The 72089-nt window shown below is 36.5% G+C and overlaps 2 protein-coding genes across 10 annotated transcripts; both read right to left on the bottom strand.

Annotated features, from left to right (window-relative positions):
• Positions 1–10970: 10970 nt before the first annotated feature.
• LOC112748719 (uncharacterized) lies at positions 10971–15254 on the bottom strand. Its single transcript, XM_025796962.1, has 3 exons — positions 14344–15254; positions 13936–14175; positions 10971–11631 (listed from the first exon to the last, which is right to left on the bottom strand). Exons 1-3 carry the CDS (start codon positions 15252–15254, stop codon positions 10971–10973), a joined length of 1812 nt encoding a protein of 603 aa, XP_025652747.1.
• On the bottom strand, positions 13127–25205 carry LOC112750479 (uncharacterized). 9 transcript variants are annotated; one of them, XR_011872153.1, is made up of 14 exons: positions 24809–25202; positions 24562–24635; positions 24445–24478; positions 23940–23998; positions 23666–23779; positions 22788–22821; positions 22578–22709; positions 22451–22502; positions 21995–22367; positions 21630–21731; positions 21390–21517; positions 20042–20162; positions 19121–19228; positions 13127–13791 (listed from the first exon to the last, which is right to left on the bottom strand). XR_011872153.1 is itself a non-coding variant. In XM_072216568.1 (9 exons), the coding sequence occupies exons 1-8, from the start codon at positions 24824–24826 to the stop codon at positions 22452–22454; spliced, it is 492 nt and encodes a 163-aa protein (XP_072072669.1). In that variant the 5' UTR covers positions 24827–25202; the 3' UTR covers positions 22234–22367; position 22451. The 9 variants fall into 9 exon arrangements, 1 of the variants encoding a protein (XP_072072669.1); XR_011872155.1 differs by lacking the exons at positions 13127–13791; positions 19121–19228; positions 20042–20162 and having other exon boundaries at positions 21146–21517; positions 21995–22105; positions 22290–22367; positions 24809–25205; XR_011872157.1 differs by lacking the exons at positions 13127–13791; positions 19121–19228; positions 20042–20162 and having other exon boundaries at positions 21146–21517; positions 21995–22117; positions 22290–22367; positions 22602–22709.
• Positions 25206–72089: the final 46884 nt, after the last annotated feature.

The following is a 72089-nucleotide window of genomic DNA, read 5'->3' on the forward strand; positions in this document are numbered from 1 at the left end:
CCTGGGTTTTGAATCCTGCTTTGAGAGTAGATATTTAAAAGCAGCATGGTCAGTATACACAATCACCTTTGATCCTACCAAGTATGATCTAAACTTGTCAATGGCATAAACCACTGCAAGCAATTCTTTTTCTGTGGTTGTGTAATTTTTCTGGGCATCATTTAAAACGCGGCTAGCATAATAAATGACATGCAGAAGCTTGTCATGCCTCTGCCCCAGTACTGCACCAATGGCGTGATCACTGGCATCACACATTAGCTCAAATGGTAATGTCCAGTCTGGTGCAGAAATAACTGGTGCTGTGACTAGCTTGGCTTTCAGCATTTCAAACGCCTGCAGACACTCTGTGTCAAACACAAATGGCGTGTCAGCAGCTAGCAGATTGCTCAGAGGTTTTGCGATTTTTGAAAAATCCTTTATAAACCTCTTATAGAATTCTGCATGCCCCAGAAAGCTTCTGATTGCCTTAACATTGGCAGGTGGTGGTAATTTTTCAATTACCTCTATTTTTGCTTGATCCACCTCTATTCCCTTGTTTGAAATTTTATGCCCAAGGACAATCCCTTCAGTCACCATAAAGTGACATTTTTCCCAGTTTAAAACCAGGTTGGTCTCTTGGCATCTTTTCAGAACTAGTTTCAGGTAATCAAGACAGGAGCTGAATGAGTCTCCATATACTAAAAAGTCATCCATGAAGACTTCCAGAAATTTTTCCACCATATCAGAGAAAATAGAAAGCATGCATCTCTGGAAGGTTGCAGGCGCATTACACAGCCCAAATGGCATCCTTCTATAAGCAAACACTCCAGATGGACATGTGAATGCTGTTTTCTCTTGATCCTGGGAATCTACTGCAATCTGGTTATAGTCTGAGTAGCCATCCAAAAAGCAGTAATAATCATGACCTGCCAATCTTTCTAGCATCTGGTCTATGAATGGTAAAGGAAAATGATCCTTTCTGGTGGCTGTATTGAGCCTTCTGTAGTCAATACACATGCGCCACCCTGTAACTATTCTTGTAGGAACCAGTTCATTCTTTTCATTATGAACCACTGTCATGCCTCCCTTTTTGGGGACAACTTGGACAGGGCTCACCCAGGGGCTATCAGAAATAGGATAAATAATCCCAGCCTCCAGTAATTTGGTGACCTCTTTCTGCACCACTTCCTTCATGGCTGAATTTAGCCGCCTCTGTGGTTGAACCACTGGTTTAGCATTATCCTCCAATAAGATTTTGTGCATGCATCTAGCTGGGCTTATGCCCTTAAGGTCACCTATGGACCACCAAGAGCTGTCTTGTGTGTCCTTAGCACTTGAATAAGTGCTTCCTCTTCCTGTGGATTTAAAGCAGAGCTTATGATCACTGGAAAAGTGTCACCTTCTCCCAGAAATGCATATTTCAGGGATGGTGGTAATGGTTTGAGCTCGGGTTTAGGAGGTTTTTCCTCTTCCAGAGGAAATTTCAGAGGCTCTTTCATTTCCTCTGAATCCTCCAAATCAGGCTGAACATCTTTAAAGATGTCTTCCAACTCTGATTTGAGACTCACAACCATGTTGATCTCTTCTACCAAAGAGTCAATAAGATCAACTTTCATGCAGTCTTTTGATGTGTCTGGATGCTGCATGGCTTTGACAGCATTCAACTTAAACTCATCATCATTGACTCTCAGGGTTATTTCCCCCTGTTGGACATCAATGAGAGTTCGTCCAGTTGCTAGGAAGGGTCTTCCTAGAATGAGAGTGGCACTCTTGTGCTCCTCCATTTCCAGCACTACAAAGTCAGTGGGAAAGACGAATGGCCCAACTCTGACAATCATGTCTTCAATCACGCCTGATGGGTATTTAATGGAGCCATCAGCAAGTTGGAGACATATCCGGGTTGGTTTAACTTCTTCAGTTAAACCAAGCTTTCTGATAGTGGATGCAGGTATTAGGTTGATGCATGCCCCAAGATCACATAAAGCTGTCTTGGTGCAATTACCTTCTAATGTGCATGGTATCAGAAAACTCCCAGGGTCTTTAAGCTTTTCAGGAAAGCTTTTCAGAATGACTGCACTGCATTCTTCAGTGAGGAAAACTCTTTCAGTTTCTCTCCAATCCTTCTTATGACTCAAGATCTCTTTCATGAACTTGGCATAAGAAGGTATTTGCTCAAGTGCCTCTGCAAATGGAATCTTTATTTCAAGAGTCCTGAGATAATTTGCAAAGTTAGCAAATTGCTTATCCTGCTCCTCTTGGCAGAGTTTTTGAGGATAAGGTATCTTGGCTTTATATTCCTCAACCTTAGTTGCTGTAAGTTTATTTCCTACAGAAGTGGTTGAAGAAGCCTTTTTAGATGGGTTGTCATCAGCACTTGTGTGTGTCTGATCCCTCACTGGCAATTGAGTGCCAGAGTTAAAAGCTGGAGTGACGTTAGACGCCAGCTCCTCATCTGTTCCTGGCGTCTGAACGCCAGAACTGTGCTTCTTTTGGGCGTTCAACGCCAGATCCTTGCTTGTTTCTGGCGTTGAACGCCAGTCCTGAGCATGGTCTGGGCGTTCAGCGCCAGCCTTCCACCCAATTTCTGGCGTTTTAGCGCCAGAATGATTTTTCCCTGGGCTCTTACTGTCCTCAGGTGGATTTTGGGTGGTTTGCTCATTTCTTGGCTTCTTGCTGTCTTGAGGTGAGGTATTTAACGTCTTCCCACTTCTTAATTGAACTGCTTGGCATTCTTCTGTTATTTGTTTTGACAGCTGCTGCTTTATTTGCTTCAATTGTTCTTCCATATTTATATTAGCCATCCTTGTCTCTTGTAGTCTATCCTTGAATTCGGCTAACTGCTTTGTTAGAAAGTCCAATTGCTGATTGAATTCAGCAGCTTGTTTTACAGGACTGAGTTCAGCAGTTACTGTTTTAACCTCTTCTTTCATGGAAGGGTCACTGCTTAGGTACAGATGCTGATTTCTGCCAACTGTATCAATGAGCTCTTGAGCTTCTTCAATTGTCTTTCTCATGTGGATAGATCCACCAGCTGAGTAATCTAGAGACATCTGAGATCTTTCTGCAAGCCCATAATAGAAGATGTCTAACTGAACCCACTCTGAAAACATTTCAGAGGGGCATTTTCGTAGCATCTCTCTGTATCTCTCCCAGGCATCATAGAGAGATTCATTATCTCCTTATTTAAAGCCTTGGATGTCCAGCCTTAGCTGTGTCATCCGTTTTGGAGGAAAGTATTGATTCAGGAATTTTTCTGTCAGCTGTTTCCATGTCCTTATGCTGGCCTTAGGTTGGTTATTTAACCACCTCTTAGCTTGGTCTTTTACAGCAAATGGAAACAGTAATAATCTGTAGACATCCTGATCTACTTCCTTATCATGTACTGTGTCAGCAATCTATAAAAACTGTGCCAGAAACTCTGTAGGTTCTTCCTGTGGAAGACCGGAATACTGGCAACTTTGCTGCACCATGATAATGAGCTGAGGATTCAACTCAAAGCTACTGACTCCAATGGAGGGTATGCAGATACTGCTCCCATATGAAGCAGTAGAGGGGTTAGCATATGACCCCAGAGTCCTCCTGGACTGTTCATTTCCGCTTAGGTCCATGATGGAGAAAGGGAGATGATGTAAAATAGAAGAAAAATATTTTTATTTATTTAATTATTTATTTATTTTGAAAACAAAATAAATTAAAATAATTAAAAATGGGTGAAGATTTTCGAAAAAATGAGGAGAGGGAAAGTGGTTAGGAAGTTTTGAAAAAGATATGATTTGAAAAGGGTTTTAAATTTCAAAAAAAAAATCTGAATTTTAAAATTGATTTTCGAAAAATTGCTTTAAAAATAGAGGGAAAAGATATTTTTGAATTTAATGAGGAAAGAGAAAAACAATAAAATAACACAAGATCTAAAATTTTTAGATCTAATGCTCCTTGTTTTCGAAAATTTTGGAGGGAAAACACCAAGGAACACCAAACTTAAAAATTTTAAGATCAAGAAACAAGGAAAACTCAAGAACACTTTGAAGACTCACAAGAAAACAAGAACATGAAGAAAGAACACCAAACTTAAAATTTTTAGAAAACCAAAACAAATTTTCGAAAATAAAAAAAAAATCAACAAGAAAACACCAAACTTAAAGTTTGGCACAAGATTTATTCAAAGAAAAATTATTTTTGAAAAAAATTTTAAAAATAGGATAGCCAATTACCAAGAACATAAGCATCACGCTCTAGCTAATTGAGCTATAAATTTAAAGTGTTTTAACAAGGTATAAATAATAAAAGACTCTAAACCAAAAAGAAAAATTTTTCCTAATCTAAGCAACAAAATAAACCGTCAGTTGTCCAAACTCGAACAATCCCCGGCAACGGCGCCAAAAACTTGGTGCACGAAATTGGAAATCACAATTCTTCACAAATTCGCACAACTAACCAGCAAGTGCACTGAGTCGTCCAAGTAATACCTTACGTGACTAAGGGTCGATCCCACAGAGATTGTTGGCTTGAAGCAATCTATGGTTATCTTGTAACTCTTAGTCAGGAAAATAATAAAATAATTCACTTATCAAATTTGATTGCAAGGAATAAAAGGGCAGAACACAAATTATACTTGTATGCAATGATGGAGAATATGTTGGAGTTTTGGAGATGCTTTGTCTTCTGAAATTCTGCTTTCCTCTGTTTCTGATTCACGCACGCATGTCCTCCTATGGCAAGCTGTGTGTTGGTGGATCACCGTTGTCAATGGCTACCATCCATCCTTCCAGTGAAAAGGGTCCAGGTGTACTGTCACCGCACGGCTAATCATCTGCAAGTTCTCGATCGTACAAGAATAGGATTTCCTATCCTTTTGCGTCTGTCACTACGCCCAGCACTCGCGAGTTTGAAGCTTGTCACAGTCATTCAATCCCTGAATCCTACTTGGAATACCACAGACAAGGTTTAAACTTTCCGGATTCTCTTGAATGCTGACATCAATCTAGATTATACCACGAAGATTCTGATTAAGAGATCCAAGAGATATTCATTCATTCTACGGTGAACAGAAGTGGTTATCAGGCACGCGTTCGTGGGGGAATGATGATGATTGTCACGTTCATCACATTCATGTTGAAGTGCGAATGGATATCTTAGAGAGGAACACACATACTTGAATAGAAAACAGAAATACTTGCATTAATTCATCAGGACACAACAGAGCTCCTCACCCCCAACAATGGAGTTTAGAGACTCATGCCATCAGAGATTACAAAGTTCAGATCTAAAAAATGTCATGAGATGCAAAATAAATCTCTAAAAGTTATTTAAATACTAAACTAGTAACCTAGGTTTACAGAAAATGAGTAAACTATGATAGATAGTGCAGAAATCCACTTCTGGGCCCACTTGGTGTGTGCTGGGGCTGAGACTAAAGCTTTTTATGTGCCTGGGCTGTTTTGGGCGTTCAACGCCAGGTTGTAACGTAATTCTGGCGTTGAACTCCAACTTATAACGTGTTTCTGGCGCTGGATGCCAGACAGCAACATGGAACTGGCGTTGAACGCCAGTTTACATCATCTATCCTTGAGAAAGTATGGACTATTATATATTGCTGGAAAGCCCTAGATGTCTACTTTCCAACGCAATTGGAATCGCGTCAATTGGACTTCTGTAGCTCCAGAAATTCCATTCCGAGTGCAGAGAGGTCAGGATCCAACAACATCAGCAGTCCTTTTTCAGCCTGAATAAGATTTTTGCTCAGCTCCCTCAATTTCAGCCAGAAAATACCTGAAATTACAGAAAAACACACAAACTCATAGTAAAGTCCAGAAATATGAATTTTTCCTAGAAACTAATAAAAATAAACTAAAAACTAACTAAAACATACTAAAAACTATATGAAATTAACCCCAAAAAGCGTATAAAATATCCGCTCATCAACAACCTATGGAGAAAAGCATTAGTGTAGCAACCCATCTACTTGCACATCTTAGCATGCACCAAGGACGGTGCAATCTTTAAGTGTGGGAAGGTCGATACCGACTTCCGTGGGTTAGTTATTTCCTATTTCAACACCAATATTTAATTTTTCTTGTTAAATTAGTTGTTGCATTTGCATGTTTGATTGTATGTTTGTTTGATTTTGTGCATATTTTACCACTACTTGATTAAAGTAATAAATTTCTTTTCAAGACTCTATTTTATAATATTTCACTAATTTAAATTGAAAATTTTGTGTTAAACTTGTTTGAAGACTATAAATTGGAACATGGTTTTTGAGTTAAGAACACACAACCTGTGAGATTTGAGCTTAATTACATGGTTACACTATTTAACCATAACATTTTATTCTTGTGTGTTTCCTTCTCTATAATTGTAATCTATATTTTGTTCCATTCTATATGTCCAATGTTTAGTATACTTACATGTTTGCATATGATTGAGACCATCATTTGATTTTAGCTCACTTACCCCAAATAGCCTACCCTTTCAATTACCTTTCTTTGCCACTTTGAGCCTTTTAATCCCCATTTGTTCTATATTTTACCACATCACTAGCCTTAAGTGGAAAAACAATTAATTACCCCAATTGAATCTTTGGTTAGCTTAAGATAGAGATTGTGTATCAATTAAGTGTGGAAAAACTGTGGGAACATGGGTTAATAGAAAATGTGTTATGTTTCTACTTTATTTAAAAATTGGGAATTTGGATACCTACTCATGGGAAACCAGAAAAACCATATGCATTGAAATGTTATGTTTACTTTCATGATATATAATAAAAAAAATTCAAATAAATAAGTAATTAAATAAGGGGACAAAATTACCCCAATGCTAAGTTGAATAAAAGATCAATGCATATGTGATAAAATTAAAGCAATATTTGGTACATGAGTATGTGATACAAAAGTGGAAATTTTGGGTAGCTAGGCATAATTTTAGAGTTATATAGAGTGTGTGTATGTTTAGGTGAGAATTTAGGTTAGTCAAGGATTCAATTTATAGCTCACTTAGCCATACATATATCCTCCCCCTTACCTTAGCCCCATTACAACCTTGAAAAGACCTCATGATGTTTGCATTGGTACAGTAAATATTCGTTGATTGGTTAGATGAAGAACAAAGTTTTAGAAAGCATGACTAGAGAAGAGTAGAGTGAATTAACCCTAGACACTTGAGCGATTAGAGTGCATATACACTACCAGTGAGGGTTCAATGCTCGACTCTATGTTCCCTGCTTTCATGAGCTATCTTCTTACAAGTTTACTTGTCTTTTACTGTTTGATTTGAATTAGTGGAATCTGGTTTATTTTTGTCTTGAAGAGCTTATTTACTTTTGACCAAGTAGATAGAAATATCTTAGCATTTAGTTGCATTCATATAGATAGGTTGCATTTCATAATTTATACCATTCCTCTTTACTGCTTTGTAGCTTCTCCTGAGCTTAGCATGACGACATGCTAATGTTTAAGTGTGGGAAGATTGATAAACCACTATTTTATGGTTTATCTTGTGCTAATTTGAGTGGTTTTTATCAATTCTTTGGTCACTTATTCATATAAATTGCATGGTTTTACAATTCCTTCCTTATTCTATGATATAGTTGAAAACATGTTTCCTAGGCCTTTAAACTGTCAATTTTAATTATCCTTTATTACCATTCGATGTCGTGATCTGTGTGTTGAGTGTTTTCAGGCTTTATAGGGTAGGAATGGCTTAGAGAATGGAAAGAAAACATGCAAAAGTGGAAGGAACGTGAAAAGTGAAGTTTTGAAAAGCTGGCAGTGACGCGCACGCATGGGTGACGCGTACGCGTTCCTAGCGCAGAATACAAGTGACACGTACGCGTGACAAGGAATTTCGCTAAATGACGCGTACGCGTGACTGACGCGTACGCGTGACATGTGCTACCTGAAGAAATCGCAGAAAATGCTGGGGGCGATTCTGGGCGAGTTTGGACCCAGTTTTCGGCCCAGAAACGCAGAATAAAGCCAGAGGACGAGAAGAGACTCAGGGGGTCATTCATTCATTCATCAATTCACAACAATTTAGGTTTTAGATCTAGTTCTAGAGAGAGAGGCTCTCTCCTCTCTCTGGGTTTTAGGATTTCTCTTAGTTTTAGGTTTATTTCTTCTCAATTCCAGGTTCAATGTTCCTTTAATTTAATTTCTCTTCTACTTTTATTTGTTCTAGCTTTCTAGTTTATATATTCCCTTTGTTGATTACTTTATGTTGCTATTTGGTTCATGAACTCCATGTTAGATTTGATTTCTTTATTTAATGAAATTTGAGGTATTTCATATTTATAATTTTAACTTAGCTTTTTTACATTCTTAGCTTGAAATTGATTAATTGGAGACACTTGAGTTATCAAACTCCCTTGTTGATTGATAATTGGAATTTGCTGGTTGGTTTGGATCCCTCTAAAGCTAGTCTTTCCTTAGGAGTTGACTAGGACTTGAGGAATTAAAATGATTAGTCCACCTGACTTTTCTTTATTTAGTAAGGGTTAACTAAGTGGGAGCAATGAACAACTCTCATCACAATTGATAAGGATAACTAGGATAGGACGTCCAGTTCCCATACCTTGCTAAGAGCTTTATTAGTTATTAATTTAATTCTTACAATTTACTTTTCCTTGTTCCTTATTCAAAAACCCCAAAAAGCTAATCTTCCATAACCAATAATAAATACACCTCCCTGCAATTCCTTGAGAGACGACCCGAGGTTTAAATACTTTGGTTTATTTTTTTTGGGTTTGCTTAAGTGACAAACAAGTTTTTGTACGAAAGGATTCTTTGTTGGTTTAGAAACTATACTAGCAACGGAAATTTATTGTGAATTCTTTACTAGTAGGAATCCGTTCATCAAGGACCAAGAATAAATATGAGAAAGAGAGCAATGAAAGGTTAGAGATCACACTTTACACTCTCAATTTTTTTTAACAATTGAGAGGATCCATTCCCAGAGAAATATAGCAAAGAGGTGTGAAAAATAGCATGTAAATCAAGACAACTCCCTCTAAACCCTAACATAACAGTGTTAGATATATACCTCAGAGAGATGTTGCAAAAATTGCGCATGTGATAGCAAGGAAAGAAGATGAAGAAAGATAAGAGAAAATTGCAATTCCCACGACAGTTGAGAAAGAGCAAACCAAAAAAGAGAAGAAGAATAGAAAAGGAAAAAAGAGAAATGAAAGACCAAAAGAAAGGAAGAAGAGCATATAATGAACACATCTAGTATTATTTTAAATATTATAATTTTAATAGGCATGTACATCATATTTTTAATATTTAATACAGGATAGAACATATTTCCAATAAAAAATATGTCAAAGTAATCTCTTCTAAAAAAGTAGATATAAACAATTTATTTTGAATATTATTACCCTAGTACAGACTGATTTATCAACTATTCTCTTCTATCTTTATAGCAAATTATTTTCATTAGCATATTATAAACAATTATTTACTTAAGATTAGTAAAAAAATAAATAAAGAAATAAAAAAAAACAAAATAAAACAAAATTAAAAAGAATAAAAAAACACTTGGATATACATTGTTACTTAGTTTCTTTTAAAGGAATTGAAGCAACAATAACAAAATCATGGAAGGCCAAAAAATTATTTGTTTTCAATTATCTTTAAAATAGTATATAAGTTAGAGAATTATTTAATGTTATTTATCTTTTAAAAATCTACTTAATATTCAAAAATCAATTACTTGAACATATAATTTATTTTTTCACGTGTTAAACCTCATTCAAATAATTAGCATATTAATATTAGTATCAACCATCCATATAAAATAATTATTCGGTTTTCTAATCAAATTTGAAGTGTATCTTTAATCTAACAATATATTTTTAAAATACAAAAATACGTAATTATTTTTTTTTTGAAAGTAAAGAGCTCAACACAATAAAGTGGAGCAATAAATAAAAACATTAGAACACTATAATCCAAAATAAAGTACGAATAACCCTATCACGAAGAATAATCCCTATGTCAACTTCGGCATAGCCATCAACAACTAAAGGGATCCCCCCCTTTCCACTCGTTGGAGCTCAACATGGTCATATTGATAATCTCTTCAACCCTTTTGCTTTTATTCTGAAAAATTCTTCTATTTCTTTCCATCCAGATATTCCATACAGTGGCACAGAAGCACCTCTGTCGCTGCTATCTATCCTCCTTCCTCCTTGGTTCCTCTGACCAACATAGAAAATGTTCTTTCATGGAACCTGGAAAGGACCATTGGCGGCCAAAAACCGACAACCACGCACTCCACACCTGCCAAGAAAATTCACAGCCAAGAAACAAGTGATGTACATGTTCCACATCATTATTACATAAAACACATAAATTATCTTCCAGATTGATAATCCCAAGCCGGCTTAGCCTTTCTTTTGTCTTCACCCTGCCTATTAAGACAAACCAAGAGAATAGCTCCACCCTTGGTGGGACTAAACCTTTCCAAATAGTCTTTGTGAAACTGTAACTGGTAACCTCCTCTGAGAGTATCTCCTCCTGCAAGACCTGCACAAATGAGTTAGTTGAAAAAATACCTTGTTTATCATATTTCCACACCACTCGATCCTCTCGGTTATTTACTAACTTCACAGGTCTCAACGCCTCATGTAATTGACTCAGAAGTTCCAACTCCCATTGAAAGAGCTCTCGCCTCCATTGGAAGTTCCAAATCCACTCTAACCCATCCCAAAACCCACAATCCCCTATGACAGATCCACATTGGTTTGAAACAGAGAAGAGCCTGGGGAACCGATCCTTCAAAGATCCACAAAGTAACCATACATCCTCCCAAAACTGAGTACGTCGCCCATCACCAATCTCCATGGACAAGCCTGTAACCATCTTATCCCTTATATGTTGATTCGTTATTTGTATCTGGCATATATCTTTCCATGGGCCTCCTCTAGTAGGTAGCACTTGAGTTGACAGTAACTCATTAGGATTCAAATTATGACAGAAACATACCACCTTCTTTCACAACAGGCATTCTTCCTTTGCAAACCGCCACCACCACTTAAACAATAGAGCTGTGTTCCGAATCATAGCATCTCCAATCCCCAACCCACCTAGTTTCTTAGGGGCCTGTACTACTTCCCATCTTACCAAAGCCATTCCATTACTGTCATCCTCCTTACTCCACAAGAACCTTCTCTGTAGTGAAATTAATTTCTCAGCAACAGCTTTCGGCATCTTAAACAGGCTCAAATAATATACTGACAAACTATTTAACGCTGACTTGATTAGCACCAACTTTCCTGCTTTGTTTAGTACTTTAGCTTTCCACAGACTGAGCTTCTCCTCCACCTTGTCTATTATAGGCTTCCATGTCTTCACCAACCTCGGATTTGCGCCTAAGGATATTCCAAGGTATTTAACTGGAAGTGTATCTCCCTTACAACCCAACAAGCTACACATACGCTGGACCCACTGCTCATCACAATTTACTGGTATTAAGCTCGACTTGTCAAAATTAATACTGAGCCCTGACATCAGCTCAAAACATCTCAGAAGCCGCTTGTAATTCTTAATAGTCTCTTCTTCCGGTGGGCAGAACAGTATTATATCATCAGCAAATTGAAGATGTGACAGCTCTATCCTATCTCCCCCAACCGTCAAAGGGGATATACGGCCATTCCTGATTGCTTCTCCAATCATTCAATGTAGCACGTCCACCACCAGAACAAACAAGAAAGGAGAAAGCGGGTCACCTTGTCTCAACCCTCGTTCCATGTTGAACGGCTTCATTGGCGAACCATTTATCAAAACTGACATAGATCCTGTGGCCACACACTCCCTAACCCACGATCTCACCTATGCCCAAACCCCATCTTTTCCAGCACTAAGTCCACAAAACTTCGCTTGACTCTATCATATGCTTTCTGAAAATCTAGCTTGATTATTACTGCCTCCTTTTTCCTCAGTTTAAGCCAGTTTACTGTTTCACACGTGATAAGTGCCCCATCATGTATTTTCTGTCCCTTTACAAATGCACTCCGAGTCTCCCCTACTAAAGTTGGCATCACTGCTCGCATCCTTCGAACTAGCACCTCGAGATAAGCTTGTAGACGCACCCAACCATACTAATAGGTCGTAGATCTTTAATCTCCTTTGCACCAATGAATTTAGGTGTCAGTGCCACCCAAGTGATATTGGCATCCTTCGGTAACCTAGCTGTCTAAAAGAATTCCATTACTGCTGCCGTGAAATCAGATCCAATGTCACCCCAACACTTTGGTATGCGAAATTGTTACTCTGAGGTTGTAAAATTTGTTGTTCGTTCTCTCCCTGGCAATGGCGCCAATAACTGGCGCACAACACCATGGTCCAAACATAACTTCACAACTTCGCACAACTAACCAACAAGTGCACTGGGTCGTCCAAGTAATAAAACCTTACGTGAGTAAGGGTCGATCCCACAGAGATTGTTGGTATGAAGCAAGCTATGGTCATCTTGCAAATCTCAGTCAGGCAGATAATAATTGATTATGGAGTTTTCGAAAATAATAAATAAATAAACAGAAAATAAAGATAGAAATACTTATGTAAATCATTGATGAGAATTTCAGATAAGCGTATAGAGATGCTTTCGTTCCTCTGAACCTCTGCTTTCCTGCTGTCTTCATCCAATCAGTCTTACCCCTTTCCATGGCAAGCTTTATGTAAGGGCATCACCGTTGTCAATGGCTACATCCCATCCTCTCTTGTGAAAAAGGTCCAAATGCTTTGTCATGGCATGGCTAATCATCTGGAGGTTCTCGATCATACTGGAATAGGATTCACCCTCCTTTTGCGTCTGTCACTACGCCCAGTACTCGCGAGTTTGAAGATCGTCACAGCCATCCCTTCCCAGATCCTACTCGGAATACCACAGACAAGGTTTAGACTTTCCAGATCTCAGGAATGGCCATCCATGGGTTCTAACTTATACCACGAGGATTCTAATATCTCGGACTCGGTCCCCTGTATTAGATATCCAAGAGATATTCATTCTAGCTTGTTTGCATGTAGAACGGAAGTGTTTGTCAGGCACGCGTTCATAAGTGAGAATGATGATGAGTGTCACATAATCATCATATTCATCATGTTCTTGGGTGCGAATGGATATCTTAGAAGCGGAATAAGTTGAATTGAATAGAAAAACTGTAGTACTTTGCATTAAATCATGAGGAATAGCAGAGCTCCACACCTTAATCTATGGAGTGCAGAAACTCTACCGTTGAAAATACATAAGTGATGAAGGTCCAGGCATGGCCGAATGGCCAGCCCCCAAACGTGATCAATATGATCCAAAAATGGTTCAAAAGATCATAAGATCTCTAAATACAATAGTAAAAAGTCCTATTTATACTAAACTAGCTACTAGGGTTTACAGAAGTAAGTAATTGATGCATAAATCCACTTTCGGGGCCCACTTGGTGTGTGCTTGGGCTGAGCTTGAAGTTTACACTTGCAGAGGCTTCTTCTGGAGTTGAACGCCAAGTTGTAACATGTTTTTGGCGTTCAACTTTGGTTCGTGACGTGTTTCTGGCGTTTAACTCCAGACTACAGCATAGAACTGGCGTTCAACGCCCTTTTGAATCGTCTAAACTCAGCCAAAGTATGGACTATTATATATTGCTAGAAAGCCCTGGATGTCTACTTTCCAACGCAATTGGAAGCGCGCCATTTTGAGTTCAGTAGCTCCAGAAAATCCACTTTGAGTGCAGGGAGGTCAGAATCCAACAGCATCAGCAGTCCTTCTTCAACCTCTGAATCTGATTTTTGCTCAAGTCCTTCAATTTCAGCCAGAAAATACCTGAAATCACAGAAAAAAACACAAACTTATAGTAAAGTCTATAAATGTGAATTTAACATAAAAACTAATAAAAACATCCCTAAAAGTAACTAGATCCTACTAAAAATAATGCCAAAAAGCGTATAAATTATCCGCTCATCATACTTCTTGATGAAATTCATGTTGTACCCGTCACAACCTAGTGCCTTAGATGACTCGCAATCCCACACAGCCTCTTTGATCTCCTCAGCCGATGGAAGCACCTCCAGCTTTTCAGAATCCTCCTGATCTATTCTGCTCACCAAACCATCCCTGAATCCCACCATCGGATAATGCTCCTGGTGATATAAATCCTTGTAGAACTCTCTGATAGCAATATTTATTCTAGCTTGATTCCTTACAAGTCTGCCGTTAATTACCAGTGTATTAATCCTATTATTTCACCTTCTAGCTGAAGCTATATTGTGGAAGTATCTTGTATTTTTGTCCATATCCTTTGCTTGCCTAGATCGAGACATTTGTTTTCAGTGTACTTCTTTTCTCACGTACCACCTCTCACAACAAGTAACTAACGCCTTTCTTCTAGCCTCCATTGTTCCATCATACACTCCATTGCTAACCATATCATCGATCTTCTTAATCTCTTCCTCAAACACCTTAAGCTTCTTGTCTATGTCACCAAAATTGGCCTTATGCCATCTCCCCAATGGAATCGTCAGAGCCTTCAATTTTTCTGTAAACTGTATATCCCCCAGTCCTCGCCACTCCTCCTTAACCATTCTGAGAAAGCCTTCATGTGTAAACCAGGAGTCTAGGCTTCGGAACGGCCTTGGACCTCCCTTGATCTTTTTGTCTTCCACTATTATAGGACAATGATCTGGCAAACCCCTTTGTCCACCTCGTAACTGAGACTCGGGAAACTCCTCTATCCACTCCAGGATGACTAGAGCTCTATCTATACGACTACACGAACGTCCCCGAAACCAAGTGAACTTGTGATCAGTCAACGGCAAATCTACTAAGTGCATATCTTGTATCCAATCCTTGAATTCTTCCGCAGACCGAGGTAGGACAGTCGTACATTGTCTTTCCTCCACATGTACTATTTCATTAAAGTCTCCCATGTAACAACAAGGAACCTGACATAATCCAGCCATGTACCTCAGCTCCTCCCACACATGAATCTTTTCATCCCTATTGTGTGCACCATAAACCAAGAAAAAGGCACAATTGAAGCTACTTTTTATTAGAACTCCTTCAACACACAACCACCTCTCCCCCTTATAGCAGTTATTCATTTTAAACACTAAATCATCCCATATTATTAGAAGACCACCTGCTGCACCATTAGAACCTATATATTCCCAACCCGCACCATGTTGCCCCCATATGCTTGCCACGTCAATTCTCGTCACTACCTGTCTTTTCATCTCAATCAAACCCAACATATCTAATCTATATTTATTCTTTAGGTCCTTTACCATTCTAATCTTTCCATCACCCCGTAACCTCCTAATATTCCAAAAACTAAAAATCATTAATTATTTTTTGACACACTTGTTTTTATGTTTGGGTCTGCACCGTCTCAATTTTGCCTTCTACTTCGGCATTTTCTTTTTGCGAGCTATTTCTTCGTTCTGCGCTTGAAGTATTGCCATAATGTCATCGTCCTCATTGTAAAGCATAGCACCCGACTCTTTAGCCAACTCCCAAGTCCTTTTGTTCTCCATTATCTGCTCCTCCAATTTTGAGCACTGAGTGTCACTGTCATCCGCAGTATTCACATCTTCCTCGTGCCCAGGTCCCTCATGCCTAAGATCATTCCCTCCGCTACAATCATTATCATGCCCAAGTCCTTTACTTTGCCCATGACCCTGAACTCCAATTGATTCTAGTGGTAGCTGGTCTCCAATTGTGTCACAAGTCTCTGTAATCACACCTCTCCCTTGAACGCGGCCCCCCTCTAGAGTCACGCCTCTCTCCTCCAAAAGCTTATTGGAATCAGAGTCAGCAGCCTTACCGGCTCCCCTCCCCTGCAGTTTTGCCCCACCATCAGCCCTGATAATGCTTCTGGCTTCCTGCAGGTCTGCCCCGCCCTCAACGCCACATCCACGCTCGTCGACAGCAGTCACAACTGGCTCAATCTCGCCAGTTCTGATGCAGTCATCCCCACCTCGACGCAACCTATTCCTCAAGTCTGCTGGTCGCCGACTTCTTCCATGGGCAGCTCTTGCACGAGCTCCGACATCACTGTCAAAGAAGCCCTCACGATCATGGCTGCTGCCGTCCCTTTCGCCCGCAGCAGTGAGGGTCTTCCGCAATGCCCAACCCGAACTCCCCAATCCAGGCCCAGGTGATGCGGCGCTGTCTTCAGTGGATGTTGGGCCCAGCAAGTCCTTAGTCCTTTCCTCATTATTTTTGTTGTGGCTGGCCCAACCCTTAAGGATGCAATTAGTTTTTTGTTTTTCTTTTGTGGACTCCCCTTCCAGCCCATTAAATACACATGTAATTGTTCTCTCAGACTTTGACTCAGAATCTGTAACGGTCCCTCCCCCAAAATCAGTCAAACCTTTATTATCATCATTAACTGCCTGATTTGTTACAATTCTCATGCGGTTGTGATAATTGCTGCCATTAATTGATTCGTTCAAAATTTGATCAGAAATTACTAATTTACCCTTGTCTTCTTCCTCTTGCCGTGTTACCATCATCAACAGCTCTTCGTTGTGACCACTTTCATGCGATGACTTTGCTTGATGTTTCTGCCATAGATCCACTCCTTGACGTGTTTGACCGTGGTTCCATTTCTCACCATTTATTATCCCTTCATCACCACATTTTCCCTTACACTGTAGATTACACGCCTCATGTCCAACCTCCTTCACGAAAATACCAAAACCCCCAGTCCCAATTGTGATATGCATCCATTCCTGAATTACGTCCATTACGCACGTATCAATCTGTACACGACCTACAGTGAAAGAGTTGCATAATTCCGTCTCTCTATCACACCCAACTACTTCACCCCATTGGCCTCCTACCGTTTTGAAAGTGTCAACAGACCATGCGTGCAGTGGTACTCCATAGCATTCGAGCCACACTCTACGTGTTTCGCTATACTCCGACTCCTCCCACCTCCATACTCTGTGGAATACCTATAGGAGGCTATTCATGTTCAAGGTGTATGTTTCTTCAGCATACATAGCACTATCAAAAGTGAGAAGAGCTTTGTATGCTCCCATTTCCCGAATCTAGACGACATTAGGTATGTTCTTCGCAACCACTTCCTTCAATGAACCAAGATTAATAGGTTTCGTCATCCCCCTACAAGACTTCTTTGCAGCCATTCTAAATGTTCTTCCACCACTGCTAACATATCACAATTAAAAATCAATGAATTCATATTTATTTGAAACAAAATAAAAAAAAATCCTAAAAAAAAAAGAGAAGAATAACTCATACATGGATGCCACATATAAATTAACATACACATGCAAATATAAAAATATTTTTTAAAAAGATATAACAGTGATTGGATAGTAATAAAAAGATTAACAATTTAAAATATACAAATATACAATTATTTCAATCAAAAAAATAGATATTATAAAACCACACAAAAAAAAAACAAATTATACATAGTTTGTATTAAAAATAAGCACAGGAAAGATTATTTACTTTAACTTTTTCAAAAAGTTCTTCATAAAAGAGAATAAATTAATCATAATTAGACAAAAAACTCAATGTATTGTACTGCAAAATATATAAATTAAACAATTATATATAAACAACATTCAAATACAATTCAAGTGGTGTACAATTACAAAGTAAATAATAAAATAATTAAATCTAAACAATATTCAAATACAATTAAAGTGGTGTATAGTTATGTAAATTAAAGTCTTAATTTTATTTAGTAATATTTAAGACACAAGATAAATAAAAAAATAGTGATCATACTTTAATAACTACAACTAATTTTAATATAATACGAAGCACCACTCCCAGAACCCATGAAAGAAAACATGATTTGGTAAGCTTGACTACTTCTTGTCTTCTTGCATACAACTAGAAATTTCACATATGAAAAAGATTCCCAATAATAAATCAATACTCAACGCAAAATTGAATCAACCAACCGAAAAAATAAGGATACTAATATTTCCGAATTAACATTAGAATATACTAATATAGTATTGAAAGTGTTCAATGCATAAATTTAGTTTTGATTGGAAAACTTAGTTTTAACTCTTTGCAATAAAAGCTAACCTATTTTAGTTGAAAAAAATCCGAATTGAAGCATAATACAAAAACGGATCAGCATCCAATATATCCTCCATTCTGAATAATTTAAACAAAAAACTATAATTTGAACCTGAAAGAAAAATAAAAAATTATATTTTATAATTTCAAACACTCCCTTAATCAAATCTACAAATACACAGTTATCTCAATAAAAAGATAAATACTTTAAAATTACATAAGAAACACTCACAAATCCATAGAGAGGAATGGGAAAAAAAAGTTTCAATTAATATTTTTACAACTAACAGATTTTAAAATTTTTTCTACTAATGAATCACAATTAATAAATAAATCTGAATAGCATCCAAGTAAAATTCAAGTAGTGTACAATTATATAAATAAGGATGGTTGGTTACTAAATTTACAACAGGAGTGATTTCTATACAAATAAAATCTGGTTACTAAATTACAATATATATAATTTTAAAAAATACAAAAAAGGTATAAAACTAAATCTGATTCTCAATTCCTTTCCGTACAAACTTCAGAAAAATTAAAATGTTCATGACACTCATCAAATCAACGCTTAAGAAGATAAAAATAAAAAATTCAGAGAGAAAAAAGAAGAAAATAAAAAATAGTAAAAAATACATCAAGACTTTTCAAAATACAAATTAAAAAACTAACACCTGAAATTACACATTATAAATGCATTGACTTGTTTGTAAGAAATGACATGTGAATCTTAATAATTAATAGTTATTAAATTGCTTACTTGTTAATAAAATTTTCATGAAGATCCATCTTTAATTTGATACTAAATGCAAAGATAAGATAGAAATAAATAATCATTCACTGAGAAACATTTTAAAAAATAAATAAAGAAATAAAGAAAAAGAAAACAAAACAAAATAATAGAAAACAAAAAACCCAATAAAGCAACTGTCCTAATGAGACTAAACTTTTTAAAGCAGCTCATTAGAGAGGATTAGAACTAAATGTATACTTTTACTTATCATTAAAAAATAAATATTATAAAACCATACGAAAGAGAACAAATTAAACATAATTTATATAAAAATAAGCAAGAAAAAATATTATTTACCTTAACTTCTTTGTAGAACTTCTTCTCCCAAGCCAAGAGCTGCTCAAACATGGAAGAAGGGACGATTGACTGAGAAAGTCACCAAGTTCTAGGTAGTGCAATGCATCTCTTCATCCATGAGAAAGTGCACACAAATCAATTAAAACAAAATCACATAGAAACATTTTATGCAATTCAAGAGACTAAATCATTTTTAAACTGATTTTAACACAGAATTCTTACAGTTTGCTCATTTAGATTAATAGTACACTGAGATTAAATGTAATTAAGCAATTGTTGTATGAATCAATCAATTAATATTATTTTAAAAATAAATGCCAAAAAAAAAAAAGGATTTTCCATAAAAATAAAATGTAAGGATTGACCTCATATAATATACGAAACTGTCTATTTATAGCATAAACGTAATCATATTTTTCATTTTGCTATTGACTTATGGCATAGAATTTGGTTAATAATAATCGAATAAGACTAAGACAACTAACTGGAGATCAACTCATCATTGTTAGAGAAAATGGCAGCACCTTGCAGATAATGCATGGAAAGCTTTTCTTTTAAATGTCCTAAAAAAATAAATTAAAAGTAGATATAAGTTTACTAGATGCAACAACAGACAAATAGCAAAAATGATTTTGAAAAGAAGTTAAAGAAAATATTAATATTTCAAATGATATTTGTTATGTGAATAGACACAATTTTTGCTTTAATTTCACCATAATATTGTCCTAAACATAAAATATGATTTTAATTTCTGAATCTCAAGTAAAAAAAATTATAGCTAATTAATTTAAAAAAAAATAGTTAAACTAACATAAGCAAACACTATATACTAACAGATCACAATTCAAAAAAAAAAATTAGAATTCCAATACAAAGCAAATGGAGGAAAAAAAAAAAAAAAAAAGCAAAACAACATTTTACCTCATTCCACTAATAAGTCTCTTTACCTATACTTCGTTATTTGTAGTCATAGCCTGAACTACTTTTTTTGTAACGTTCTCTTCACTCCTGATGATCCAATCAAAATTGTTGGCCTAATTACCTGAAATTATAAGATAACTAAGAATTAAAACTAATATAAAGACTAGAGACAACCTGTTACAAATCATAAATGAGCATATTTTTCCACATTAACAAAGGGTTTCATAGTCATTATATGAATCAATAAATTAATATTATTTTAAAAATAAATGCCAAAAAAAAAGATTTGCTATAGAAAAACATCTGCAAAATCATTATATGTAATTTAATACAATAATAAATAATTGAATATAACCCATTTATCCATTCCAATATAATAAATCATGTATATGATTTTTAAGAAAAAAAAAAGAAGGTATGAGATTTAAATATGAATCATTATTATATAAGAATTTTATCTGATATTTTATCTTGTCTTCCATGGATGCATTTGGATGAAATACACTCAATTGTCAGAAATTTCTAAATTTAATGACACTATTTTTTTTAAAAAGTAAAATAAATAAAAAAAATCTAAGAAGGAGAAACAAAAGTGACCATGCACTACAAGAATTTTGTTTATTTGTGACAGATTTTTTCTTATTTGTGGAGGTTTATAACCCCCACCAAATAGTTTGTGGGGGTTTCTAAAACCCCCAAAATTTGAGGTGCCGCGAGGTCTTTTATGGGAGTTTTGTGTGTGTTTAGTGGGAGTTTTATATTGGACTTTTGTGGCAATTTTAAATCACTTTTGTGGCAGTTTAAAACCCCCACAAATTAATTTTTTAATTTAACAAAAAATAACTATTTTTTGAGATTTTCAAACCTCCACAAATCCTATAATTATTTATTTATTTTTAATTTCAAATTATTCATTAATCTCATCTTATTTACATACTCTCAAATTAAAAATTTATTTTTTAATATCAAAAATAGTAAACACACTCAAAGATAAGTCTTAAACACCAATTCAGTTGAGGAATTCCATAAAATCACCACAAAATAAGATAATCCAACTAAATTCAATACACAATGGTAAGCTTTAAAGTTAAGCCAATCCAATCAAAAACAGATTAACAGCCTGCTACCCGTAAATGAATCACAATTCTCATGAAAGATACAGAAAAAAACTTTCAAAAGGTGTAAACTAGTAAACCTCTGTAAACTAGTAATACTAAAATAATACACTTCTTACTATGCTTAAATATCACTAATATTAAGTTATCCTTCTAGTGTAGTGACATCAATTAAAGAGTCAATTACTAATTACTCTACAAAAACCAAATATATTGTCAATGGTGGTACTAACCAACTATTTTTAATCTTGACTCTCCATGGAGGTAAGCCAAGTCTTTAGCAACGCCTATACAAATCTTGCGCCTTGTTGACCAGTCCAATTTCAATTGAGTTTTCTCTTTGCCTTTATTGCAATTGTCACTAAAATTAGATAACAAAACCAAATGATCAGTAGATATATTTTGTATACAACATTTTAGCTTATTAACGAAAAAGATACCAAACTCAAATATACAGAGTAAAGAAACATTACCTTAAGGTAAATATATCTTGCAGGAAACACTAAAGTTGTTTGTTGCAGCTTTGATATGCCTTAAGGTAAATATGCCAGTTTTTAGATCCAAACCATGTAGGTCTGTTAGTTGAAGCCAAACAAGAGGAGAATGAAAAGTGAATTAAGATATCTATTTTCGGAAACTTAGTTATTGCATATGAAAAAATGGTCATTATTCTAAGAATATTAGAATAAATGAAAAGACAATCCATATATTTGGGTTTAAGAGTTGACAAGATAATTAATCAGCATTTACACAAGCAAATTCATATCAAGTTCTTGTTTGAAAATTAATATTTACTATTAAATAGAGTAGCACCCTATAGTAGCATCTTAGTTCTTACCTCTATATAATGAACTTTTTTGTCGTAAACATCCTCGCCACCAAGCTATACCAAACGCCATGACAATAATAAGTGCTCCAGCCAATACAATTCCAATGATAGCCCCCACAGCTATGCCATTTCCTAGTCAAAGTTAGGGCTTAATTTTGATCGACTAAGTGCAGACTTCCTCACATATAACATGACAACATGCATATATGCTCTGCCATAAAACTATAAGTAAACTATATGTCAAAAGATGCATATGCTCTGCCATCAAATGTGTGTATTTATGTATATAAATGAAGATGCATGCCTTTTGTTGCTGTCTCTTGAGTCTTGCATTCTCTTCTAGCAAGTGATCCACTTTAAGCTGCAACTCGCTCGTATATGCCTGAAATAATACACAGCAAAACCAAAAAAAAATGAAGACTTGAAGCAAAAAACAAAAGAAAAGAACAAAAGAAAAAATTGTACCTCATGAAAGCTTTGTGAAGTTACTCATCTGCAACATTTCTTATCCAAATCCCTTCATAACAAAAACAAGATGCATACACTATCAATGCAATCAAAGGAAGACTTGTCTAAAAGAGTATATACTGACCTGCCTAAGGAGTACATGTCTTACAGCAGAATCAATGCAGTTCTTGACTGGTTGCCCTGAGGAAATCATGTACCCGTCCTTGAACTTCATGGATTTAGCGCGCTGAGCCCTCAACTTGCCACTAACGATGACCTGCACAGAATCAAAATGTTATCACAACCTAAGCATAGCAACAAAGAAACCTGAAATCAGATGCTGTCAAGAACAAACCTCGCATCCCTTGGCGCCATTTTTCATAACAAACCTCAAACCACCATAGCAGGCCCAGCAAAAGTAATTTTAGAAATAAATTTCATATTGTTTAGTGGTACAGATAAACAGCAAGGGAAATATCCTATTCATTAGAAGAATGCGCATACAGCAACCTGACTAACACCAGCCCCTAACATCTAAAAAAATGAAGATCCAAATAAATACAAAACATAATTCATTCAAAAAATAAAATAAAATTTACAATGTAACAAACCAATAAGAGCAATCAGAGCAATATAATGACATAGCAAAAGAAGCAGTAGTTTAAGAGTTAATATTAAAAGATTTATCCCCCCAGCATTACAACATGAATATAATAGAATTTTATGAATATAGATGATATGGAGGACATAATGATTTAGTCATCTTCCGACACAAACTTGGTGGAGCAGGCACCAAATTTGCTTTAAAGATGACAAAGCATGCTATTCTACAATCACCAAATCAAACCAGAGAAATCCGAAAAAGGAATACTTGATTAAACATAAGAAAATAATCATTCAGATAAGATAAACAAATTTATAGGGTTTAGGTCCTCTTTGATGTTAACTTGATTACTCTTAGCTAGGTCTCTTATGATACCATTATGAACAAATACTAGGTTTGACTAACAGGAGCTTAAAATCAAAGCTAAATACTAGTCAAATTAAGAATGAAACAAAGAATTCAGGACATACTCTGTTGATGTGTGCAACAATTCATAAACCATCTGTTTATTAGACTCAACAACAAAAAGAATGTCAAAATCAGTTGTATATAATTCCAATCAGCTACCATCAATTGAAAGCCTAAAATTGTCCTTATTTTATATGACAGGTTATAGACACGATTGCTACCTGCAACACATTTGGTAATTTAGCCTCTGCGCAAGCTGGGTGGCAATAGTAGACTTTCCAACACAAGCAGTGCCACAAACAAGGATTACCAATGGAACTCTTTGATGATGAAACCTTAAAAGATGATAAAAGCAGAAATATGCTTCATTATTACTAGAACTATAAAATATCACCCTCAAGAGTCTTTTTTTTTACACATCTTTTTAAATGATATTAACACAGATACATGTTGTAGAAACAAAAGTCATCTCCAACAGAAAGATTGCATACTAACCTTGTCATCATCTTATAATGACTAATGTACTCTTCTCTATATCCCCGCCTCTCCATTACCTGCACAACCAGATCTCTGTTAGAAAATTTCTATTGATTAAACTACTACCATCATTTGGAAAAGCCAAGGACATCCAGCTATGATAACTTTATCCTAAATATAATGGAATTCGACTTCCTACTATTAAGAGACATGTAGTAAATAAAATTAGGTCCCATGTAATTATATTATGAATTTAAAACCAACCAGTAATAATAATAATAATTAATATTGACATTACAATAATGTACTTAAATCCAAAAAGACCTATCCAAAGAATCAATCAACCATATTATCTTTATGCACTAATTTTCGGTACATATGTATAAGATTTTGCTCCTGGAGTAATACTTTCCCATAAAATTTTAATTTTGGCCATGAGTTCAAATAGTAAAAGCAAATACATTACAAGTCAAGAAATACGGGATGTACAGAATGGAGAAATGAAACCATAGATTTGGCATACCTTGAATAAGTTGACCTCCAAATTGGACTGAGAGCTATAGAATGGAAAGAAAATTTTAACCAGCTATACTAGAACTCAGCAGGAAACTAGAAATGGAAAAGAAGCCAAATAACATACACATATAGAAGACTATTGTCAATGAGGAGCTTCTTCAGTTCAAGAGCAATTTTAATAGCTACATGATTCGGAATCTGCAACCAACAAGCAAATCACAAATGATACTAACCAAATCGAATCCACATTGCAGCATTAAATCCAATCTATAAGGGCAAGCACAACACTTTTCAACACAATCCAATCTCAGTCCTATCCATCTAAAGTAACTCATAAGCAAAATGAACAATTGAAGAGTGGATTTTCATACCTTGGTTACAGTTAGCATCCTACTGAGCAAAAATCTGGACAGAATGAAATTGAGGTTTCGAAACAGACCTTAACGAAATCGTCTTGGAAGAAGCATTTCGGGAAGAGAATTTGTTTTTGGAGGAGAAGCTTTGCTGTTCGTTGCTTTCTTCACCGTTGCGAGGCTCGAAGGCATGGGTTCTTTCTCAAAAGTGACCGTATCGCGACCTGAGGAGACGCATCGACGGAAGAGACAACGGGAAAAGAGATCGTCGAAGCACGTGGTGGCATTGGCGCTAGCATCAAGGAGATGAATGGTTGTAACGGTGGCGGTGGCAATGGCGGTAGCGACGGCACGGCGATGGTGACGGTTATAATTTAGGGTTTCAGTTAGATTTTGCTCTCTCCCCATCTCCCTCGAAGGTAGTGTAACACCCTAATATTCAAATTCTTATGCTCGAGTCATAAGTCAATGATATTACGGTGGTACGACTCTCAGGTGGATTTTTAATATATAAATATAGGTAATTTCGAAAAGAGTATTAATCGAGAAGCCTGAAAAGAGTAGAAATAAAATCGCGAAGACGTATCACTCACGTTTCGACAACAAAAGATAAACCGTGAAGCCGAAAACGATATACGGACAAGGCGTAGAGGAGATTAAGAGATAGATAACAGATAGATATATATAACATAAGTGAATAGCCACTAGTCGCGACCCGCGAAGTTTAGGCCGGCTAGGGTACAGTATGAAAGTAGATGACAATAGTATATTCTAATCTCTCCCAAAGGAAACATAAGAGCCTCTATAGGCAAGTTCTAAAAGAGTTCAATACATAATATAATCTTTTCAAAACATAGGTGGAGAGATTCTAATCAAACACAAAGTAGAGGAAATAAAGATCTTCGTCGTCTCTCAGACGACCCACAACTCACTTCTGAGCACCTGGACCTGTATCTGAAAAACAAGAGATATATACGGAATGAGAACCCCGGGCCCATGAGTTCCCAGTACGGTAAAAGTGCCAAATAAATACAATGCACTGCAATAAAAACTCACCAAGCATCCTAAACTCCTTTTCACCAAGTATCCAGCCTAGATTCTCACTAATCTATAAATAGGCATCTGTCGTAAGGGAATACTAAATCTAGATCACATCTCATATGACTCCAAACTCGCTGACTCTCCCACGAATCAGATTTCAGAATCATAAACAAACCCATCATCAGTCGTGCTGTCTCAGCAATTCTATATCAATATATCATGCCCTCCCTGGAACTAGTGAAACCACATCACTGCGTCTACCCAGGGAGCTCAAATCATCTCAACTAATGATCACCATCATCATGCAATCGCATCATCAATTCATCTCATCAAGAACAGCCCTCAACCTCCACCGACACCAACATGAGGGGCCTCTCAGTTGTACAAACACAAGCAATACAGGCAAGTAATACACAATTAGGGTACAAGTAGAACAAGTAGCACATAATCAGGTAACTTAGCATATATAATGTAGAAATCCAAAACAAATAGGCAAACCCAAACAATTTAAACATATGCAAATGATGAATGCCTGCCCTATGGCTGATGATATCATCTGTCGGTTATCAAGCCAACCCGACATGTCCGGTAGCTAACCTGGGCACAGTCTCTCTGTTGCGTATTAATATCATTAGAGGGAATATGGGCCCTGTCACCATTAGAGGGTATCTGCGCCCTGTCGCCATTAGAGGGTATCTGCGCCCTGTCGCCATTAGAGGGTATTTGCGTCCTGTCGCCATTAGAGGGTATCGGTGCCCTGTCACCCTTACAACCAGAGAGAAAACACAAGCATGCTTACATTCAACATTTTTCATCATTATTCATTTATCATATTCGTTAATTTATCATATATGCCTTTATACTCAGCCATAATCCATAATGGCTTTGCCGTAACTCGGCAATAACTCAGCCACCCGGCTCACAGTTCAATCCAGAACTAGCCAATTTATCAACATGGCTCCGCCGTATCCGGCAAGAACTCAGCCATCCGGCTCATGGTCCATTCAAGAACCAACCATTTATCAATAAATATAGCCCTTCGGCTCATGGCATACACGGTACTTCCACCGCCATCCTCCATATCTCATATAATCATATCTGATCATCATTGATCATAACCTTTTCCCTTGCTTCACTCACAAGTTACCACATCCCCTAGCTCCTTCCTCATTGCTAGGCATACCATAATGATTTGATACATAAGGGGTGAGATCGGAGGCTTAAAAGTATGAGGTTTGGCTTTAAAAACTCAAAAATCAACTTTGGCATGAAAACAGGGCCACGCGTACGCGCACGCATGGATGGCCAAAAACTCATCGACGCGCAAGCGTCATACGCGCGAACGCGCGGGTTGAAAAATATCCAAACGGCGCACAAGCGTCAGCCACGCGTACGCGTGGGTGCTCTTGCGCCCAGGCACAAAACTGGCACGACCCTGGCACAACTCTCTGGAAAATAGCTGGGCATTTGGTACAGCGCATCGACGCGCCCGCGCATACTACGCGCACATGCGCCAAAAACGGCGCTTTCTGGAAGAACGGCGCGCATGCGCCAGGTGCGCCTACGCGCGTAGGGTCGTTCTGCTAAAAATTTTCTAAGTTAAAAGCTGCAGAATTTACAGATTCAACCCCCAATCTTCCGACGGACATAACTCTCTCATTTTAAATCGTTTTTCACTCGTCCTTCGAACGGCATGGACATCCCGGATCCAATTTCATTTCTAAACAGATTTGGCAGAAAACAGAGATCCGTAGTCCAGGTTATGTCCCGTCAAAGTATGCCCCAAAACCATGTTTCCATACAAAACCACAAAGTTCCATTTTCAAAACAAGCCATTTTCAACTCTTTCAAAATCAATCAAAACATGCCAATTTCAGCCTTTTCTTTGAAATCAATCAAAATATACCAAAATCAACATCAAGCCTCCTCAACTCGCACGTTGACACTTTCTCAAACTCAAACACATTTACATATCATATACTCTTTCTCATGCCAAATTTCAACAACACTATTTCCAATCAATCATCATTATACATAATCAATATCGTACTCACTATCACGTGGCTTCACCCACAAATCAACCTTAATCATTCCTCAAGCATATATCACGACAAACATATCTCTAATGCATCATCATACCATCAAGGCATCAATAATCATAATCACATATATGACCATATAATATATCTCAACCAAAACCAAACATACCTCATCTATATAATTGCACCCAAATTTACCAAATCCCACACCTCAACTCCTCAAACCTTATTATTCAATAACCAACCCAATCATTCATAGATTCATTATCTGAAATTCATCCAATCACTTGTGTCATCATACAATGCACACATCAACTTACCTTTCTCACCTTTTTTCGGCCTCCGGCCCAAAATCCACGGCCTCCGGCCCAATATCATAATTTAAATGCATAAACCACAAATCAATACTCATTACCCAGTACATCAAATTCTCAATACATCAAGCATACAAGGCCACACAATTCTCAACCCAAATCATTAATTCACATTACATACCAACTATGCATATTAGCACCAACCATTTGCACAATCCAAACTTAATCCTAGGGGCATCTAGCCTAGGAATTCTCATCACAACACATGGTACTTAAATGAAACTTAAACCGTACCTCTTGTAGCCAAACTAATTGAGCCTCTTCTTTGGAAGTCTTCACCAACCTTAGCTCCAAGCCTCACCAAAGCTCCTCAAGCAATACCAATCTCCCAATTGTGCACCAACATCACCAAATACACTAACATAACCAATATCACATACATACATCAACCTAGGGCTCATAAAAATGACAAGTCACAAGGGCTTGAGCACTTCTTACCTCAGCCCATATGAAGTAGGGATAGAATCCACTTAGAATCCATGTTGGAGTATCCCTAAACACCCAAAATCACAAGATTTCAACACTAATTACCCAAAAACGTGTAACAGTGGGAAATTTCGAAAACTGGGCAGAGATGAATGGAATACTCACCACAAAACTTAGATAAAATTGTAGAGGATGAGAAGAGCGACGCGTGGCCGTAAACGGCTCGTCAATCGGAGCTCCGTAGCTCAAGTTATGGTGGTTTGAAGATCAAAGAGAGTTAGGTTTTCTCTCTTCTCTTCTCTCTTCCCAATTTCAGCGCCCAACACCCCTTCTTTAGGGCAAAATGAGCTGAAATGCTCATAACTAATGTTTATATATGTTGGGTCTTGGGCCCACTTAGGCCCGGTTCACTTATCTTTGCCCATTGGCCCAATTTTGGGCCAAAACCTTTAAGATTAGCGCTCTAAATTGCACTTTAAATATTTCTACCTTCCCTAATTATAGTTCCTCATTTATTAATATTATTTACCCATAATCAATTTCCTCAGCTGTAGTACTAGACAGATCTCAGCCAGTACTGCCGGTCAAAATTCCACTGCGCGCTTTTACGCAGAAAACTATGTTTTCCGACTCGGAAAAATTCACTGAATCCAAATATCATATTTGAATTATCAAATTCCAATTGCCAAATCTTCCAACCATATTCGCTCTTATTTAACTTATTATTTAATTAATTTCGGTTAGACCGGGTATTACATTCTACCCCCCTAATAGAAATTTTCGCCCTCGAAAATTCCATCCATCACTGCGAGTACGCGAGCGTAGTCTGCCTCTATATCCAACGCATAACAGTCCCAAGGTCCTTTTATTCTGCGCGCTTCCGTTGCCGCGCTCTGATTTCTCTATATTCGAGGTTCTCGGTCATTTGTCCAACGCCGACCAATAGTCTCGTTCCTTACTTTTATCGTCTCATCAACTCACCCTATTAAATCTCAAATCATGTCATCAATAATATTACCATCGTCGTTAATCACAGCCATCGTCCCCCATCACTATAATCAATCAAAGATCATCACCACACCTTAATGATACTCCATCACTATCCTCTCTCTCTGCCAAGCCAATTACCACTAATCACAGCTCAACTCCAAGCATAAACTCCAAACTTACTTTCTTATTCTCAAACCCTCGAATTTCCACATGACTTGCTGTTATAAAGCCTCTGACTCATCAATCAAAAACCCCTTTCATTTCTGGAAAGCAAATGAGTTTGAAATAACAATTTAACAAAATTATAAGAATCCGCTTTCCTTTAATAATCTATAAAAGCATTCGAGACACATCTCTTTTGTTAACGTTACTCATATCAAAAATCATCCTCAAAACCATAACCAACGCTCTTTCAATTTCTTGGGAAAAATTTTCAACAGTACCTCCCCAAAAATTGGAGTTTACCACCCGTCACGGGTTCCCTTAAACCAATCTCAGTACCGCATCAGCATTCCAATTTAGTGGTTTTCACATTCGTCTTTCAAAACCAATCATTATAAATCTCAATCTAATTCCAAGGTCACTATGACCAAACATCATGGTACTCATCTCTCAAACACGACAACTTGCACTCTCTCATCATCTAAATCCAATTATGCATCAATGATAATTTCCTCATCCGCTTTAGAACCATCAAAGCTCGCATCCGCAATCAATTCCAACTATTGGGGATCATTACTTGCAGTAACCCGCTTAACCCTTCTAGTATTCAAACATAAGATACTATAGTAAACTTTTACAGCTCTTATTCGTAGCTATCCTGTGTTACTGCTTCCACAAGTTTCCGTTGCTTTATTCTGATCTCTCGTCTAGTATGAGTTCTATCACTTACTTCCTCACAACAACAACTTAGCATGACTGGCATTCACTAGATTTCTATCTATGATAGCCAAAACCACATACCAACTTAATCGTACTTTTAACACGTTGTTACCGATCTTTCGCTTACCAATTCCCAAACCGTCAGATCTAACGGTATCACCCGTTGTTGTAGTGAACACACGACCTTGTTGTTGGCCCTTGGTAGTATTTCGGTTGACCTTCTTAGGACATTTCCAGGACACGTGTCCAACTCCTCTACAACCATAGCAAAGTCCCAATCCACCTCGACACGGAGTTCCCGGATGATGGCTTTGACATCGCCCACCAGTCATTCCACTCTGAGGTTGCTTTCCGTTAAAGGCCTACCTAATCACTTATGCTCACCAAACCTTCTATTAAGATAACTTAGGGTTATCTAGAACAGATCATAATTTTTCATTCGACCATGTATTATGAGTGAATACCAGCCTTCAGCATTATCTAAAGTGGTAAAGAATTAAGTTATCAGTTTTCTTATTACCTCAGGTACGAAAATCAGACCTGGCAGTCTCCCGGTCCTTCCGATGTGGGCAATCTCTGACCAAATGTCCTAGCTTTCCGCAATTGTAACACAAACCCGAACCATAACGACACGGTCTATTTGGGTGATGACCTCCACATCTCTGACAGCTCAAAACATCTGAAACAACCACTATTTGCTTTTCCCTACCTTTTCCTTGGGAATTCTTATTTGTCGCAAGGTCATTTCGCCTTTGGGGAAGACGTTGTGGGTATCCTCTTCTCTTAAACTCTTGACCCCTTGTTGGGTATTCCTGATTGTGCTCTCTGCGGTGGGACTCCTGACGGTCATTCTTCGTCTCAATAGCCTTCCTCACACATTCTTCCGCAATATGGCTCTTGTTCACAAGTTCGGAGAAGACCCTAATCTCCATCGGTCCAACGGAGCTCAGGATTTCACTTCGAAGTCCTCCCTCATACTTAATACACTTCCATTCGTCGAAGTCTCCTGGAGTTCCTTGACACATACGAGAAAACCTGAATAACTCCTCAAATTTATCCGTATACTCAGATACAGACATTGTACCCTGCTTCAGCTGCAGTAATTCAAGTTCCTTGACCGTTCTAGCAGAATTCGGGAAGTACTTCTTATAAAATTCCACTTGGAAGGTACCCCAGGTGATAGGATCATTCCCCTGCTGCAGGAGACGTCGGGCCCCTTGCCACCAATGCGATGCTTCCCCCGTGAGCAGATAGGTAGCAAATTCAACACACTGTTCTTCAGGCGCCAACTGCGCTTGCAGTGCTCGCTCCATGGCTTGAAACCAGGTGTCAGCTTCAGTCGGATTAGTGGTTCCCTTGAACTTAGGTAGATTAACCTTTAAGAAAGTTGCCAGTGTCATCGGGCCCTGAGCTCCACTTCCGCCATTGCCATTATTGTTTATCTGTTGCCCAAGAGCCTCCGCAGTGGCCTGCATAGTAGCAGCCATATTCTCCAACACCGCCATAAAGTTTACCGGGTTATTCGGGTTGATTTCCGGTTCCTGAGTACTAGTACGATCTCTCTTACGTCCCTGACCAGGTCCACGAGGCGCCATCTGGTTCCTATACACACCAAACAATCGATATCAAGTTGATCAGTCTCAATATCGGAAGTATAGTGCTTCAAAGTACCAAAAGTACACTCATGGACTTCATGCTAGATGTATCGGTTAGATACCCTAACTAGCACAGGCACAGACTCAGAGTATGCATTGAAGCATAAGCAGTTCCATCCCTCAGGCTCACGAGGACGAACTGCTCTGATACCATAATGTAACACCCTAATATTCAAATCCTTATGCTCGAGTCATAAGTCAATGATATTACGGTGGTACGACTCTCAGGTGGATTTTTAATATATAAATATAGGTAATTTCGAAAAGAGTATTAATCGAGAAGCCTGAAAAGAGTAGAAATAAAATCGCGAAGACGTATCACTCACGTTTCGACAACAAAAGATAAACCGTGAAGCCGAAAACGATATACGGACAAGGCGTAGAGGAGATTAAGAGATAGATAACAGATAGATATATATAACATAAGTAAATAGCCACTAGTCGCGACCCGCGAAGTTTAGGCCGGCTAGGGTACAGTATGAAAGTAGATGACAATAGTATATCCTAATCTCTCCCAAAGGAAACATAAGAGCCTCTATAGGCAAGTTCTAAAAGAGTTCAATACATAATATAATCTTTTCAAAACATAGGTGGAGAGATTCTAATCAAACACAAAGTAGAGGAAATAAAGATCTTCGCCGTCTCTCAGACGACCCACAACTCACTTCTGAGCACCTGGACCTGTATCTGAAAAACAAGAGATATATACGGAATGAGAACCCCGGGCCCATGGGTTCCCAGTACGGTAAAAGTGCCAAATAAATACAATGCACTGCAATAAAAACTCACCAAGCATCCTAAACTCCTTTTCACCAAGTATCCAGCCTAGATTCTCACTAATCTATAAATAGGCATCTGTCGTAAGGGAATACTAAATCTAGATCACATCTCATATGACTCCAAACTCGCTGACTCTCCCACGAATCAGATTTCAGAATCATAAACAAACCCATCATCAGTCGTGCTGTCTCAGCAATTCTATATCAATATATCATGCCCTCCCTGGAGCTAGTGAAACCACATCACTGCGTCTACCCAGGGAGCTCAAATCATCTCAACTAATGATCACCATCATCATGCAATCGCATCATCAATTCATCTCATCAAGAACAGCCCTCAACCTCCACCGACACCAACATGAGGGGCCTCTCAGTTGTACAAACACAAGCAATACAGGCAAGTAATACACAATTAGGGTACAAGTAGAACAAGTAGCACATAATCAGGTAACTTAGCATATATAATGTAGAAATCCAAAACAAATAGGCAAACCCAAACAATTCAAACATATGCAAATGATGAATGCCTGCCCTATGGCTGATGATATCATCTGTCGGTTATCAAGCCAACCCGACATGTCCGGTAGCTAACCCGGGCACAGTCTCTCTGTTGCGTATTAATATCATTAGAGGGAATATGTGCCCTGTCACCATTAGAGGGTATCTGCGCCCTGTCGCCATTAGAGGGTATCTGCGCCCTGTCGCCATTAGAGGGTATTTGCGCCCTGTCGCCATTAGAGGGTATCAGTGCCCTGTCACCCTTACAACCAGAGAGAAAACACAAGCATGCTTACATTCAACATTTTTCATCATTATTCATTTATCATATTCGTTAATTTATCATATATGCCTTTATACTCAGCCATAATCCATAATGGCTTTGCCGTAACTCGGCAAGAACTCAGCCACCCGGCTCACAGTTCAATCCAGAACTAGCCAATTTATCAACATGGCTCCGCCGTATCCGGCAAGAACTCAGCCATCCGGCTCATGGTCCAATCAAGAACCAATCATTTATCAATAAATATAGCCCTTCGGCTCATGGCATACACGGTACTTCCACCGCCATCCTCCATATCTCATATAATCATATCTGATCATCATTGATCATAACCTTTTCCCTTGCTTCACTCGCAAGTTACCACATCCCCTAGCTCCTTCCTCATTGCTAGGCATACCATAATGATTTGATACATAAGGGGTGAGATCGGAGGCTTAAAAGTATGAGGTTTGGCTTTAAAAACTCAAAAATCAACTTTGGCATGAAAACAGGGCCACGCATACGCGCACTCCACGCACACGCGTGGATGGCCAAAAACTCATCAATGCGCAAGCGTCATACGCGCGAACGCGCGGGTTGAAAAATATCCAAATGGCGCGCAAGCGTCAGCCATGCGTACGCGTGGGTGCTCTTGCGCCCAGGCACAAAACTGGCACGACCCTGGCACAACTCTCTGGAAAATAGCTGGGCATTTGGTACAGCGCATCGACGCACCCGCGCATACCACGCGCACGCGTGGATGATGCTTTCTGGAAGAACGGCGCGCACGCGCCAGGTGCGACTACTCGCGTAGGGTCGTTCTGCTAAAAATTTTCTAAGTTAAAAGCTGCAGAATTTACAGATTCAACCCCCAATCTTCCGACGGACATAACTCTCTCATTTTAAATCGTTTTTCACTCGTCCTTCGAACGGCATGGACATCCCGGATCCAATTTCATTTCTAAACAGATTTGGCAGAAAACAGAGATCCGTAGTCCAGGTTATGTCCCGTCAAAGTATGCCCCAAAACCATGTTTCCATACAAAACCACAAAGTTCCATTTTCAAAACAAGCCATTTTCAACTCTATTCAAAATCAATCAAAACATGCCAATTTCAGCCTTTTCTTTGAAATCAATCAAAATATACCAAAATCAACATCAAGCCTCCTCAACTCGCACGTTGACACTTTCTCAAACTCAAACACATTTACATATCATATACTCTTTCTCATGCCAAATTTCAACAACACTATTTCCAATCAACCATCATTATACATAATCAATATCGTACTCACTATCACGTGGCTTCACCCACAAATCAACCTTAATCATTCCTCAAGCATATATCACGACAAACATATCTCTAATGCATCATCATACCATCAAGGCATCAATAATCATAATCACATATATGACCATATAATATATCTCAACCAAAACCAAACATACCTCATCTATATAATTGCACCCAAATTTACCAAATCCCACACCTCAACTCCTTAAACCTTATTATTCAATAACCAACCCAATCATTCATAGATTCATTATCTGAAATTCATCCAATCACTTGTGTCATCATACAATGCACACATCAACTTACCTTTCTCACCTTTTTTCGGCCTCCGGCCCAAAATCCACGGCCTCCGGCCCAATATCATAATTTAAATGCATAAACCACAAATCAATACTCATTACCCAGTACATCAAATTCTCAATACATCAAGCATACAAGGCCACACAATTCTCAACCCAAATCATTAATTCACATTACATACCAACTATGCATATTAGCACCAACCATTTGCAAAATCCAAACTTAATCCTAGGGGCATCTAGCCTAGGAATTCTCATCACAACACATGGTACTTAAATGAAACTTAAACTGTACCTCTTGTAACCAAACCAATTGAGCCTCTTCTTTGGAAGTCTTCACCAACCTTAGCTCCAAGCCTCACCAAAGCTCCTCAAGCAATACCAATCTCCCAATTGTGCACCAACATCACCAAATACACTAACATAACCAATATCACATACATACATCAACCTAGGGCTCATAAAAATGACAAGTCACAAGGGTTTGAGCACTTCTTACCTCAGCCCATATGAAGTAGGGATAGAATCCACTTAGAATCCATTTTGGAGTATCCCTAAACACCCAAAATCACAAGATTTCAACACTAATTACCCAAAAACGTGTAACAGTGGGAAATTTCGAAAACTGGGCAGAGATGAATGGAATACTCACCACAAAACTTAGATAAAATTGTAGAGGATGAGAAGAGCGACGCGTGGCCGCAAACGGCTCGTCAATCGGAGCTCCGTAGCTCAAGTTATGGTGGTTTGAATATCAAAGAGAGTTAGGTTTTCTCTCTTCTCTTCTCTCTTTCCAATTTCAGCGCCCAACACCCCTTCTTTAGGGCAAAATGAGCTGAAATGCTCATAACTAATGTTTATATATGTTGGGTCTTGGCCCACTTAGGCCCGGTTCACTTATCTTTGCCCATTGGCCCAATTTTGGGCCAAAACCTTTAAGATTAGCGCTCTAAATTGCACTTTAAATATTTCTACCTTCCCTAATTATAGTTCCTCATTTATTAATATTATTTACCCATAATCAATTTCCTCAGCTGTAGTACCAGACAGATCTCAGCCGGTACTGCCGGTCAAAATTCCACTGCGCGCTTTTACGCAGAAAACTATGTTTTCCGACTCGGAAAAATTCACTGAATCCAAATATCATATTTGAATTATCAAATTCCAATTGCCAAATCTTCCAACCATATTCGCTCTTATTTAACTTATTATTTAATTAATTTCGGTTAGACCGGGTATTACAGGTAGCCCTTGTTTGTGGGCTTTGAGTGGTTGTTTGGGCCTTTAAAATATTGAGATTTTTATTTCTGGGAGTTTTGTAAATTGTCACAAATAAATAATATAGGAGAGATTTTTAAAACCTCCACTATAAAACCTCCATCAATTAGTAAGAATTTTGTAGTGATGCATTAGTAGAAAATTTAAACATAAAACAAAGTTAACATTAAACACTTTTAAATCATAGATAGATGATTAGATCAATGTTACAAACTCCATCCGCAAATAGATTTTTCTTGTTTTTATTTCTGAAAAGTGCTTGGAATTCTTGTTGAAATTAAAACTTATGATTAAAAATACCGTAATCTTAATATCCAAGTATTAAATTAGGCATATACAAAAAACTAATAGAATAACAAAATCCAATAGATCACAGTCCAAAAACCAATAAATTCCTTAGAAAATACGATGATGATTCATAATCTCCATATACTAATAAATTATAGTTAAAAAAATAGTTAATTCATAATTATTTGAAATAAAATCTTTGAGATCTAATATGTGTTCAGGTGAGCAAATATTTATTCCAGAGCTTGACGCAACTGAACCATTCTTTAGATAGAGCATGATAGGAAGTAGGCCAGAGAGAAAAAACACACTAGCGAGAAGTCACTCTCGCCGCCTCAGTCACTCTCCGGCAAAGTTGAGGGAGAAGTCACTTTCCATCAAACCCTTTGATGGAGGGTTAACACTACAAAAAAGTGGATTAAAATGGCAATAGTTTTATGGCAGTTGCACAAAATTGCCATTTTTTTGCCATTTTCGGCGTTTTTGGTCTCTGCTAGAATTTTTATATTTTTGTGGCGGTTTTAGTTGATTTTGGCGGTTTAAAACCACCCCTATCATTTTCCGATTCTCTTTTAATTCGGATAATGTGTTGCTGCATATATGAGAAGTTTGTGGGTAATGTAAATGACGAACCCTAATTTTTTTTCCGCTGTTCATCTCACGCCATTGTCCTTCACCTCACGTTGCTGCCAATTATTTCCCCGCTAGCATTCATCCCCTCATCGCTTTTCATCTCCTCGCTGTTGCAAGAAACACTATTGTTGCTGCCTTCATCGAGCTTCTATCTGGTTATCGATCTGTCTTCGATCTGAATATTTGTTGCTGCCGCTTAATTCTCCGCCATCGTTCATCTCCTTGTCGCTGCTCATCCCCTCGTGACACCTATCAACATCATGCCGCTGCCTTCAATGAGCTTCTACGATCTTGTTCTGGCTTCGATCTGAAGGTTAGCCATCGCCTATCATCTCCTTGCTACTTTGTTTATCACCTCGCCGCCGCAGGCAACATTGTTACTGCCATTAGCGAGCTTTTGCGATTTGGTGCCACCTTCTCTGTCACTTTCGCGATTACGTCCTCGCTCTCACCATCGAGAACTTCCTTGAGCGCCACATTAGGTCTTTCTTTCTTCTTTTCACTTTTTTTCTGAAATTTAGGGTTTTTGAATTCCTAATTTTCTATCAATGGTTGTTTGTTTTTGCTCACTATCGAATTAAGAATTTAATTTCCTTGGTTTCTAGGCTTTTGATAAAGTATTATTAAGTTTTGTGATAATAGAAGATTTGTTAATTTCAGTCAAGATTTGCCAATAATAACAATAATAATGATGCACTTGTTCCAGCAACTAAGAATATCAATAGGCCTAGCATGGTGGTGAATGTGAAGGTCTTGAAGAAGCTCTTCTCTGTTAACAACTATCAAAAGAAACCAAGAAGGAGAGTAAGATAATTATCCTTTTTCTGTGGTAATTTATGTCAATCAGGTATAAAATTGATCTTTTATTCAGGTATAAAATTAGAAAGGCTTTTATTAGTCTTTGGTGAAGGGATTAATCCTTATCACTAAAAAACTATGCCTCTTCAAATGCAATGTAAATATAAATTATAAGGAGAATTTTTCTTTGATTCATTGTTGCATATCACATATGTTCCTATTGGTTCTGTTCTAATCTCTTTTAGCCAAGCCAATTAGATGAAGTTTGAGACTTTTAAAGTGGCACTATAATCTTCTTGTTTTGGTAAGGGAAGGATAATAAGCACAATAATGTAATTTTTATTATTCATTTTTTGTTCACTTGTAAGCATTGATTTCTCTATAAGTTATTTATGGATAGTTTCTCAGTAGCTTGCGCTTTTCATTTATTCTCTCTTCATTTTGCACTCAGTTATATCTTGATTTTCATCTTGAACCATAGCAACTGAGAAACAAAGAAGAGAGCAACTGAATGGCAAATACAAAATCCTAAGGAGTGTTATCCCAAGCCCCACAAAGGTATAAAATACTTATAAACTTGTTTACCAATTTTTACAAATCAAACTAATAGGTTGAGTCTGCTATTAACAGATGGATAGAGCCTGTGTGGTGGGTGATGCCATTGAATATAATAAGGGAGCTGCTCAGAACGGTCAATAAGCTCAAATTACTGGTGGAGAAGAAAAGATATTGAAGGGAGAGATGCAAAAGGCAGAAAGTGAAAGATGATGCTGCAGAGAGCTGCAACATAAAGCCTTTCAGCAATCTAGCTAGATGCATAAGGACCTCATGGCTTCAAAGGAAATCAAAAGATATATAACCTGAAATTTGGCTTTTTCTTTTTGCAGGTCTTAACCAGAATTTGACACTGCAGCTATCATGTGGCTTTCCTGTGGGGAAATCTCCCGGTTCTCCTGGTGTTGCTGTGGTTGTCGAAAGAGTTAGGATACGCGGACTGTCAAGGTTTAGAAACCTGAGTAAATTCGCACACTCCATAAAAGTGAAGGTGTTGCCTGCAGATCCAAATATTCGCATTCCAAACATAGAGATCTGTTTCCATAGGTGTGTATTTGTGTAGCCTATCTGCTTTTGAAGAATCTCTTTGTGCACGGTACGAATATGTATTTGATCAATGAGGTTGGTTCTAGTGATGTGTTGTCTTGTTGAGTGAACATGGTGAACACCATTTTTCCTAGGACTGGGCTTATACCTCAAGTCTCAATTTGACTATGCAATATTATTCCCTTTATAACTCACAGTTTTAGTGTATTAAATTGAACTAGGATTTGTAAAATGGTATATCTAATTTATTAGGGCAATTTTGTGCGTCTTGTTCAGGAATGCATCTCTTGCTATAGGAATGTGCTCACAAGGCCAATGGGAAAAAGTTACCAAGGGTTCTTGGATTCGATCAATGTCTCTTTTTGACCACAAGCTCTTAGATATAAGGACTGCTAGCTCAACACTGGCATCCTCCTTAAGCAAATCGTTAGCATTTTATTATAGCAGTGCAATGACAATTGGGATCATTCTTGTGATACTTATGATTCTTTATCAGGTACCTTATTATTGTTCCTCGATGTTTAGAACTTTAGATAGTTTGAATGCACTCTCATATGATGTTTAGGATGAGTCTTCTTGTTGAGAAATTGACCAAGACTTCATCAATTCTTCCTCTCAAGAAAATGTCAGCTCTTGTTCATGGCTTATCTTGACTGATCCAAAGTTTTCACTAAAATACTTCCAAGATATAGTCATACACTAATCTCTTCCTTGAGTCTGCAATGATCTGAATTATAAACTAAATAGAATCTCAATCAAGTCATTAAATATTTACCCAATGCTCCCTTTGTGCCACTTGTGAATTCCTGAAGAAAGTTATTTTGAATTTTAAACTTGGGTTATCCTTGGTTGTTACATGTCTTCGTACTATTAGAATGCTTGAAACCATGAAAGAAATGATTTTGGAAGCATTCTAAGGATCTGGTGGAGATATTTATATTTCATTTTGAGTTTCAGTTTTTGAGTTTAACCAAGATGTGAATCTTTTGAATTGGCAGATGAAGAAGCATTATTTTCAAGGAATTTCATGTTTACCCCTTTGAAGCATGAGAGCCAAAGTGCAAAGGCACATCAGTGATAAAGTGATTTCTAAAGTCGTGATAAATAATGGCAAGTAAATTATATTATTTTATTCTTTGATCTATAATTTATGAATTATTAGGTTGAAAGCTTGTAGCTTATCTATATGGCTTTTAGATTTTATTAATTTTGTGTCCTGAAATGAGATTTGAGAAACATCCGTTTCTCCTTTAATCTCAATGTGTATATTCGGGATTGAATTTTGTTTGGGGTGAAAAATTCTAAATTTTTGCAACCATGTGCTTTTGATTCAGACTGAACATTGTGGATGGGGTGTAGAGGTAGCGAAACCATCAACAAAGGCGAATTCATAATTGAGTATATTAGAGAAGGTAGCTCTCGTTTCTTTTGGCTTATATTGTTAAAAACCTTTTTTATCTTTCAAGTGTGCCTTTCCACCATTAACCGAAATGTTTTCTATTGTAGTCATTGATGATGCTTTATGTGAAAAAAGGCTTTGGGACATGAAATACGGGGGTGCACAAAATTTTTACATGTGTGAGATTCGTAAAGATTTTACTATAGATGCAACCTTCAAAGGAAATATGGTTCGCTTCTTAAACCATGGTTGTGATCCCAATTGTGTTCTCGAGAAGTGGTTAGTGCCAAATCTTCTTTCCATTGGCTTCATTAATTCACTGTTGTACTAGTTATGTAACTCGAAATCATAATTCTTAGATATGTTTATTTAAGTATCAGATTGATCTACATTCACACACTAATGTTGTCCTTTGTAGCTTTCCCACCCTTTCTCAAAGAAGCACCTTCCCCTCACATGTTCATATCCCACACTTGTGAGCCTCAATGTTACTACTAGCTATACACATCATTGATACTTAAATAAACATAGTATCCATTTATCAAATTGTAATTGATTCCCTGTTTATGGTTGCAATGTTTTTTTGGTACTTGGTAATTCATATAACTTTTTATACGCTTTCACTAATCAGTCCTCTTTCCCATGTTGTTTTGCAAGTGAACCATGTTGGTCATTCATTACTCATAATGTGGATGAAGTTGAGAAATTTTTCAAAGAAACTATAGAGAGCAGGTTAGCAAAAGCCCTAATTCATTTTAGCAATTTGTTTTACTCATCATAATTTTCCTGGACATTTCCAAAATCAGTATGATTGAGCCATATAGGAAGGTTCTGAACTTTTGAAACATTTGACAATTTCTGTTTGTATATGTTTGCCTTAAGATGCTAATCTTTCAATATAGAAGAAAAGCCAAAAACAATTTTTCATGATGTAGCCATAAATGGACTTAGGAGAGTAGGAATTCTTCTCATTTATTTTGGGGTCTTTGCTTAGCAAAAAATACATATATTTTTTAAAAATGCAGCGTCTAAATCTTATCCCGAGCTGTTCAACTTTCATATGAGTGGTTTTGTTTGCAGGTATTTGCTGCACCGTACAGCCTGAGGCTTCCTCGGATTGACAGGGTGAGATATGACAAAGCTTGGTACGAATGCCTTGATGTGCAACGTGAGTGAATTGAAACTTGTTTTGTATACATATACACTTAGTATATGATCGTTTTTTGAACTTGAGTCATTTTCTATCTCAGATTCTCCTCACAATATGGAGCAAGAAACAAAGATGTTGGAACAAGTTTCCGGAATGAAACTCACACAAGAGACCAAGAAACTAAGGCAGACTTGTTTTAAAGTTAATTACAAAAGGAGGAAACTTTTGGCCTCCAAATCTTATTCATCATCACTTAGCTAAGCTAAGTTACTTGTCTTGTATATTCATATTCTAAGTAGTAAAAACAGCACTTATTAGATGATTTAAATACATTATTAGATATTAATATAGTTTAGGGAACTGGATGGTAGATTTGACTAATTAGTGTTTATTGCGAATTTGCAATGCTTGTATTTTGGTAAGTTTAGTAAGACAAGGTTTTGTATAAGAGTTATTACTTTTGATTTTCAATAATAAAAAATTATATATTATATTAATATTTTGTTTAAGAGTTATATAATATTTCATTTATGGATTATGATTTTTTGCTATTGTGAAATTTTAATCACAAAATTATTTATTTAACACGATAAAAGTAACAGTAAAAATTGTTTTTTAAACGATAAAAAATGTCACTGTCAGGGTAAAACGGCGGTTCAAAAATGCCATTTTAACCAATCAAAACGCTACTGTCAGGGTAAAAATGGCGGTTCAAAAATGTCGTTTTAACCAACCAAAACGCCACTCTGTCAGGGTAATAATGGCGGTTCAAACCGCCGTTTTAACCTATCCAAAAACCGCCATTTTAACCCTGGAAATAACAGCGGTTTGAACTGCCGTTTTAACCAACCAAATGCCACTCTGTCAGGGTAATAATGGCGGTTCAAACCGCCGTTTTAACCTATCCAAGAACCGCCATTTTAACCATGGAAATAACGGCGGTTTTGAACCGCCGTTTTAACCTATTCAAAAACCACCGTTTTAACCCAGGAAATTGTGGCGGTTTTCAGAAAACCACCGTAATAACCAGAATGGCGCCTAGAATTACGTCGCTTTACGAAACCGCCATTATTGGTAATAATGGCGGTTCAAACCGCCGTAAATACCAAAAAAACCGCCGTTTTTACCAAAATTTTTTGTAGTGTAATATCGGTTTAGAATTTCTCAATAGAATTTCATTGCAAGTCCAAACCAACAATTAACTCTCAATCAAAGTTTAAAATGTTGTCAAAATACAAACTAAAATAACCGGGAGTAGAATTTCGAGTCGTTCCCTCTAAAAATTGCAATCGAGTACTCAATTATTGACTGAGATATCGGGGTTTTGATTAAAATAACAGAAATATAAATAACAAGAAATTAAGGAAGAAAACAATAACTAAATATCAAAAGTAATTAAACTAAGGCAATTGAAGAAATCAACTAAGAAAGATCTTGACAAGGGTTGATGGTTAAGGATTACTATCCTTGTTACTAACCACAACATGATAATTATAAAAAGCAATCCCACTTCGTCATCCCCAACATCGGAGAAAAGTCAAACAAGCTTAATTAATTCTAATCCATAAGTCCTAATCAACTTACTAATTGAATTAGTAAAAGATTAGCATCAATGGAAACAAGATTAATTAAAATCTCTAAATTATCAATCAACTTGGACATTAGTAACTCAAGGTTACCCAAGTTACCAACCCAAGTCAAGAATGCCAAAAATTTACTCCATAACTAATACAAACATTTTGTCAAATACCTAGAGTGCATAAACATAAAGTATCATGAATTTCAAGAATTAGTAAAATCTATAACTACCAAATGCAAGAAATTAATAACAACAACTCAATTATGCATCAAGAAAATATAAAACATCAAATTATATAAAAGGGAACAAAAATTCAACAAGAGTTCATGCACTAAAGAGCATAAAACAAGAAACTAACAATAAAAGTTAAGTGAGTTAAGAGGATAGAATAAAAAAATATAAAGAAAACTAAATTAAAATAAAATCAAAACCTAAATTTAGAGAGAAAACTAAGCTAAAATCCTCGAATTCTAGAGAGAAGATGGAGCTTCTCTCTCTAGAATCACCTAAAACATCATAAAAACCTAAACTATGACTACTTAGTTCATTTTTCCTTCATTCCTTGGTTTAATAGCATCATAAATGAGTTGGATTGGGTCCAAAATGCTCCAGAAATCATCCCTCACGTGTTTTTTTAAGTGAGTCACGCAGTGCATGTCATGTGTACGCATCTACCATGCATATGCACGACTTAACTAAAATGTACACTATAGACATATGCATATCATTTTGAAGCCCCGGATGTTAGTTTTCTAATGCCACTAGAATCGCCTCATTCGGACCTCTATAGCTCAAGTTATGATCAATTTAGTACGAAGAGGTCATCATTGACAACTTTACAAATCCTTCACTTCTTCATGAATTCTCCAAATCTGCATGCTTTTCCTTCATCCTTCCAAACCATCCTTGCGATCTAAACCTTAAATCGCTTAAGAAAACACATCAAGGTATCGAATGGAATAGAAGTCAATTAAATTTAGCGATTTAAATGCAAGATAAGTTAATAAAATCCACCAAATTCAATCCAAAATAAACCATAAAATAGTGGTTTATCACTCTCGTCGACAACATTCTAGTCCATCTCACCTCTTTGAGTCTTCATCATCGTCTTTCTCTACTCATTTTGGCGCTGTTTGTTGTCGCGTCGTTTTTTTTTTTACCATATCCTTGTCTGCTCACTCTTTTGTTGCAAATCGTAACATCACCGTCAAAATCTGCTGTTGCTCATGTTCAATCGTGAGAACGTGGACAATCACACTCCAACATTTCTCGAAGAGGTAGGATTTGGGTGGAGCGAGAGCAAGAGAGAGAAAGAGAAAGCAACGGAAAGAGTGTGAGAACGCCTCTTCCTTTTCTCCATTCACTTTACCTTTCCCTTTTCTTTTTGATTTAGAAAAAAAATAAGGATGTCTGTAGGTTTCGTTTCGGATTTTTTATTTTATAAATTAAATAAATGTAATAACTATCGAAATAAATAATTTAAAAAATATTTACTGAAATAAATATCCCTCTCTTATCTGGTTTACACTGTAAACGAGATAATTTTGCATGTATCTCATTTATAATGTAAACGAAATAAGACAGGTGGATGCGACATGTGTATATCTTGTTTACCGTGTAAACGACATACATGTATTTAATTTTTTTTAAATAATAAAAAATATTAATAATATCAATCATCCAAACTTTTAGCATGTAATTAGTACATAAAATAGTTGGTACAATAGATTAAAATAGAAAGATGGGAAGCGTGAAGTTGTTGATGCACAATAAATAAAACACAAAAAGATGAGAGGTTGATGGAACCGTTTCAATTCTCTTCCTACTATCCCCATCAACCTCTCCTAACAATTAGCAAATAGTTATCTCATCTTTTTGTGTTTTATTTATCGTGTATCAACTTCACGATTTTCATCTTTTAATTTTTAGAAGTGGGCACAATTACCATATTTATTCTCATCATGGAACTTTCTTTGAACACGTACGAATATTTTATTTTTCAAATTTAAATCAATCCAATTGGATTATAATTTAATCTAAAATTGTTTATGTACTTTTTTTTAGTACTAATTGATCAAACATATTCATTTTAATCTCTTTTATTAATCTTTTTATATACTAATTATATGCTAAAAGTTTGGATTATTGATATTATTAATATTTTTTATTATTTTCAAAAATTTTTGTTTTTAAAAATATATGTATCTCGTTTACACTGTAAACGAGATATACACGTATCACGTCCACCTGTTTTATCTCGTTTACACAGTAAACAAGATACGTTCAAAATTATTTCGTTTACAGTATAAACGAAATAAAAAAATTATTTATTTCAATAAATATTTTTTAAATTATTTATTTCGATAATTATTATATTTATTAATTTATAAAAATAAAAAACCCGTTTCATTTCCCTTTCTTTTGTTCAAAATTAGTACGGAGACTATCCAAAATTTTTTTTCTCGGACATGAGATAAAAACCGAAAGAAAAAGTATAAACAATAGTAAAATTATAAATTTATCTTTTATATAAATAATGATAAAAATACATTGATATATTATTATTTATATATAATATAGGAAAGAATATTAATGTAATTTCATTTTGTTATGATTTTTATTCTTCCTACTTTTTCTTTTATTTAAATAAAAAAAATTTTCTATTCTTTTTTATTCATTTTCTCTTCATCCAAATAACATAAAAAAATCAACTTTTTTTTTGTATTTTCTTTCTTTTTACTCTCTTTCTTTCCATTTTCTTTTTTCCCATTTTCCATCTTTCATCTAAAGTGTAAAATCCAAGTCCTTTATACAAGTAGAAGATGCTATTACGTTGACTTCTCGTTTATCATAATACTAATGAGTGGATCGTCCTTTAAAAAAATTACGTAAAGATTCTAGACACAGCTAAGCATCTAGCGTTCATTTCATCATTTGTCTTCACACCATTTATTTTGGTTTCTTTAATTTTAATTATTGTTTGGAATTAGCGATAACAATACTCTATATATATATATATATATATATATATATATATATATATATATATATATATAGTGTAATTAATAGAGAAATTTAGTAAATATGTGTATTAAAAATACATAATAAATTTATTATTAATAAAAAATTTTAAACTTCTTTATTTAATAAATATAAAACTAATATATTAAAATTTAAATATTTTATATTTTTAATAAAAATATTTTTAATTTATAATCTTAACTTATATTCTTAGAACACAAAATAAATAAATTCTTGCTAAAAAAATAGATCGTGTTTAGTAATTGCTTATCATGTATCCATGAAAATTATAATATATCTTTTTCATCAAATCTAGATTTATTTATTTGCAGTATTTTGACATTTTAAAACCACTTTGCATGTGTTTTTGCTTCAGCTCACTCATTGACCGCCTAAAGTCGGGATTTTTCTATAAGTAAAATATTTAGATTATTTGATTCCTAAATAAATTAAACTCACACTAATTTTTTTCAATTGGTGTCCCTAAAACACCTTATCTCGAGTAAATACCCATAGTTGTCCTTAAGATTCATATAAATACTCAATTTAATCTTTAAGATTCCAATTTTTTCATTGTAGTTCTTCAGATAGAGCTCCGAGCATTTAAAATGATCCTTGACCATATTTCAGGTAATGAGTCATCATCGGAGTACTGACATGGCCTCCGATTGCCACGCTGGAGGAGTCCAACGGCTAGCTGAACTGGCTAATTTTCAATTTGTACCCATATTGGTCCTCCTTGTATTATATGTAACTCTAAATCCCCAAATTTTCATATAATTCATCTCCTCTTCGTCTTCATCTCTTCTTCTTCTTTTTCATACACTACTTGCTGTTCATACTCTTCCGTCTGAAACTGCTATTCATGTCGATGATGGGTGGTGCTAGCACTGCAGGTGAAAATTCTGTTCATAATCTTAACGGAAAGTGGAAATTCTGTTCATACTCTTAACGAAAAACTTGAATACTTTAAACTAATATCAGTGTAAGGAATATGCTGTGTATATTATTCTGATGGTCCGTTACTTCCTTATGTCCGTTGCTCCATCATATGGCATGGATATTTTATATTTTATTAATTCAGAACCAATGATTTTGATGTATTAATTTGATGTTGTTACCACCACATCCTTTTTCCATTAAGTCAGTTTAGTTGTCAGCGCATCAATTTGAGGAACAATAAAAGACGTAAATTATGGGACAATAGTCAATAGAAAAGCTAAGCTACCAATCATATACCATTTTCTTTTTTTTTTTTGAATGAACAAGTTCAACACAACAAGGTGGAGCAGCAACAAGTCAAATAAGAAACCCGTAAGAGCAACACGTCTAAGAACAAATCAAAGTAAAGGAACCTCTAGTCATCTTCGGCATTGCCATCAACAACCAAAAGGTTCACCACCACTCCACTCGTCAGATAGCATAAAGGACCTGTTGATAATTTCCACCACACCTGAGCCTTGGTTATTGAACACTCTGTTATTCCTTTCTAGCCAAATTGACCATATCACTGCAAAGAACCCAATCCACCACCGCTTCCTCTCTTTCTTATTTAGTGCAGCCTTCGTCCAACTCTCCAAATGTTGCTGTAGGTTACCTGGCAGAGTCCAGAGCCTCCCAAGCGCGAATAGCCAAGCACACCACACCTGCCAAGTGATCTCACAACGAAGAAACAGATGACTAACAGACTCAATAGACTTACAACATAAGACACAAATATTATCTTGTACATCAATAACACCCAGTCTGCAAAGCCTTTCCTTAGTATTCACCCTCTCAACCAAGACAAACCAGCCAAATAATTCGACCCTTGGTGGAACGTAACCCCTCCAAATACCACTAGTGAAGCTATAGCTGGTTACTTCCTCCGGGAGCACTGCTTCCTGCATCACCTGCACAAAGGAGTTAGTTGAAAAAATACCAGTTTTATCATAAGTCCACACCACCCTGTCCTCTCTCTCATTTGTGACCCTTACCGACTGTAGTGCATTATGGAGCTGGTTCAGAAGCTCCAGCTCCCATTGAAAAAGTTCTCTCCTCCACTGGAAACTCCAAACCCACTCTAACCCATCCCAAAACCCGCAGTCCCCTATAACAGATCCTTGAAGGTTTGAAACCGAGAAAAGTCTTGGGAACATTTCTTTCAAAACACCACTTGGTAGCCATACATCCTCCCAGAATCGGACCAACCTACCATTCCCTACCTCCATAGCCAGTCCTCTGATCATCTTCTGTCTTATTTGTGGTTCTCTTATTTGAAGCTGACAAATATCCTTCCAAGGGCCCCCTCTGGCAGGAGTGGGCTGCCCATACAACATTTCAGAAGGGTTCATGCTATGGCATGAGCACACAACTTTTTTCCATAATGGACAGTCCTCTTTCGAAAACCTCCACCACCACTTAAACAGAAGGGCTGTATTCCTAATCACTGCATCTCCCACTCCCAACCCACCCATCTTCTTAGGGGCCATCACCATCTCCCATCTCACTTGTGGTATCCCAGCCCTCCCATCTTCCTTACTCCACAAGAACCGCCTTTGTAATGATATCAACTTCTCTGCTACTGCCTTCGGCATCTTATATAAGCTGAGATAGTAAATAGGCAGGCTATTGAGAACAGATTTTATAAGAACCAGCTTACCCGCTTAGTTGAGGGTCTTCGCCTTCCACAGACTCAGCTTCCCTTCCACCTTATCGATCACTGGCTTCCAAGTCTTGACTAACTTCGGATTCGCTCCCAGAGAGATGCCAAGGTACCGTACTGGTAAAGAGGCTTCCTGGCACCCCAGCAAATGACACATCTGACCCGTCCAGTGCTGATCACAGTTCACCGGAATAAAGCTGGACTTCTCAAAATTAATACTCAACCCAGACATCATCTCAAAGCACCGTAGAAGACGCTTATAGTTTCTAATAGTCTCCTCCTCCGGCGGACAGAAAAGAATAGTATCGTCCGCAAACTGCAAGTGTGACAGTTCAATGTGGTCTCGCCCAACCAGAAGCGGAGCGATACGCCCATTCCTCACCGCCTCCTGTACCATTCTATGAAGCACATCCACCACTAACACAAACAAAAAGGGGGACAGAGGATCTCCTTGACGCAGCCCCCTTTCCATTTTGAAAGGTTTAGAGGGGGATCCGTTTATTATTATTGCCATAGACGCCGAGCAAACACACTCCTTAATCCACCCCTGCCACCTCTGGCCAAACCCCATATTTTGTAAAACGATATCCACAAAGCTCCATTTGACCCTATCATAGGCTTTCTGAAAGTCCAGTTTAATGACCGCTGCGCTCTTCCTCTTTGACTTTAGCCACTGCACAGTTTCGCAGGCTATCAAAGCCCCATCATGGATTTTCCTGCCTTGCACAAAAGCACTCTGAGTCTCCCCTACCAATCCTGGCATCACATTCCGCATCCGCCGGACCATCACCTTAGAAATGACCTTATACACACAACCCACCATACTAATTGGCCTCAGATCTTTTATCTCAGTAGCTCCCACAAACTTTGGCGCCAGGGCCACCCAAGTAACATTCGAATCCCTAGGGAGCGTACCCGACTGGAAGAATCCAAGAACAGCTGCAGTGAATTCTTTACCCACTTCTTTCCAACACTTCTTAATGAAATTCATGTTATACCCATCACTCCCCGGTGCTTTTGTTGACTCACAGTCCCACGCTGCATTCTTTATTTCTTCCTCAGTTGGAATCACCTCTAAGCTTGCTGCCTCCGCTTCAGTTATCTTCCTTACCAGTCCATCCCGAAACCCTATATTAGGCGAGGCCTCCTGATGATATAAACCCTTATAGAAGTCTCTAATAGCACTCTTAATGCGAAACTGATTCCTCACTAGTCTTCCTTGAATCCGCAAGGCATCAATTCGATTGTTCCTCATCCTGGCCGAGGCTATATTGTGAAAGTATCTCGTGTTTTTGTCCATTTCTTTAGCATGCCTGGAACGGGACATTTGCTTCCAATGAATTTCCTTCCTTATATACCATGTCTTACAGGCACTCACTAGCGCCTTTCTCCTTGCTTCCGCTTCTCCATCATACACTCCATCACTCACCAAATCATCTACTTTTCTGATCTCCTTTTCAAACTTCTCAATCCGCTTGTCTATATCCCCAAAATTCTCTCTGTGCCATCGACTCAGTGGTCCCGTCAAAGCCTTTAACTTGTCCAAGAACGGGGCCTGCCCTAAGTTTCTCCATTCATTCTTCACCATTCCCAAAAAACCCCCATGAGTAAACCATGAATCCAGACTCCGAAAAGGTCTCGGGCCCCCTCCTTTCCTTGTTACCTCCATTATTAATGCGCAGTGGTCTGACAAACCTCGTGGTCCTCCGTGCACCCTAGTCTCAGGAAACTCCTCTAGCCACTCCAAGTTCACCATCGCTCTATCTATGCGACTACAAGACTGGCCTCTGAACCATGTAAACCTTCGATCGGACAAGACTAGATCCACTAGTTCCATATCTTCAATCCACGATTTAAACTCTACTGCAGATATTGACAAGGACGAAGTCCCTTTCCTCTCCTCTTCATGAACAATCTCATTGAAGTCCCCCATAAAGCAAAACGGTACTTGACACAAGCCAAAGATAAAACTCAATTCCTCCCACATCACAAGTTTCTCCTCCCGCACATGCTCGCCATACACTAAACAGAAAGCACACCTCAAATTGTTTTTCAAAAGCACTCCTTCCACACATAACCACCTATCCCCTTTATAGCAGTTACTCAGGTTAAACATGGTTACATCCCACATCAACAATAGTCCACCAGACGCACCTTCTGCTCCCACACATTCCCAGCCCACACCATCAGATCCCCACAGTTGTACAATATCAAATTTAGTCAAATTCTCTTTTTTTGTCTCTATCAATCCTAGCATATGCACATGGAATTTCCTTCTAAAAACCTTCACCATGCTCCTTTTCCCTACTCCCCCCAACCCCCTAACATTCCAAGATGAAAAGATCATTTTAAAACATTTATACACACCTTTTTCCGATTTTTCGGTCGACTTCTTCTAGCTTTCTCTTTTTGTTTAGCCTGCCTTTTCTTCCGTGCTAAAGCCTCATTCTGTTCCTGGAGTATCTTCATTATATCAGCTTCATCATCATATGACACAGCTCCCGATTCCACAGCTAGGTCCCAAGCCTTCCGGTTTTCATCCATTTCCTCTGCCCGCTGGATATCAGGCGTAGTGGACTCTTCCCCACTCTCAGTATTAACTTGGACCTCCCCCAACTCGCCCAGCTCACCCACAGCCCCTGCATTTTTTGATCCCACCACTGGCCTCTGTCCGTGTATCATGTCCTCAGCCGGGTCCCCAGGTGCCCTATCCGTCATCAAGCACTGAGCATCGCCACCACAACCAGTACAAGTTACTTCCGCCACCCCACCTATGTCCCCAGCATTACAGCGTACTTCTGCATCAAGCCCAGTCCGCTGAGCCCTCCTTTCGCGTTCCCCTGCCCGCACACTATCCCTTTCAGAAACACAGTCCTGCCCTCCCTTATCCTTGCCACATCGAAGGAGGCAGGCATCACGCCCACCCAGCCATAAATCACGATCGGGTCGCGTCGCAGCCACATCCTGCAGATCCAAGCATCCCGTTTTCAACCTGTGATTTGCATTCAGCTTCATCCCCACCACACCGGAGCCTCCGTCTCCATCTGGTGTAATCGTTTCTGTCACCCCAGCCTCTATTTGCCCAGTCCCTTCCATCGCTTCCATGGCCCTCGGACTCTGCCCTCTACCATCGAGAACACAAACCTTGGAAAGATTTTGTTGCATTTCTTTTATACGAGCAGCACTAATGCCTTTCAAAAAATTTAGAAGCCAACCTAAAGGATTTGAGGTACACATTGGACCACAAACTATTTGAAAGAAGAGTTTCATGGTTTTCCCTTCTATAAAGATCAATGCAGTTGCAATTCCTACTGATGAATAAACAGTTGGAAAGAAAGCAAGCCACACTCCCAATCTTTCACCTGAAAAAGCAAGGTTGAAACCTTTTTCAAATCATGCAATGATAGTTTTAGGACTGTTATATGCATATGAATCTTCAATTAACTTGGTTTGAGTACCCAACATACTTTTTTAGAATCAATTATATGTAAAGTATTCTTGCATTGTCAATTATGCAACTTTACATAACAATGTGATATAATAAATAAACTATATCAAATAAACTCACCAAATGCTGCTTGAGCAAGCTCCACATATCTTTTGTACGTTTTCCCAGGAATAGCTTCATGCAGCTGACCCAAAGCCATAAAGTGTACGGCTGCCAACAATATGCTATGGTTAAAGAAAGGATTCCCTAAACTATCCACGAAAATCTCCGCTAAAGGCTTAATCCAAATCAAAGCAGTAAATATAACAAACAGTTGGTTTGCATAAAGGATGGTGCGACCAAACTATCCACAAGTGATCATGGACAAATTGCAATGAATCTGATCAGTTCCAAGCCAAAAGGAACGTGCAATTCTAACAGCAGGAACGAACAACACCAATGAAAGGAATCTCATGAATGCAGCAAGGAGAACTTTCTAGAACCCATTAAGACTAGCAAAATGGAGGTGAGCATGGTTGAGCCTGAGCCTGAAGATCTGGGCATTCTTCTCGTCGAAATTGAGCTTGTCCTTACTCTTAAGGAGCTTTCTGAGGTCGAGAGCAGGGCCTTTGGGAGTGCTAGGGCGGCGAATGGCAGCACGAAGGCTGTTGGAGGTGGAGGGTTGAGCATCGGGATGGATGTAGGTTTGGAGAGCATAGAGAAAGAGAATTGAGAGCCTGAAGAATGCGATGAAGAATGAGAAGAAGAAGGAGAGCGAAGAGTGCAAGAGTGGGACTTTGTACAATAACACCAACTGCAAGGGACCAATGTGGGTATAGTGGAAAATGAGCCAGTTCAGCTACAATGTGACAAAACCACGCCACGTAAGCGCTCCGGTGATGACTCATCACCAAAAATATGCCCAGAGACCATTATGAGTACTCGAAGCTCTATCTGGAGGACTACAGTAAAAAAATCGGGATCTTAAGGATTACATTAGGTAATCACGTAAATCTCAGGGACTACTATGGGGATTTACTCACCTTATCCCATATCCCATGGGATAAGTGTATTGAATAATCCTTTAGTTAAGGTACACAAAAACGATTTTACTGCTATTTCGATAATATTGTTTCTTTTTATGTTTTCTTTTCTAGAATATTTAAAATTGTTAACATAAAATATTAAATACCAGAATTAAAATTAAGTTCTCGACATCAAAATTATCAAATTCAGAAATTCTGCTAAATGAGCACAAAATTTTGGTTGGGACTACTTTCAACTTTCCAACTCTCCACTAGAAGTATTATGAAAGTAAATTGCGAAGGGTGTTATAAAAATAAGTGAATATTGCTTAGTTTAACTTTTGAATATACAAATAAAAGATCATGCAATTGAAAATAAAGAATATTAATACAAAATAAAATATAATTAATAATTTAGTAATATAATTTTAAAAAATCAATAATCCTGTGATATAATTATTCGATAAAATATTAGCAATCGATGAGTCAAATTTTAGTTTAGTGATGTTCGTCGAAATAGAAAGAGGATTCAAGTGATAGAGTTGACAGACAGACGCTAATCTAAATAAGCTCGACAATAAAAAAAATTTAAATTAAGAGAAAATATCACCCCTCCCCTACGAGATGCTAAAATGACACTTTCCTCTTCTCTATTTATAAAATGTATATTCTCCTCCCTTATAACTTTTAAAAAACCTTATTTTAATCCATTTTAAATTTTTTTGTGTTAACTAATGTTAACTTTATCTATTTTCAAGAAAAAATAAATTATTTTTTACAAAAATACCCTTTAGCAAAAATTTTATTTTTTTGTCATTAAATTTTGCTTAACAAAATACTCTTTAATAAATTATTTTTTTTAAAAAATTAATAATTAAATTATTTTTTCTAAGACATCCTTCAATAATTTTTTAATTATTAAATTATAATTTTACCAAAATTTTTGTTAACAATTTTTTTATATTTTACTATTAATTTTTCCATATCAATATATATTATTTTAAAATTAAATAGAAAAACCTTACTATTGTTAATATATATACAATTAATATATATTTACATTGAAAAATAATCTTACAGAGATTTTTTATTTAATGTTAAAATAATATATATTAATATCGAAAATTTAATAGTAAAATATAAAAAAATTGTTAACAAAAATTTTGATAAAATTATAATTTAATAATTAAAAAATTATTGAAGGGTATCTTAGAAAAAAAATTAATTATTAAATTTTTTAAAAATATTTTGATAAAAATAAAATTTAATTATTAAAAAATAATTTATTAAAGAATATTTTAGTAAGCAAAATGTAATAATAAAAAAAATTTTCGCTAAAGGATATTTTTATAAAAAATAATTTATTTTTTCTTGAAAAATGGATAAAGTTAACATTAATTAACACGAAAAATTTGAAAACGGATTAAAGAGGAAGTTTTTTAAAAGTTATAAGAGAGGGGAATATATATTTTATAAATAGAGGGGAGGAGAGTGTCATTTTAGTATCTCACAGAAGAGAAAAATGGTACATTCTTTTAAATTAATTGTTGTAGTTCGATTTGAGATTGAAGTGGACCAGGTGGTAGAGTGGATTTTGTAGAGCGATGAACGTGGTAAAGAGAGCAATAATCAAGTCTCGTTTGGCAGAAACGGTAATTTCATTGAGTCATCAGATTGATAGGTGTCTAAAGAATGGAGGCTTGACGGTTTAGAATTCAGAATAAATTCTCGTTGCAAGTATAGTTTCTAAACCAAGCAATCATCCTTTCTTAAAAACGTTTTGGTTGTCACAAGTAACAAACCCCTTTAAGATTGATAACCGAAGTATTTAAACCTCGGGTCGTCTTCTCAAGGAACTGCAGGGAGGTGTTCTTATTATTGGTTATGAGTTTTGTAAATTGGGGGTGTTGAAAATAAGGAACACGTAATTCAAATGACAAGTAAAATAAATAAATAACTGTAAAATAAGCTTTTGGCAAGGTATGAAAATTCGAAAGTCATATCCTAGTTATCCTTATGAGAATTGAGTTTAACCCCACTTAGTTAACCTTTACGAAAGCAAGGGAAAGCCAAGTGGACTAATTATTTAGATCCCAAGTCCTAGCCAACTCCTAAGGAAAGACTAGAGTTAGTGGAATTCAATTCAATTAGAGAAATTAATTAATAATCATGATAAGTTGATAACTCAAGAGACTCCAGTTAATCAATTAAAGCCAAGAATATAAAAAGCTAAATAAGAATCATAAACTGAAATACCTCAAATTGTATTAATTAAGAAAATCAATCTAAGCATAGAGAGTTCATAAGCCAATTGGGCAACAAAAGTAATTAAAGGACAGCATTAAAGTATCTGAAAGCAAAAGAGAAATATAAAGTAAAAGGAATATTGAATCTGATAAGAAGTTGAAATCATAAATTGAAATAATAAGAAATCCTAATTCTAAAACCTAAGAGAGAGGAGAGAACCTCTCTCTAAAAACTACATCTAAATCATGAAAAGTGAATAATTGGAGACTTCTCTATGAATGGATGCATTCCCCCACTTTATAACCTCTAATATGTATTTTCTGGGCCGAAAACTGTATCAAAAACAGTCCAGAAATTGCCCCCAGTGTATTCTGGTACGTACAGGTCACGGAAAAGTGACGCGGAAGCGTCGTCCACGCGTTTGCGTGGATTGCGTTTCTGCCAGGTCACGCGTCTGCGTGATCCACGTATTCGCCTCATTTGGTGTCGAGGCAGTTATAGCAAATTATATATCGTTGCGAAGCTCCGGATGTTAGCTTTCCAACGCAACTAGAACCATCTTATTTAGACCTCTGTAGCTCAAGTTATGACCGTTTGAGTGCGAAGAGGTCATGCTGGACAGCTTAGCAATTTCTCCAACTTCTTGTATTCCTTCCATTTTTGCATGCTTCCTTTCCATCCTCTAAACCATTCCTACCCTGTAATCTCTGAAAACACTTAACACACATATCACGGCATCGAATGGTAATAAGAGAGGATTAATATTAGCAAATATAAGATCAAAGGAGCATATTTTCAATCATAGCACAAAAATCAGGAAGGAAAACGTAAACTCATGCAAATCATATGAATAAGTGTATAAAAGATTGATAAAATATACTCAATTGAGCACAAGATAAACCATAAAATAGTAGTTTATCAACCTCCCCACACTTAAACATTAGCATGTCCTCATGCTAAGCTCAAGAGAAGCTATAAAGAAGTGAAGAGCAATGATAGAGAGTATGCAATGCAACCTATCTTTGTGAATGCAACTACATGCAAAATGTTTCTACCTACTTGGTTAAAAGCAAACAAGTTATCCAAGACAAGTACAAACCAAATTCCACCAATTCAAATTATACAGTGAAAACAAGTAAACTTGTAAGAAGATAGCTCATGAAAGCAGGGAACATAGAATTAAGCACTGAACCCTTACTGGTAGTGTATATCACTCTAACTCTCAAGTGTCTAGGGTCAATCACTCCACTCTTCCCTAGTCATGCTTTCTAAACCTTGTTCTTCATCTAACTAATCAACAAATATTTAGCATACCAATACAAACATCATGAGGTCTTTTCAGGGTTGTAATGGGGCTGAGGTAAAGGTAAGGGTATATATAACGCTAAGTGAGCTAGTAAAGTGAATCCTTGAGTAGTCCAAGATCTCACCTAACATATACATACTTTATATAATTTAAAATACTTTACCTAACTACCCAAAATTTTCCACTTTTGTATTGCATGTTCATGTATCAAACTTATTTTTTTGAATTTTGTCCCATGTGTATTGATCCTTTTTATTTTGCATTTGGGGTAATTCATATATATATATATATATATATATATATATATATATATATATATATATATATATATATTTGTCTTTTTTTTTGTATCCCCTTATTTAATTACTTAAATTTTTTTTTCAATGCACATGATAATTTAATTATTTTGATTTCACATGAGCATGCTTCCTAAATTTTCAAATAACTTATTCAATTTATTTCTCCCTTTTTTTTTCTATCATCCCATGTTTCCATAAAATTCCCCATACTTAAATTATACACAATATCTATCTTAAGCTAACCAAGGATTCAACTTGGGATTTTTAATTTATTTTTCTACTTAAGGCTAGTAATGTGGTTATAGAACAAGAGGGGGTTAAAAAGCTCAAGGGGGCTAACAAGGGTGATGTAAAAGGTAGGCTAATTTGGGATAAGTGAGGGAAAATTTAAATTATGGCTTCAATCATCTGCAAGCATGTAAATACACTAAATAATGGACATATAGAGTGGAACAAAGTAAAGATTGCAATTATAGAGAAGAAAATACACAAGAATAAAATATTTATGGTTAAATAATGTAACCATATAAATAAGCTCAAAATCTCACAGGTTGTGTGTTCTTTAGCTCAAAAACTATGTTCCAATTTACGATCTTCAAACAAATTTAATACATAGAAAATTTTAATTTTTTTAATTTAAATTAGTGAAATTTTTCAAAAAATAGGGTCTTAAAAGGAAACTTATTATTTTTTAACCAAGTAGTACTTAAATGCAAATAATCAACTACACATGCAATCTATTATGCAATGCAACATTGAACAAACAAAAAAAAATAGAGTATTGGTGTTGAAAAGAAGGTAACTAACCCCTGGAAGTCAGTATCGACCTCCCCACACTTGAAGATTGCACCGTCCTCGGTGCATGCTAAGATGTGCAAGTGGATGGGGGTTGTGGTTCCTCAGCTGGGGCTCTTTTTTTTTTTTGTTCCTTTCCTTGCCGGTGGTTTGGTGGTAGCTTTCTCTTTACCCTTCTTGGTGGCCATCCTAAAAAGGGAAAAAGAAAGTAACTTATAAAGCTAAGGGTTAAAGCAAGGAAGAGAGCGGGAAATGTGGTAATCAATGCAGAATAAAGAAGAATGACGTTAACACATGGTCATGACTACATGTGAAAAGTTCATCAATGGAAATATAGCAAGTGCATGTAATAATAATTAAATGCAAGATGTTTATTGGCATGCTGGCAAAGGCATGAGTAGCATAGATCAAGCATTCAATGTCCAAGTTAGATTACCAAGTCTTTCAAACTAACATGTTTGTAATAACAATTATATTTAAATAATATAATATAAAAAGGATTTTGTGAAAAGCAAGCATTTAGAGTAGTAGAATAAAAGAAATCTAAAAATAGTGCACAATGCCATACGGGCGTTTTCACAAACACATAGCATGCATGGTGAATTACCTATTGAAAGTATTAAATTGAACATGCAAGCAACCCTTTAAGAAGTAATATGAATTGTCAAACAATTCCATAATAACTCACAAGAAAATAACTACCCAATTAAATTTTTAACACCAATAGAAAAATAATAAATTTAGAAAAGAAAATAAAAATATGCACAAAATGAAAAAATATGCAATGAATGAAAATATGTAAATGCAATAAAGAAAATAGAATGAAAGAGAGTATGGATGAGAGTGCAAAGGAATGAAGAAGAAGAAGGTACAGAAAAGAAAGAAGTAGAGAAGATAGAAGAAAAGGGAAGGAAATTGAAAACGGAATGCGACGCATGCGCGCAGGGCACGTGTGCGCACGAGAATTGCATTAACCATGTGACGCGTAAGTGTCGCCCACGCGTACGCGTGAGTGGTCTTGGAAGCAAAAGGATGCGCGCGTGTCAGGGACGCGTACGCGTGGGTCACTTTGTGCTTCCAGCGCAATTTCAACTCAAGGGCAGCTCAACTCTCTGACTAAACACCATTGACGTCGATTTTCATGGTCACGCGTGCGCGTGGGTGACGCGCACCTATTTTCGCAAACGATGCGGACGCGTCAGGGACGCGTTCGCGTGGATGCGTTTGTGCCAAAGGCACGCTTCCAGCCACGCTCCCGCGTGACTTTTTGTTCAATCCTGTATTTTGTCCCATGCATAGGTGACGCGTACGTGTCAGTGACGCTCGCGCATCGTGTGCGAATTTTTTTATGCATGAAAAATGCAGAATGCAAAATGCAATACTGATATGGATGTTATGAATAATTCTAGGTTCAATAAAATAGAATAAAACTTTATAAACAAACAAAACGAAATAAAATTAAAATTGAAAGAGGAACGATCATACCATGGTGGGTTGTCTCCCACCTAGCACTTTTAGTTAAAGTCCTTAAGTTGGACATTTGATGAGCTTCCTGTTATGGTGGCTTGTGCTTGAATTCATCCAGAAATCTCCACCAATGTTTGGAATGGCAACAGCCTCCGGGATCCCAAACTAGGCGCAGAAAGCCTTCAAGTAAGTTAAAGCAAGTGACAAGGCCCCAAGAGTGTTGATTTCCAGAATAAATTCCGGGGTCCCAAATCTTGCTTTTGCACCTGTCTTCTTATTGATCATTATGATTCAATCCGGGTAGCAAGCAATCTGAATTCTCACTAAAGCGGCCAAATAACTTCCTAGACCCATTCAGTTGAGCTTTACACCAACCTTTGTATTTAAACTTTGAGCATACAACCATGTTGAACCTTGCTTGACAACTCCAACCACTAACCATCTTCCTCTTACTCTTAATGCCACGAAGAGCTCTAAGTTGACCATCCGTCTCCAGTAGCCCATATTCAAGTGGAATTAGAAAGCTAAGGGATATGAATTTTACCCACTTGAATGTTGTGAAGGATGATGGCAACTTAGGGGGAGGTATTTCTAACGAATTTGCAAGCTCCACTTCCTTGTGCTCTTCTCTGACAACTTCCACCTCTTTGCAAGTTTCTTCAATATCAACCTCTTCCTCTTGGTAGCTTTCCTCCAATTCAATCTCTTCTTCATTGCTCACCAAGGGCATGGGAGGCTGTGCTTCTTCTTCTTTAATCTCCATCTCTTGACCAACCTCTTCCAAGTCTTCAACTATGATATGCCTTGGAGGTTGTACACCCTCCTCAGCATCAATTTCAATCGCCTTGGAAGGAGGTTCTATGATTTGAATTTCCCATGGAGGTTCCGCATCTCCTAAGTCTGCAACCATTTCTTCCTCTGCAACTATTATGGCTTCCTCCACTTGTTCCAATATAAAGCCATATTCCTCATTGTCCACCGATTTTTCTAGTGTCTCCTTCATGCGACGCTCTTCTTTTGATTCTCCACATGCAGCCATGGGAGTACTTTGAGTGCTTAGATGTCGGGAAGCTATTATATTTATTAACTCGCCTAAGGCGGCCGCGAAATTTAGCACACTCTTATTCATCCTTTCTTGCCCTTGAAGAATAGCACTAAGGGCGTTGTTATCCAATGGAGGTTGGGGTGGATAGGAGGGTTCATTATTTTGGAGAAAAGGTTCATAATAGGAAGGTGGTTCTTCTTAATAAGGATATGGAGATGGTGAATATTGAGGTGGTGGTTCTGGGTGTGGTTCATATGGTGGTTGGTGTGGTGGATAAGGGTTAGGGTCATATGGAGGTGAATGGTTGTAGGTGGCTTGTGAGTATTGTGGTTCAAAGCTATGTCGAGGAGGCGGTTCATAAGCATATGGTGGGGCTTGTTGGTAACTGCAAGGGGGTGGTTGTTGCCATGAGGGTTGATCAAATCCTTGTGGCTCCTCCCATCTTTGATTGTTCCAACCTTGATGCTTGTTCTCATTGTAATTTCCTCTTCCTGCAACATAATTGTAACCAGACTTATAGCCAAAGGGGTGAGAGTTCATAGTAGCAAATAAAAATAAAAAACAAAAATAAAAACAAATTTAAATTAAAAGGTTATTGAAATTTAAATTTTAAAAATTAAATTTTGAATTTTAAATTTTGAAATTTGAATTTTGAAAAAGTCAACTATATAAGATAAAAATTTGAAAAAGATTTAAATTTTAAAAAGGTTTGATTTTTAAAATTTTAAATTTAAAATTTTAAATTTGGATTTTGAATTTTGGAATTTAAATATTGAAATTTGAAATTTGATTTTGAAATAAGATAAGATAAGATTTTGAAAAAGATATTATTTTTGAAAAAGATTTGAATTTTGAAATTTAAAACTAAGATAAGATAAGATAAAAATTTTAAAATCAAAATCTGAATTTTTTTTTTGGAAATTTCAAAAATTCAATAAAAATAAAGAGAAAAGATATTTTTGAATTAAATGAGGAAAGAGAAAAATAATAAAATGACACCAAACTTAAAATTTTTAGATTAAAACGAAGAAAACAACTAAGAACAACTTGAAGGTCAAGATGAACACGAAGAACAAATTTTTGAAAAAATTTTTAATAACTAAATAAAAACTAATAACCTCTTAATTTATAAAAAAGCAAAAATAAAAACAAAAATAAAAACAAATAAACAAGCAAAAAGCAAATATTTACAATAACCAATAATAAGGCACACGTTTGCAATTCCCCGGCAACGGCGCCATTTTGAAGAACGGATGCTTGACGGTTTAGAATTCAGAATAAATTCTCGTTGCAAGTATAGTTTCTAAACCAAGCAATCATCCTTTCTTACAAACATTTTGGTTGTCACAAGTAACAAACCCCTTTAAGATTGATAACCGAAGTATTTAAACCTCGGGTCGTCTTCTCAAGGAACTGCAAGGAGGTGTTCTTATTATTGGTTATGAGTTTTGTAAATTGGGAGTTTTGAAAATAAGGAACAAGTAATTCAAATGACAAGTAAAATAAATAAATAACTGTAAAATAAGCTTTTGGCAATGTATGAAAATTTGGAAGTCCTATCCTAGTTATCCTTATGAGAATTGAGTTTAACCCCACTTAGTTAACCTTTACGAAAGCAAGAGAAAGTCAAGTGGACTAATTAGTTAGATCCCCAAGTCCTAGCCAACTCCTAAGGAAAGACTAGAGTTAGTGGAATTCAATTCAATTAGAGAAATTAATTAATAATCACGATAAGTTGACAACTCAAGAGACTCCAGTTAATCAATTAAAGCCAAGAATATAAAAAGCTAAATAAGAATCATAAACTAAAATACCTCAAATTGTATTAATTAAGAAAATCAATCTAAGCATAGAGAGTTCATAAGCCAATTGGGCAACAAAAGTAATTAAAGGACAGCATTAAAGTATCTGAAAGCAAAAGAGAAATATAAAGTAAAAGGAATATTGAACCTGATAAGAAGTTGAAATCATAAATTGAAATAATAAGAAATCCTAATTCTAAAACCTAAGAGAGAGGAGAGAACCTCTCTCTAAAAACTACATCTAAATCATGAAAAGTGAATAATTGGAGACCTCTCTATGAATGGATGCATTATCCCACTTTATAACCTCTAATCTATATTTTCTGGGTTGAAAACTGGGTTAGAAACAGCTCAGAAATTGCCCTCAGTGTATTCTGGTACGTACAGGTCGTGGGAAAGTGACGCGGAAGCGTCGTCCACGCGTTTGCGTGGATTGCGTTTCTGCTAGGTCACGCGTCCGCGTGATCCACGCGTTCGCGTTGTCTGGCGTTGGGGCAGCTATGGCAAATTATATATCTTGAAAAGCCCCAGACGTTAGCTTTCTAATGCAACTGGAACCATCTCATTTGAACCTCTGTAGCTCAAGTTATGACCGTTTGAGTGCGAAAAGGTCAGGCTGGACAGCTTAGCAATTTCTCCAACTTCTTGTATTCCTTCCATTTTTGCATGCTTCCTTTCCATTCTCTAAGCCATTCCTGCCCTGTAATCTCTTAAAACACTTAACACACATATCATGGCATCAAATGGTAATACGAGAGGATTAATATTAGCAAATATAAGATCAAAGGAGCATGTTTTCAATCATAGCACAAAATCAGGAAGGAAAACGTGTAACAGCCCAGACCACCCGCTAGCACGATATTGTCCGCTTTGGCACACAAGGCCTCACGGTTTTGCCTTTGACGATAGGGATGCTAGCCTAAGCACCCCACACTCACTCGTCAAAACGCGTCATGCTAGGGAGAGGTATCCACACCCTTATAAGGCATGCTTCGTTCCCCTCTCCAACCGATGTCGGCCTTACAATCCACCCCCTAAGGGAGCCCAGCGCCCTCGCTGGCACATCGATCCGGGTTCTGGCTCTGATACCATAATGTAACACCCTAACTACCAAAGCTCACGCTTCTGGCTGCGCGACTCTGATAGCTCGGACATTACGACAACATTTGTACTATTTAATACTAAAATATGAGCCTGTTTAAAACTTTAAACTGTAATACCGCTCCCAAAAATACTTTCATCCGATATCATATATCCATAAATACCATACAACTTACAGAAACTCATAAAGAGTACATCCATATATATACATACATATATGTAAATAATATTACAAACAATAATCAATACAATTTTCTATCCCTCTTACAGATTATATCAAGATAAAGGCGAGGGTACAATAAACCATAGCTAAAACAATACAGAGTATCACAACAACAATTAAATAAACTCTTCGTGACTTCTGCGCCCATATCCTGAAAGGGGAAAAATGTAGGGGGGGTGAGAACATCATCCTCGAAAGGGTTCTCAGTAGAGGGTTTTTGGGAATTACTGTAATAGGATACATGAAGATAAACCGTATCAGTGATTAATAACCGTCTCATGCCTCTTTTAAAAAACAACGGTTTATAATAAAAGTAAAGTCGGAAATCTTTTCTAAAAGAGGAACCATTCAATTCTCAAAACTCAAAAGCCCTTTCAAAAAGGTTTATTTATACTGAACCAAAATAGCCTTTCCTATCCTTCCAAACCAGAAACACGAACAAAACCAACCATCGGTCCACCTCATTTTAACCACGGCCCTAGGCCCAAACAATCCAACCATCAACCAATCACCACAATCCAACAGAGTCCCAGTAGCAAACACAAATAGGAAGATGCAAGCACAAACAAACAGTTATTGAAAGTAGAACAATTAGCAATTAATCACATAGGCAAACCAAGTATAATATGCACATCCAAACAATGTCACATAGATGCATATGATGCATGCCTGTCCCTAGTGGCTGATGATATCATCTGTTGGTTATATAGCCAACCCGACACGTCCTGGTAGCTAACCATGGACAGAAACACCCATCGCGGAGCAAGTAGGTTTGAGCTACAACCCCATTGCTACTACCCGCTCAACCCAGAGCCAGTGGAATAACCACTACTGCGGCTACTACCCAGGCGGGTGTTTAAAAGCTCAACCTGGAGCGAGTGGAATCACCACTACTACCGCTACTACCCAGGCGTCACAGTCTCTGACCTGGAGCAAGTGGGACAAACCACAACCCTTGCTACTACCCAGGTATCTCAAGCATATATTCATTCAGTCCCAGCCATGGATCAACATCCATCTCAGCCATCCGACTTAAATTCATAATTCATAGTTAGCCATACGGCCCATAACTCATTCGGCAATCAGCCATGAATCAATATCATACACAGCCATTCCGGCTCACGGTTCAATCCAGAACCAGCCAATATTCATAAATCATACACAGCCATTCCGGCTTACAATAAAACAGCACTTCCACCATTCAACATCATTAAATTCATAAAATCGGCACTTAAGCCATAAATCATTTTTCTCGATTCATTTCACTTTGAAATCGAGTTTCAACTCTTTTCAGCCTTGGCTTTAAATATCTCATTTCTCAAATCATCTCAGGCTCATAAGCCATTTTTACTCAAGGTAAATTCCCCTTTGAAAACAATGCCACTCTCGGCATCCTCTTTCCAAACTTCCATAACCATGGCAAGTTAAAGATTTATTTTGAAACATTCAAAATCATCCATCCAACAATGGAATTTTATAACAAAAGTTCCTTGGCAGAGTCCCAAGTCTTTAGGGGAGAATAACATAACTCATTTCGCCAAATTCATTTAAAATCATTAAAACCTTGACTTCTAGGTTTGAGTAATAAAATAGGATCTAAGCCAAACCGAGTCACGTAATCAGTTACTTCTTTTAAAGATGTTTCCTTTACTTAGGCAAAACCAACTTCAACCCCCCATGATAAATTCTAGAATGTTTCAACTGTTCAAAATTGTTTTAGTCTTGCAAGAATTCATAATTCAAAGAGTACTTAAAACCTTTCTCAAAACATTTCAAAATGAAACTTGTCAATAGACATTCAGTTCCTTTCAAAATCATTAAAACTTCTTTAATTGAAACCCCCCAAGTCAAATTCGAAGGCATAAATCCTTTTCACATTCAAACAGCTTTAAAACACAAGTTTCATCTAAATAACTTTCTCTTGAAAGAGATACAATGCCTTTCTTAAGAAGCAAGACTAAGTCACAATTTCCTCTTTAATAATTCATTTCAAAAGCATAAATCCTTCTTTCCTTGATAATTCAAGTAAAATAGTAGAAGTCTTTAACTCATCATTTTTCCGGACAACATTCCATAAAGACTCGGATTTTATAGAAATTTCGGCAGCACCTCCCCTAAAACTTGGACTTTTGCCACCCGGTTCGGGTCTCAACTAAACCGTTCACAACCCTTTTCAATAGCCCAAATTCCAAAATCAGTCCAAGGCAAGCCAAAATCCAATAGTCATCTCAATTCCATATTTCAAGAAAACCGTTTCAACATCAAATCATTATCAGCCGAATAAACTCATTTCCAAAGCTTTAAAGAAACGGTTTAGTAACAATCATTTATCAAAAACCAGATCATTTAAAGCCAGCCAGGCTGAACTCAAGAGTGGATTCTATTTTTCACATCATCAAAATAATTGACTCAATTCAAACTAATCCTCAACGGATTAAACTTATTTCAAATCTTTAAAGAATCAACTTCAAACATTACGTTTCACAAGCCACACAACGATTTAGCCAAAACAACATCCATAGTCATTCGAGTCAATCAAATAATACATAAGGCAGATACAATCACCAAATACACAATATCTCACATCAGTATCCATATGTAATAATTCCAATACGTAAAACATAGTTTTTGGAAAGCGCCCCTACCTCAAAACGCAAATCCATAACCCAAATGCCTCACAGGGTCCTTTCCGTCTCAACCCGAACTGACGGCAACCAAAACCTCAGCTCCCAGCCACTTTCGCAATAACCATCGCAACACTATTCGCAACATATAATAATCAGGACTCGACCCCACGTTACTAAAATTCACATTCATTAACCAAACACAACGAAATACTAACGCGAGGCTTTCCGAAACATACTTACTGAAATGACAAAGGCAGCTGCGAACACCGAGCACGAAAGGCAAACATGGATACACGACCCGATACTGAGGACTCAACGGCTGTTTTCGGCGGCGGAGGCAAGGTGCGGTGAAACCCAGCGGCCCTTCCTCCCTCCACGCGACTCAGATGATCACTGCAGCAACAAGCCGTGACTATGGTATTCTTGAAATTCAAAGGAAACAGAATCCATTAACAAGACCTTACCGGCAGTGTATTCCGGTGACGGTAAATGGCATTTTCCGGCGGCCAGGCACGGCGGCACGACTGATTTTTCCTCCAGGAATGGCTGTGACAGAACCAGAAACAGGGGAAAGGCTCACCGAATCAGTAATGGTTCTAATGGCGGCTTTTTCCGACGGAGGAAGCGTTAGCTTCGCGCAGCACGGCCGGGTGCGGTGGCTGGACTCCCAGCTCAGCCCCAGATCTCTCGCATCTGCTCTGCTCCCGAGCTCTCCATCTCTGCTCTACCATAAATGACGGCGACTGTCTCGGTGGCAAAGGTGATGGCGGCACGGTGAGGACGACGGCGTTAGCACACGGCGGCGCAACGGGTCGTGCTCCTCGCGTCACTGGCCCACGCTCTCCTCCCTCAATGTCGCGCAGTTTCTCTCCTCTGGGCTCCCTCGACAGCAACGACTCCTCGGCGACGGCGCGGCTAGGAGTGATGGTGTGACGAACAGAGGCGGCGGCGAGCTAGTCGGCGGCGCGAGCGGCGACGAGGTGTGGGTCATGGCGGGGTGCGATGGCGGAGAAGCCCAGCGCGCGGCGCAGTCTCTTTCCTCCCCTCCTCTCCTTCTTCTCCTCAACGGATCTGTTTTCTCCCTTCCCTCTCTATTTCTTTCTTTCTTCCATTTTCGCAGCTGTTGCTGCTGGTTGAATTGGGGAAAGCGGCGGCGGTGTGTGTGTTTTGGTTAGAGGGCAGCAGCTGTTGCTGCTGGTTTAGGGAGGGGAAACGGGTACCGGGTTAGGGTTTCAGGGTTAGGGTTTTTCTTTCAAAAATTAGGGTTAGGGGCATTTTAGTAATTTCGAATAAAAATAGGGATATTATAGTAATTAGAAATAAATTCTAATCCATTAATAATAATGTATAAAAATACTATTTGCTCATCAATTTCATAAATTATTTTCAATAAAATGTCCCCACCAAATAATTAGAAATAATATACTTATTTTCTTCATTTTCCAAAATAGTAATATCAATATTCTAAAATATTAATTATTTAGTCCAAAATCATATAAAAATCCTTTTTATTTCACAACTACCAACTATATGATTTAAATATAGAAAATAATCCAATAATTGTAAAATTGGATAATAACCATAACTTATCTCAAATTCAATAAATCAAAACTTGCCTTAATTATCTTTAATAAAATAATTTCTGAAATTAAGACTATAAATAACTATATGATTTGAGACTTGATCATAAAAAGACTTTTCAAAGATTTTGGGTCTTACAAAACGTAAACTCATGCAAATCATATGAATAAGTGTATGAAAGATTGATAAAATCCACTCAATTGAGCACAAGATAAACCATAAAATAGTGGTTTATCAGTGTCACTAGAGGATTGGCAAGAAATGTTTATAAATAAGATGGCAAACAAAGGTTTAAGGGTTGAAATTTTGAAATTCTTTTTCAGAAAAACTTTCACATACTCACATATCAACGACTTTCTGAGTTTGTTATGAGTTCTTTTTCTGTAGGGTTCTTTTTAGATTTTTACATTCTTTATACATTCTGCATTTTACTTTAATAAAGTTTTATCTTTCTCACAAATTTAATTCTAGTCATTTTACATTCGAAGTTTATTTTTAATTTCTTTTATTTACCTTTTCAATAAACTTTGTGTTTAGTCAAGTCTTATTTGCATTTGAAGCATTTCATTTTGCAAGTTGATTTTATTTAATTCAAGTCAAGTTGATTTTTGCAAGTTTAATTTTGATTTCTAAGTTCATTATTTAAAGAAAAAACAACAAAAATATTTTTTTCTTCATGAGATAAATAGAAGACTTTGATGCATGGTAAACTGGAATCCACAGAAAGGAGTAGGTTTCATTCCTAAATATTAGATTGAGTAAAGTATCGTTTTTGTCCGTAACTTTTGAATTGTCCTATTTAAGTCCCTAACGTTTCAAAATTGACTCAATATTGTCCTGCCATTAGGAATCTGTTAACGGAATTTATGGCGGGACAAAATTGAGATGATTTTAAAACGTTAGGGATTTAAATAGGACGAACACGTTGAGAAAAAAATGATACATAGAAATAAATTTTAATTTTATCCTTCAATAATATCAATTTCTTACGGTACATAGTTATTCAATTATTTTTTAATCACATCTAAATAAAGTACACTTAATCACATTAATTTTATTCTAAATAAATTTATTTTTTTTATAATTTTACTCTTAAAAATTTGTACTCATCATAAAATGTTTATAGAATTACTGGTACATAAACTTGTGGGAAAAAATGATATATTTACAATAAAGTAATGTGATTTTAGTCATTTTACAAATATTTTATGATGAGTACAAATTTTTAAGTGTAAAATTATAAAAGAATAAATTTATTTAGAATCAAAGTAATGTGATTAAGTGTAATTTACTTAAATGTTATTAAAAAATAATTGAATAACTATGTACCGTAAAAGATTGATATTAGTGAAGGATAAAATTAAAATTTATTTCTATATATTGTTTTTGTCCCAAACGTGTTTGTCCTATTTAAGTCCCTAACGTTTCAAAATCATCTCAATTTTGTTTCGCCGTCAATTCCGTTAAAAGATTCCTAACGGCAAAACAACATTGAGTCAATTTTATAATGTTAGGGACTTAAATATGACGCTTCAAATGTTAGAGACAACTGAGATTTACCCCAAATGTTAGGGACAAAACGATACTTTACTCATATTAGATTTCAAACCATCCGAAAAATCTCAAATAAAAATTCTCTCAACTCTGATTTGCAAAAAAATATGTTAAATAAATTAGCACATCTAGTGGAACAGTTTTAACTATCAAAATTGTTTTCTGCAATTTCCTGCAGAAAATAAAAGTTTTTATTGTGCATGCGATTGCAAAAGTGGTAGAATTATTAACATGATTGTAAAAGCGCTGAATAGTAATGTTGAATCAAATGTACCAATAGGCATTGCACAAACTTTTACAAATTCATCATCACATGAAGAAGGGATTACCCAGAATTTTGAGAAAAATGGTGTAATTTTTAATGCAAATGCTGGGGCAAGGGCGAAATCTACACCCTAAAATTGCGCCAATACAAAATCAACCACCAGTAACTGTTGGGTGCCCCCCATTTAGTCTCCCCCATTTTATCTTTTTTGCAAGTTTAATTTTAGTTATTTTACTTTCGAAGTTTATCTTTAATTTCTTTTATTTACCTTTGCAATAAACTTTGTGTTTAGTCAAATTTTATTTGCATTTGAAGCATTTAATTTTGCAAAGTATTTTTATTTTGATTTTCTAGTTCATTATTTAAAAAAAAACAACAAAAATCTTTTCATTTTCATCATGACAAAAATAGAAAATTTTGATGTATAGTAAACTAGAATTTACGAAAAAGAATAAATTTTGTTCCTAGATATTAGATTTCCAGACATCTCAAATAAAAATTCTTTCAATTTTGGTTTGCAAAAAAATCTGTTAACAGATATATTATTATATTTCACTCATTATTATAAATCTGATTTACAGTAGAGATGATGGAAGACTACATTGTCTTACGAAAAATAAAATCATATACTAAAATGATCAAATGAACCTTTTTTTTTTTTACATAAAGAATTATGTTATCTTTTGTGAAAATGAACAAGGACATATTGGTACTTCCCTAATAAAAGTAATGTGAATATAAAGTGTAAAGCGTAAATATAAAGCGTTGTGTGAAATATTTGTACTTTTTATGGGTGCGTCTAAAATAAATTCAATAATTTTGTGTCCATTAAATAAATTTAATAGATTTTATTAATTAAAAATCAAAGAATGTTATAAAAAAGAGTATTAATAGATATAAATATAAAACATATTAGTACATACATACATATATACATTTTAATATATAATATCTTTATTGAATTTAGATCCTTTAAATTTTGAATTTTTATTTTGGAAGGTAAAGTGTGATCTCTCACCTTTAAATGATTTTTCTCTCATATTTTTTTTTGGTCCCACCAATAAAATAAATGGTGAGAGATCACACTTTACCTTCTAAAATGAAATTTAAAATTTAGAAGATCCAAATCCCTATTTTAAAATGATAAGTGTAATTTTTTACTTTTAAATAAATAAATATAAAGTATATAAATATATACAAAAATATTTTTTATTTATTAAGATCAATTATTATTCGGTAAAATTTTTATAATATTAAAATTTATATTTTTTAATTATATTTTTATGGCAAGAACGATGACAGAATGCAATGAGTTTTTCAGTTTTCTTAATTTTTTTTTATACGATGAAATAAAATTGAAATGAATACAATATTGATAGGTGTTACTATTGACTTGGGGAATAAATCAAAAATAAAAAAATAAATGTAGTAAAAGTAATAATTAGTTCTAAGATTTAAATGTAAAGATGGACGTATATCAAGTATAAGAAAAAAAAAAGAAAGTATGAGAGTCTCTTGTCTTCGATCATCTGCACAATTAGGTATTGATTCAGTCATAGATAGAAAGTACATAGAGAGTATACAGAAAGAAATGGAAGAATATAACAGTAAGAAAAGGGCTCACATTGCACCATCCATGCTCTTTTCTCCTCTTTCACTATTTATTACTCTTCTCCAGTAATTAGTGGCTCCTTACGGTTGTTCTTTCTCCCCACTGTGACCTTTCTTCTAATTGTTTTACCTTTTCTACCTATATCATTACACCCTCCATTAAAAATGACCTTGTCGTTAAGGTCAAAGAAAGGGTATTGCAACTTAAAAATTTTCGTACAGCTCCCAAGTAACTTCTTCGGCTGTCATGAATTTCCACTGGATAAAGACTTTCTCCTGCCATCTATCAAGTCGCTTGACCATTTGGTGCCCCAGTATCAGATGGGTTTGGAGTCTATACCCTTGATTATCTAATAAAAGTGGAGTGGGAATGGTAGGAGGATTTGGATTGCCAATATATTTCTTAAGTAAAGAAATGTGAAAAATAGGGTGGATCTTGGCTGTAGTAGGCAATTCTAACTTATAGGCTACTTTTTCAATGCGTGCCATGATT

The sequence above is a fragment of the Arachis hypogaea genome, chromosome 15 (assembly GCF_003086295.3).
Source record: "Arachis hypogaea cultivar Tifrunner chromosome 15, arahy.Tifrunner.gnm2.J5K5, whole genome shotgun sequence".
NCBI classification, from domain to species: domain Eukaryota; kingdom Viridiplantae; phylum Streptophyta; class Magnoliopsida; order Fabales; family Fabaceae; genus Arachis; species Arachis hypogaea.

Bases quoted from the DNA above. Each gene is read 5' to 3' on its own strand.
- LOC112748719 (XM_025796962.1), bottom strand. From the start codon at position 15,254: ATGGTAAAGGACCTAAAGAATAAATATAGATTAGATATGTTGGGTTTG. The intron at 14,176-14,343 runs GTTAGTTACTTG...AATTAACGGCAG, and splicing joins ATGGAGGCTAGAAGAAAGGC to ACTTGTAAGGAATCAAGCTA. The intron at 11,632-13,935 runs GTATGATGAGCG...AGAAGCAATCAG, and splicing joins AACATGAATTTCATCAAGAA to GAATGGCCGTATATCCCCTT.
- LOC112750479 (XM_072216568.1), bottom strand. The intron at 24,479-24,561 runs GTATGTTATTTG...TCCATTCTATAG, and splicing joins GACAATAGTCTTCTATATGT to CTCTCAGTCCAATTTGGAGG. The intron at 22,710-22,787 runs GTTTGTTCTTGA...GATTCTGTGCAG, and splicing joins ATGGCGCCAAGGGATGCGAG to GTCATCGTTAGTGGCAAGTT.